The sequence below is a fragment of the Zingiber officinale genome, chromosome 2B (genome assembly GCF_018446385.1).
Source record: "Zingiber officinale cultivar Zhangliang chromosome 2B, Zo_v1.1, whole genome shotgun sequence".
NCBI lineage: Eukaryota > Viridiplantae > Streptophyta > Magnoliopsida > Zingiberales > Zingiberaceae > Zingiber > Zingiber officinale.
The window spans coordinates 70,699,816-70,771,904 of record NC_055989.1 but is presented as its reverse complement, the minus strand read 5'-3'; the positions used below and the strand labels follow the sequence as shown (position 1 = coordinate 70,771,904).

At 37.2% G+C, this 72,089-nt stretch overlaps 1 protein-coding gene across 1 annotated transcript; it reads left to right on the top strand.

The window, feature by feature from the left end:
• Positions 1-37,849: 37,849 nt before the first annotated feature.
• LOC122045834 lies at positions 37,850-45,697 on the top strand. Its single transcript, XM_042606206.1, has 10 exons — positions 37,850-37,969; positions 38,305-38,640; positions 38,713-38,832; positions 39,455-39,534; positions 40,233-40,654; positions 41,269-41,444; positions 43,537-43,622; positions 44,011-44,144; positions 44,877-45,167; positions 45,243-45,697. Exons 2-10 carry the CDS (start codon positions 38,317-38,319, stop codon positions 45,452-45,454), a joined length of 1,845 nt encoding a protein of 614 aa, XP_042462140.1. The 5' UTR covers positions 37,850-37,969; positions 38,305-38,316; the 3' UTR covers positions 45,455-45,697.
• The last annotated feature ends 26,392 nt before the right edge of the window (positions 45,698-72,089 follow it).

Genomic DNA, 72,089 nt, shown 5'->3' with positions numbered 1-72,089 from the left:
TTTTCCTTTTTCCTTTTTTTTATTTTATCAAAATCTTCTAATTGATAAGATACAACAAACATTGATTTTAACTCTTTACTTTCTTTTTTAACTTACAACAATTTTTTGATAATATTTTTATAAACTGAAATAACTTATCAAAAGGAAGAGACCATACTTGACTTACCTTGTCGATCCCGTAATCTGAAGCTCCCCCTGAATTGTTGTTTTCTTCTGATATCGCTCCCCCATCATCGATGCTCTCGATGCTCATTTTGGACGAGCTTGCTTCGTCTTCATATTCTTGGTGACTTACCACTAGCGCAAGTCCGGCGAGGGGTTCGATTTCTGATTCGGACAACGTTTCGTCCCATGTCGCCTTTAGATTTTATACTTGTTCTAGGCTAGCTTCTTGTTCTTTTCCTTATCCTTGCTCTTCAATTTTGGGTAGTTATTTTTCACGTGTCCTTCTTTAGTGATAGCATCTTACCTTTCTCTTTTTACTTGTACCCTGCACTTGATTAACTTTTTTAGATTTAAATAACTTTTTAAATTTTCTTACCATGAACATCGTTTCATCGTCATCGAGAGAAGATTCAGAATTTGATTCATTCATTTTTACCTTTAATGCAATGTTTGTGCTTGGGCTCCTTTTTCAGATCTGCACATCTCATTTCATGAACTCCAAAAGTTGAAAACAATTCTTCTAAAATACTTACCTCTAAATCCTTAGATATGTAATAAATATCTACTAATGATGCTCATTTAGTAGTTCTAGGGAATGCGTTAAGTGCGTACCTTAGCAATTCTGGGTTGCTTACCTTTTCTCTGAGATTTGTGAGTCCAGTTATGAGTTTCTTGATTCTAGAATGGAGGTGTGTGACGATTTCTCCTTCTTCTAACCGGAGGTTGCAGATCTGGTTCCGAAGCAAGTCCTGTTTCACGAGTTTGGCTTCCGAGGTCCCTTCGCGTAGTTCCAAGAATTTCTCTCAGAGTTTCTTGGCTGACTCGTAGGCTCCGATTCGGTTGAGTTCTTGTGGTAGTAAGACACTCAGCAGATGAAACTCTATTTTGCGGTTTGCCACAAAGTCAGCTTGCTTCTTCGTCCATTGGTATTCTTCTTTGCCCTCTGGTACTACAAATCAAATTTCATGATTAATAGTAAATCGAAGTCTATCTTAAAGAATACCTCCATCTTTTTCTTCTAGCTCGTGAATTCCCCTTCGAACTTCGGTGGGTTGATGCTCGGTCTAACCATCTCTTGTGCTTCGTTCGACGATTAGTCCTCCTGAAGCTATTGGGCTCTAATACCACTTGTTAGTTCCTTGGCGGCCGGGTAGAGTGGGGTAAATAGCCTGCACAATAAAACAGAAAAAATACCTTTCTTGATCTTTACAGCTTAATAAGAATCGACATTTGTATAAAATAAATAAGAGACTAAATAAAAGGGAAGATGCACAAAAGGTTTACTTAAATTGCAATCAGGGGATTGCTAATCTAAGGAAGATGAAAGCTCACTAAAGTCTCATTCAGGTGGAGAATCCTTTTACAATAGTTAAAGCACTCAGTTGTAAAGCTAAACAAAAGACAAATCATTTACAAGTGTTCTACTTTACTACTGGGATTAGGGTTGTATTTATCGCCCTGATTAGGGTGCATGGACACGGATAGAATTTTATCCGCATTGTAACTGCTTGCGACACTTGTCGTGTTGATAGAATTTTTAGTCCGAGCACCTAGACCAGTTCTGGGTGCCTAGATCGGGTTGAATCCGCATGCGTAGCATTGCCAAGCCGAGGTGCCCCTGGGCCCTCCCGGAGGTCCGGGCACCTGGACCAAGTCGGGGCTCCTGGACTAGAAAGTCAACCTTTTGTTGACTTTTGATCCCGACCTTCTGCTCCGGTTCCGCTCACATTGATCCGGGTCTTTTGTTCCGGTTCCACTTGCTTGAGTAATTTCATCCATCCGGAATAGGGCTCACTCGAACCCAATTTCCGATATTCTCGAGCACACTTCCGCTCCAGCTTCTCGTATCTCGAAAATGTCGCACACCTCATTCTTGTTAGTCCACCTACTCTTCCGCAGCACCTCATCCCTTGGATGCACCGAGCTCGTCGGCTCTCTCCAGTGTCATCCTTCTTGCTAGCTACGTCTTTCGCTTAACTTCTTGTGTTTCTAAGTTCCTACACATTTAGACACAGGGGTTAAATACCAATAGGACCTAACCTGACTTTGTTGATCACATCAAAACTACCTTGGGGTACTTACAATATACTGTACCTCCAAGCTCAAGGACATTTGGGTCATACATTGTGCCTCTAATCTTCAAGGCATTCAGGTCATATATTGTGCCTCCAAGCTCAAGGGCATTCGGGTCATACACCGTGTCTCTCAACTCCAAGACATTCGGGGTATACACTATGCCTCCAAGCTCCAAGGCATTCAAATGATACACCATGCCTCCCAACTCCAAGGCATTCGGGTCATACACTGTGCCTCCCAACTCTAGGGTATTATGGTCATACACCATGCCTCTCAACTCTAAGGAATTCGGGTCATACACTTTGCTTTCCAAACTCCAAGGCATTCAGGTTATACATTGTGCCTCCAAGCTCTAAGGAATTCAGGTCATACAATGTGCCTCCCAACTCCAAAGCATTCGAGTCATACAACGTGCCTCCAAGCTCCAAGGCATTTAGGTCATACACTGTGCTTCCAAGCTCTAGGGCATTCCGGTTATACACCGTGCCTCCATGCTCCACACTATGCCTCCAAACTCCAAGACATTCGGGTCACACACCGTGCCTCCAATCTGCAAGGCATTCAAGTCATACAACGTGCCTCTCAACTCTAAGACATTCGAGTCATACATCGTGCCTCCAAGCTCTAAGGCATTTGTGTCATACACTGTGCCTCCCACGCCATGCTTCCAGTCTCCCAAGTTAAATCTTAGACTCTCATGCCACCCGACTGAGTTATAAGTGAGTTTGCTCTTGCGCTAGTCCTAGACTCTCGTGCTGCTCGGGCGAGTTATAAGTGAGCCTGCTCTCGCGTCTAAGATCTCGTGCCACTCGACCAAGTTATAAGAGACCCTTCTCTCACACCTATCTCAGACTCTCGTGCCGCTTGACCGAGTTATAAGCGAGCTTGCTCTTGCGTGTCCCAGACTCTCATATCGATCAGCTAAGTTATAAGCAAGTATGCTCTCGTGCCTTTCTAAGACTCTTGTGTTGCTCGACCAAGTTATAAGTGAGCCTACTCTCGCGTCTGTCCCAAACTCTTGAGCCACCTAGCCTAGTTATAAGTGAGTCTGCTCTCGCACCTATCCCAGACTCTCAAGACGCCCAACTGAGTTATAAGCGAGCTTGCTTTCATGCTTGTCCCAGACTCTCGTGCCGACCGGTTGAGTTATAAGTAAGCATGATCTCACGCTTTTCTGAGACTCTCATGCCGTTGTGCCGAGTTATAAGCGAGCCTACTCTCATGCCTATCGCAGACTCTCGAGCTGCTTAGCCGAGTTATAAGCTAGTTTGCTCTCAAGCCTGTCTTAGACTCTTAAGCTGCCCTGCCAAGTTATAATTGAGTCTACTCTCATGCCTGCCCCAAACTCTCGAGTTGGTTGAGTTATAAGCGAGTCTACTCTGGTGCCTGTCCTAGACTCTCATGTTGACCGACCAAGAGATAAGCGAGCTTATTCTTGCACCTATCCCAAACTCTCGTGCCGCTCGGTCGAGTTATAAGTGAGCTTGCTCTTGCGCCTATCCTAGACTTTTGTGCCGACTGACCGAGTTATAAACAAGCATGCTTTCACACCTGTCCCATACTCTCATGTCGTTCAATTGAGTTATAAGCGAGTTTACTCTCGTGTATGCCCCAAAATCTCATGTCGCTCGGCTGAGTTATAAGCGAGTCTACTTTCGCGCTTATCCTGAACTCTCATGCCACCTGACTGAGTTATAAGCGAGCTTGCCCTCGCGCCTATATCCCAGACTCTCACCCCAAATGTGAGTTATCAGAGCATGACTCTCATGTCCAACAACCATCCGATCAACTATCCTAGAATTTCACCCCATCCACGAGTTATAAGCGAGCATGACTCTCGCGTTCAACAACCATCCGATCAACTATCCCAAACTCTCGCTCCAACTGCGAGTTATAAGAGAGAATGCCTCTCGCGTCCAACAACTCTTTAGTTGGCTATCCCAGACCCTACCCCGGCTACAAGTTATAAGCGATCACAACTCTCGCGACCAACGATCATCTGGTAGGCTACTTCTGAATCTCGCCACAACTATGACTTATTTAAATGGACATGGCTCCCAACACTCATTTACTCGTGCATGACTCTCAACACTCATTCACTTGGGCATGGCTCCCATCCGATCACTATTCACATATTGCCGCTTGCTCGACACTACTCTCATATCGCCATTCGCTCGACACTACTCTCATATCTCCGCTCACTCGACATCATTTTAGTCGCTTGCACGACTTCGCCACAATTACTTCCTCAGCATTATACGGTGGGCTGAGCGATTTGACTCTACTCATGAGTGATTTCAGTCTTTGTGATAAACTGTCTAGTCAGGTGGACTTGTGCTTCCTTTAACTAGACTTGAAGGGGAGGCTTGTGATGTGATACGTTGTGAGTGACCCAAGAGGTAATGTGGGGTTAACGGTCAAGATGATTTGGTAGTTAAAAGTTAAGAAGAAGTGGCGATCTCCTAGGCACGACTCCCAACATATATCCATCCGACCCTAGTGTCGGTCAGAAATACAGGGCTTAATTCTCCATTTCTTATAGGCAAGGCTACTAGCATATTGCCGCTCGACCCTAGAACCGGTCGAGCATCCAGACTCAGTTCCTCACTTTTCCTGGACACGACTCCCAGTATATATCCGCCCAGCCCCAAAGCCGGTCGGGCATCTAGACTCAGTTCCTCACTTCTTTTGGGTGCGACTCCCAGTATATAGTCGATCAGACATCCAGACTCAGTTCCTCACTTCTTATATATCCGCCTGACCTAGAGCCGGTCGGACATCCAGACTCAGTTTTTCACTTCTCCTAGGCGTGACTCTTAGTATATATCCACCCAACCCCAGAGTCAGTCAGACCTCTAAATTTAGTTCCTTATCTCTCCTAGGTGCAGCACCCAGCCTACATCTGCCTAGCCCCATAGCCTGTTGGATCTCCTTTAGGAGACATCATTGTCAGAGAATCATAACAACCTATTAGAGAATATTCCACTACTTTAACATGTACCCGTAGTGGAATCTTCCTCCACCTGGAGGAAAGCTACTACTGTACATGCTCCACCACCTGACATACTCTGACACCAGATATTCTCTATTGTCTCATTATTGCGGAGGTTATTAGAGGCAATATAAAAATGATTTATCTCTGTTGGCGAAGTACGTGAGGCTACATGCACATGCATGCATCAACATTACTGTTCTACTGTTCATATTCTTTATTTTTTCACTTGACTACTATTTTGACTTAAGCATCGAAGTATCTGCACCAAGGATCCCCTCTCTGGTTCTCGTTTTAACGTTCCCGCTTGCTTTCTCATGACATGCACATATCTATCCGTGTTGGTAAAATCTTAGTCTCCCACTAATCAATGATAAGCTATCTCCACTTTCTTCGCTTTAAGATAGGATGAGTATATATTAATAAACGAAAGTTGTTAATATATATAATTAGGAAGTTGTTAATATGATAGGTATTTGATATGCGTTTTGAAAAGATGACATTAATATGTTCAAATCAATGCGGTGGCCTTAGAGTTTTAAATGATTTTTTAGTCTCAATGTATCACATTAATACCACTTTTAAAATATAAAAATTTACTACTCTACTATCAAAAAAAAAAAAAAAATTCTAACGTTTTCTGTGGATCTTATATTATCAAATCACACATTTATTTCAAGTGGTTTTATCCCATTATTAATTTTAAGAAAAAAATAGGTTTGAAATTTAAGTATCGCACTTAAAATAAAAACTTCAAATCTCAGACTCATGATTATTGGAATTTTTTCATTCGTTTTCGTTTCACAAATCTCTTTAAAAATATTACATTAGAGATGCCCTTAATTATATACATCATTGATGCATATACGTTGTCCATAACAATCTATCATCAGCTTTAAAATGTTTTTCTTCTTTGCCAACTTGTAGTTCAATCTCACACCGGTCTCTCATTCAATTTCATTTATTTTTAATCGATTTAATTTATGACATATTCATCAGTTTTGAAGAAGTCAACATCTTATCCTTCTATGTTTCCAGAATATGTCTCGGCCCTTTACCCCCATGAAGAAGCTTGACATGTGAACGAAGTGATTAAGGATATCGTCAAGAAGATCACTTGAATGAGAAAGATTATGATATTGGACATAATAGCGGTTATTTTGCGAGCTAAAGTAAGAGAGGATTTGTAGATAAAAAATAAGATAAAAAATTGATAAACAAAGAGAAATTGTCATCTCTTGATTTTACCTAAAAAGAAATTTTATTGGGCAAAAATCAAATGGGCATCCATCATTTACGTTTTCGTTAGATGGACACCCGATTTATGATTAAAGTTAATTGAGCACTCATTTATGCTCTGTTTACTTTGAAGCGCGGATGAAAAAGGGAAAAGAATCTATAATGAAAAATTATCCTCGGAGGAAGAGAAGAGAAAGAGTGAAGAAATCTCTTCTTTTGCATGTTTGTTTATCTTGATAGAAGAAGGTGGATTCATGCAATGTAATTTTGTAAATAAAAAGGGTACATGTGTCACTTTTTAGGTACATGATGTAATTTTATGAATTAAAAAGGGTACATGTGTCATATTATTTTGGTATATGGTGTAATTGTGTAAATGAAAAGGGGTACATGCGTCATTTTTTCCATCCGTTGTTTTCTATCTGATTTTGAGGTGATCGATTTTGACTCCAAAATCATCCGTTGATGGATTGAGTTTCTCTTCCATCTAAAAAATTTAATGAAGTAAACGATGAAAGCTTTTCCACTACGGAAACTTTTCTTTAGTTTTAGTTTTCGCTCTCCCAAGTAAACTGACCATTAAAGTAACCTACTCTTATATTATCTAATCATCCGACCATGTAGAAGCTAGTAGCTAGCTTTTATAATGGTAGAAGCTAACATCTAACTTTTACAACATGTAGAAGCTAGCAACTAGCTTCTATAATATATTATTTGATCATTCGATCGTGTAGAAGTTAATAACTAGGTTCTACAATTGTAGATGCTAGATGTTAGCTTCTACACAATACTGATTTTATATCATTTTGATTTTGCTTATTTGAGTGATAACCTAGTGAAAACAACATTTCAACTGGCAATATAAATGATTGAGACTCCATGACGCTTATACATTTCAAATAAACATTATTTGATCACGATCGATCGTGTATGACACTATTTATAGTGCATTGGTCGAAACGACCATTTTACTGATGTGACAATTTGGGGTGCCTTTGTTGATCCAAGGCACCTCCAACAGGATTAAGTTTGCTAACGTTCTGCTGATCTGGCTAAATGGAGGTGCCTCAGTTCATCGGAGGTGCCTCAATTCCGATGGAGGTGCTTCAGTGTGGCTAATGTCTCCCCTATTGATCTCCGCGACAATGACTCCAATCTTATTCGAGACTCCTTGGGTTGACCTAAGGTGCCTTAGTTACTGTTCATCCAAGGTGCCTCCAATTCTATTTGAGACACCTCGAGTATTGTTTATTCGAATGATCAATCTCAGTATTGACCATCCTTCATTCCACTAGCTTGGGTGATGCTCTGGCCTCTAGTTGCCCGGAGTTAAACTCATCCGAACTCAACTCCAACTTTCTCCTTGAGCAGACTTTCTCCTTGACTTCTCATCCCTCGGATGCGTCATGCACGACCTTCTCGCTCCACCAATGTACTCTTCCATAGCTCATTATCCCTCAAATGTACCAAACTCGTTGACTCCCTTCTCGTGCTATCATTCTCTCTCGTCGCGTCTTTCGCTCGACTTCTTAGGTTCTTAAGTTCTTACACATTGAGACACAAAGTATCAAACATATACATGACCTAATTTAACTCGGTTAATCACATCAAAATTATCTCGGAGTATTTATAATTACAATCTCTCTTTTTTTAATATGCATCAATCTGAATTATGGTTAGGGTAAATAATCAATGAATGATTTAAAACAATTAAAAACATAAAATTCTATAATTAAGTAAAAAAAAAAATTGTAATTAAGCAAAAAAATAAAATTTTGCAATCCGCCTTAACTTAACCTCTATAATTTCTCTCATTTTGATCCTATAAAATAAAATAAGATTAATAAAATGAGAAAAAAATCTAATTTTTTTCTAGGGGCTGTACAGATAGCATGCATGCCTGTTTATTTTTTAAATAATTATTTTATAGAAAGTAATTTCTAAGAATTATACTTGTAATTCTCCAATTTATATTTGAAAATTATTTATAATTTTTAAAAAATTCTAATTTTTCTTGTCGATATTAAACAATATTAATCTGAAGATAAAAAAAATTACGAGAAAATAGATTTTTTTTATAGTCAGAAAATATTTTTCTTTACATAAATAATTATTTTAAAAATTAAATACTTAAAAATAGAATTTGACTTTAAAAAATGATGCTAATTTTGTTAACATCGAAAATATAACGGTTATCTAGAGAAAATTTTTAAAAATTTTCAATTTATAAAAATTTGATTTTCAATAAAAATATTCATAAAAATTATTTAACAATTAAAAAATTCCAAAATTTGTTCGGCTAATAAATGACATTTTTATTTATCACAAAAAATTTAAAGCAAAATAAAATTGGATAGAATGTTTGCAAAAAATATTTTTTAAAAAATTCAAGTAAATTAAATTATAGCATGCAAATAATGACACTTTAATAGGCTAAACATGATTTTGATACCCAATACAAATTTTTTACTTACTAGATTTATTAAGAATTTTATTAGAATATTATTTCTTAAAATCTTTACAATTTGACCCCGATAATTTCTTAAGTACTAATTTAGTCCTCCATAATTTATAATATTTGAAATTAGTAAAAAACTTGAATTTGAGCATGGAAAATTCTTTTTTAATAATTTTATTAGGTCTTTTAAATTTTTATTTTCAACCTTTTCTAGTTCTAAACATGCATTTTCTAATTTTGTTTCTACAATTAATTGTTCTTTCTTATTTCAAGAAACTTGATTCTAGATTTGCATAAGGATCTACTTAGCATTTTAATAGCTTCGTAAAGTTTATCGAAGGGATGGTTACGTATCTCACTTATGGTATTGGACTCATAGGTAGATGCTCCCCTTTCATCGATACTCTCTTCCGAAGTGGCGTCATCTTCTTCTTGATGACTTCCCATTAGTACTCGTCCGACATACTCCTCATTCTCAGATTCTTCTGATGACAGCTCGCTCCATGTTACTTTGAGGTTCTTGTTCTTGGTCCTTCTTATCCTCTTGTCTTTTTCTTGTCCCTTGTTTTTAATTTGAGATAGTTGTCTTTAATATATCCTTCTTCATCATAGTTGTAGTACCTCATCTTCTTTTTTCCCTGAAGAAGCTTCTTTGCATGCATCTTATTAAAATTATTAGTTTTAAAAAAGTTATTGAACTTTCTTACCATGTATGCTTCTTCATCTTTATCAGGTGATGATCTTAATCTAATTCATTTTTTTTAGATTTTAATGAGATGTTGTTATTTGACTTTTCCATATATTTAAATCATGTATATCAAGATTCATGTAATTTAAAAGTTGAAAATAACTCTTCTAAATTATTTACCTCTAATTCTTTCGAGATATTGTAGGAAACTACTATTGATGTTCAGTCAAGGGTTCTTGAAAACGCGTTGAGTGCATATCTAAGTGAGTCTTGATTTGTTACCATTTCTTCGAGTTTATTGAGCCTAGTGATTACCTCTTTCATCTTTACATGCAATTGCACCATCGTCTCTCCCTCATTTAGACCTAGGTTGCTTAGTTAATTTCGGAGCAAGTCTCGTCTTGCTAGTTTAATCTTCGACATTCTTTTATACAACTCTATATATATATTAACGACCCCCTAGTGTCGACCCCACAGATATGGAGGGAAGTACATGCAGATATACAGCCGTTAGGCGCATGGTGGGGTAAACCCCAGGTCGTCAGTTCCTGAGAATCGACCCTTGACCATTACGCCAGAGATGCCATGCACCCACCATCTGCGATACTCCCTGGGGGTAGGAACTTCTCTCAAAGTTCCTTTATAGAGTTGTAAGAGTCAATCCGGTTGACTTTTTGAGGCAATATTACACTCAGAAGGTGGATTTCTGCCTTATTGTTGGCTATAAAGTCAGTCTGCTACCTTTTGTTTCACAGGTGCTCCTCCATTTCTTCACTATCTTTTTTCCTGGGCACTTTGAAATAAAGTTTTATCCAAAAGCATAATATCAAAATTAGTTTTAAAAATACCTCCATTTTCTTTTTCTATATCATGAATTTCCTTTCGAACTTCGGTTGATAGATGCTAGATCCGGTCATTCTTTTTGTTGCTTTAGTTGATGGTTAGTCCTTTTAAAGCCATTGAACTCTGATACCACTTGTTAGATTGGGTGGACCAATTAGAAAGGGTGAATAGAAAACCTACAATTAAAATTAGAATTTCTCTTGCTTTCTACTTAGCAAGGACACACAATTAATTCAAAATAAATAACATATATAAAAAATAAGAGACATAATGTTTAGTTAGTTTATAAGGGAGATTGTTAAAAGGCAATTGAAAGCGAACTAAAGATCTCCTTTTTGGAAGCGAAGAAGTCTCTTACTGCAGTTGAAAGTACAAACTTTGAAGAACAAGAATAGAAATACAAATACATGTGTATTTGAACTCCTATCTCTAGGGAACTATTTATAGTGCATTGGTCGAAATGACGATTTTACTGACGTGGCAAATTGGAGCACCTCCATTGATCTAGGGCGTCTCTAATAGGATGAAGTTTACTAATGTTCGGCTGATCTAGTTGTTAGGATCGAAATATGCTAGAGGGGGGGGGGGGGGGGGAATAACTCATCACGTTCTCATTGCTTGCACCATTGGCTTGCTTCGTGATGATTTGCAGCGGAATAAAACTAAAAGCAACTCTCCAATGCTAACACAAAGTATTTACTTGGTATCCACCTCAAGAATAGGTGACTAATCCAAGAATCCGACCCTTACTCGCTCATCCACTATGAAAACACTCCTTCTCGGTCGCAGCCGGAGGTGGAGAAGCCTTGTACAAGCTCACACAAACAGAATACAAGAAGAAAGAACCAAGAAGCTAATACAGAAAGGGATCTTATAAGATTACACAATAAACCCTAGCTTCCTCTTCTTCTTGCTTGAATACACATCTTGAGATGCTTGGAAGTGTAAAAACACTCTTCTCTAAGCTTCTAAGAATTGGTGTGTGTTGCTGAGCTCGGTGGAGAAGAATCACGTGAAGATCGGGAGCGCTGGAGAAGAAGAAGTGCGAAGAAATCACTCGCCATCTACTTTATCCTGTGTAATGGTCATATATCCCAATCGATCGACTGATCGATTGGGGAGGTTGAATCGATTGGCTGGTCGATTCAGCCTTCCTTGCGCTCTCACATCCGCGCGAGAGAACTGGCCCCAATAGATCGACCAATCGATTGGGGATCCCAATCGATTGGTTGATCAATTTACGGTACTCAATCGATCGACTGATCGATTGGGCAGCTATTTGTCGCAACACTCCTCCAATCGATCGGCTGATCAATTGGACTCTGGTTCAATTGATCGTCTGATCGATTGACCTCCCCCACGACTTGCTCAAATCAAGTCAAAGGTCCTCAAATCCAACATCAGGTCAACTGTGTTGGGACTCCTCATGCCTAGCATCCGGTCAACCTTGACCTGCTAGGACTTCTTCACCAAGTGTATGGTCACTCCTTTGACCCACTTGGACTTTTCTCATGCCAAATGTTCGGTTAACCTTGACCCATTTGGACTTACGGTCTCGTGCCAAGTGTCCGGTCATCCTTGACCCACTTGGACTCTCATCCACCAGATGTCTGGTCATCATTAATCCATCTAGATTTCCACTACCTGGCTTCACTCATCAGGACTTTCATCTGCCTAGTTTCACTCGCTAAGGCTCTCACCTGGCTTCACTCACCAGGATTTTCCTTTTGCCTAGCTTCACTCACTAGGGCTTTCACTTGACTTCACTCACTAGGGCTTTCGCCTGGCTTCACTCACCAGGATTTTCCATATGTCTAGCTTCACTCACTAGGGCTTTCACTTGGTTTCACTCACCAGGATTTTCCATCTGCTTGGCTTCACTCACCAAGACTTTCACTTCTACCTAGCTTCACTCACTAGGGCTTTCATCTTCCTAGTTTCACTCACCAGGTCTTTCACACCAAGTGTCCGATCAACATTGACCCACTTGGATTTTCCTTTTCTGCCAACCTTCCCGTTGGACTTTCCTTGCCTAACCTCCAGTTAGGACTTTCACAATTAAGTATCCAGTCAACCTTGACCTACTTGACTTCTCACTTGCCTAACCTCTGGTTAGGACTTCTCGGTCAAGTATTTGGTCAACCTTAACATACTTGACTTCCTCTTCATATTGATTTGATCACCCTTGACCAATGCCCCCAAATGGACGATTGCACCTGTAGTCTCCATATATTCTCAAACATCAAAATCAAACATAACGACTCAAGCTTGGTCAACCTTGACCAAGGGATATTGCACCAACACTAATTAAATGGAGGTGCCTCAGTTTATTGGAGTCCCCTTAGTTCTGATAGAGTGCCTCAATGTGGCTAACGTCGACTCCGCTGCTTATCTTCACGTCAATGGCTCTAATCTCATTCGAGGAGCCTTGGGTTGACCTGAGATGCCTCAGTTATTGTTCATACAAGGAACCTCTAGTCCCATCTGAGGCATCTCGAGTATTATTCATCCAAATGGTCAATCTCACCATTGATTATTCTTTGTTTCGCTCGCTTAAGTGATGCTCCGATTGTTTGGAGTTAAGCTTATCCGAACCCAAATCCGACCTTCTCTTTGAGCATACTTCTTCACTGGCTTTTCATTCCTTAGATGCGCTGCACGCGTCCTTGTCACTCCACTGTTGTACTCTTCTACAACTCCTTGTCACTCGGATGAATCAAGCACGCCGACTTCCTTCTGTGTCATCCTTCTCACTCGCTACATCTTCTACTTGACTTCTTGTAAAAACTACGACCTAAGGAAACAGGGGTGGGAGCTACATGCAATGGGGAGCTACATACAATCAGACAAGCTTCCTTGTACTTCCGGCCCGATAACAAGTCGATGAGTCTGAAACCGAAAGCGAATCAGAAATCAAGTCCGAAAGAAACCACGGATCCGTATTCATTTTCAAAGGGCCAAACAACGCTGTAAGTGCTTCTCAAGTAGATAAATTGTATGATTTAATTAATTATTTAATGTGCAAATTAGCCAAGTCAAATATCCAAGTCAAGTCACTCTAAAAGGAGGTAACTGCAACCCTTAAGGAAGTGACTAGCCCAAGCTCCTTGACTGAATCTATTTAGACTAGAACTTCAACTCAAGTTCAACAACTTGAGAAAGAAAATTCTAGCCTGAAAAGTCAAGTCAAGGAACTAAAGGACACATTGGAATAGTTCACCTTGGGTTCCGAGAATCTTGATCTGATTTTTGAAAAACAAAGAGTCGTATACAATTGATTCAGACTTGGATACAAGACTAAATACAAATTTAAATCATATTTATCTCTTGTCAACTAAATAAATAGAAGAATAGTCCAATCATGAGTCCCCAATGTTGGTTGGTCCTAGGAAGATCGTACCGGTTCCACTATACAAAAATTTTGTACAAGTGTCAAACCTTTCCTAAACAACCTATTGTGTTCTTTAGAAGTTAAATTAGGAATCGCAAACGGAACTTAACATTATTGATTTCAAATTTAACTTATCTATTTTTAATGGTTTAGACTTGGATCGCAAGCGGAACTTAACAGTATTGATCCAAATCAACCTATGTTATAAATTTAATTAAATATTAATTTCTAAAATTAGCTTCCAGGACTGCATGGCGAGGCACATGACCTTCTTGGGTATGGGAGGATCTACCACCGCTTAGACAAAGCCTTTTAAGGAAAGCTAATATTTAATTTCCTTATATAACTCTAGGTTTAACCAAAAAGAATAATCGAATCACAAATTCGAAAAACAAAGAAAAACACAAATTTGAAACAAATCCGAAAACTCTAGAATCATATGCATCTTGTGTTTGGTATTTCCAAAAATAACTATACAAAGAAAACTAGTATGATGCGGAAAACAATTACTAGTTATACCTTTCTTTGTAAGCAAATAACCTCTTGATCTTCTACCGTATTCCTCTTCTAATCTCGGACGTTGTGTGGGCAACGATCTTCCTAGACGAGAACCACCAAGCTCCTTCTTCTCCAAGCTAGATTCGGCCACCATCAATTCTCCAAGAGAAGTAGAGGTCCGGCCACCACCACCAAGCTCCAAGGGATGCTAGAAACAAAGCCTCCTTTCTCTCCTTCTTCGCCTAGCTAGAACCGGTCATCAACAAGAGCTCCAAGAGAAGATAAAACTGGCCACTAAAGAAGAAGAGAAGAGGAGAGGGAGAACCTCTAGGGCCGGCCACACCAAGGAGGAAAAAAGAGAAAGAAAAAGAATAGAGTTATTCTCATGAATGCACCTCTAACCCCTCTTTTATAATCCTTGGTCTTGGCAAATAAGGAAATTTAAATAAAAACTTCCTTAATTCTTTTGCCATGAAAAGAAAAATTAATTAATTTAAAAAACAATTTTCTTTTCTTAAACATCATGGTCGGCCACTTTAATCTCCAAAACAAGGAGAGTTTTAATTAACACAAGAATTAAAACTTCCTAATTTGTTTTCGAAAATTTATAAAAAAAAATTCTCCAATAATTTTTCCCTTCATAGTGATTTGTAAAAAGGAAAATTTATAAATTAAAATATTTCTTTTAAACATGTGGATGATTTTCAAAAAGGAAAGTTATCTCTAAAAATTAAACTCTCCTTTCAATCTAAAAATAAGGAAAGATATCAAATCTTTTCTTAATCTTTTGTAGAAACTTATAAAAGAGAATATTTAATTTTTAAACTCTCTTTTAAATCATGAACATGGTTAAAAAAGGAAATTTTTCTTAAAATTAAAATCTACCTTTCAATCTACAAATAAGGAAAGATTTCAAATCTTTTCTTAATCTTTTGTAGAAAGCTATAAAAGGAAAGATTTAAATTTTAAACTCTCTTTTAAAACCATGGAATCCACATAAGAAAAATTTATAAATAAAATCCCTTTTAATGTGATGTGGCCGAATCCACATAAGAAAAATTTATAAATAAAATCCCTTTTAATGTGATGTGGCCGGCCACATCATGCTTGAATTCCAAGCATTGGTCGGCCACCAACTTGGCTCAACCACTTGGTCTTGGCCAGCCATAGCTTGGGTTCCAAGCTAGCTTGGCCGGCCCCCTTGGGTTGGGTAAGAAGTGGATATGTGGTGGGTATAAATCTCTATATACAAGAGGCGACGATAGGGACCGAGAGGAGGAATTGGTTTTGGTCTCCCGATGAAATTAAGCTTCCCGTGTTCGCCCCGAACATACAACTTAACTTCATCAATAATAATTCATACCACTAAAGAATTATTATTGAACTACCGCACCAATCCCAAATTGTATTTTGGGCTCCTTCTTATTATGAGTGTGTTAGTCTCCCTGTGTTTAAGATGTCGGATGTCCACTAATTAATTGAGTTAATGGCAACTCATTTTAATTAATATCTCAGTCCAAGAGTAGTATCACTCAACCTTATCGTCATGTCGGACTAAGTCCACATGCAGGGTTTAACATGACAATCCTTATGAGCTCCTCTTGGGGACATTATCAACCTAAATTACTAGGACACAGTTTCCTTCTATAATCAACAACACACACTATAAGTAATATCATTTCCCAACTTATCGGGCTTATTAATTTATCAAGCCAAATCTCACCCTTTGATAAGTTAAAGAAATAAATATTAAATATATGTTCTTGTTATTATATTAGAATTAAGAGCACACACTTCCATAATAACTAAGGACTTATTCTTTTATTAAGTCAGTATAAAAAGAACTTTTCTTAAATGGTCTTGCTCAATACACTTAGAGTGTACTAGTGTAATTTATTAGTCAAGATAAACTAATACCTAATTACACTATGACTATTCCAATGGTTTGTTCTTTTCCATCTTAGTCGTGAGCTACTGTTTATAATTTATAAAGAACTGATAACACGATCTCCTGTGTGTGACACCACACATTGTGTTATCTACAATATAAATTAATTGAACGACTACACTTAGTATATATAAATGTAGATACTTGACCAATGTGATTCTTATTTCTAAATAAATGTTTATACAAAAACTAGGCTTTTAGTATATACTCTAACACCCAAGTCTAACTTGATTAATTAAGTTGGACTTGGTCAATATTGAATTCTCAAGGATCAAATCCATTACCTTGATAGACCCTATCGAGGCTATGATCCAGGGAGAGCCAATAGAAAGACCATCCTCATTAGATAAACTTGTTTGATGTCTGTTTTATTGTTTTTATTATTCATACTTAGATTAGGGTAGATAAGAACTTAGGCTTGATTGACACTTGACTAGTTAAACTTAGAATTTTCAGGAAAGAAATTAAATATTCAATTTCTTTAAACGACTTTATCTAGAAGTGGTTGATGATCCAATACCCAAGAAGACATAATACCTCGCCACAACCTAGAAGCCAATTATTGAAATAAATATTTAATTAACTAACAGCTAAATTTCAATCTAATTCAAATGTAAATCAATTCCTTAGATGTTAATCTAAAATAAAGATAAAATTAACTATCTCACAAAACTCATGAGGTTCCATGATTGGTAATCTAGAAAAATGTGAGATGGACTTAAAATTAAAAAAAATTAGTTAACTTAAACTTAACTTAAACCAAACTTTAACTTAAATCAAACTTAAACTTAATTTAACTTAACTTAAATCAAACTTAAACTTAACTTAACTCAAAGTTAACTTAACTTAAACTTAACTAAAATCAAAACTTTAACTTTAACTTAAATCAAACTTAAACTTTAACATAAACTTAACTTAACTTAAACTTTAACTTTAACATAAGCTTAACTTAAACTTTAACTTTAACTTTAACTTAACTTAAACTTTAACTTAACTTAACTCAAACTTAACTTAACTAAAATTAAAACTTTAACTTTAACTTAAATTAAACTTAAACTTAACATAAACTTAACATAAACTTAACTTAACTTAAACTTTAACTTTAACATAAAATTAACCTAACTTAACTTAAACTTTAACATAAACTTAACTTAACTTAAATTGACTTAAATCTAATCCAATTAACTTAAGTCAATTAACCATCTCACAATCACCCATAGATATAACATGATTGACAACCTACATTGGGTGAGATAGAAATTAAGGGGTTGAACTCAATCAATCTATCTTATAATCCATTTAAAATTAAATCCAAATCAAATACTCTATGTGTAGGAACATAACGATTTGGACTAATGGATGTTGGATAGTTGATGCTCCAAAAATATGACTAGAGACCGATTGAAGTTCACCTAGCTAAAACTCAAAAACATAGGGTCAGTTGCATTTGGCAATGACGGAAAGTTTAAGGTAATCAAAACAGGTAATATTGAACTAAGTTCCAATTTCATTGTTCGAAAAGTTGTATTAGTTGATAAATTTAATTTCAACTTACTTAGCATAAGTCAACTATGTGACTCCGGATACCTAGTAACCTATTCTAACTCTGATTGTTTAATTAAAAATATCAAAAATCCTAAAATTATACTTAAGGAAATTAGAAAAAATAATGTTTACACAATTAACCTACCAATCTCCTCACTAAAGTATCTTTTGACACAACAAGAGGAAACCAAGCTGTGGCACAGAAGACTGGGTCACACTCACATCAAACTCATTTCAAAAATGAGTCAAAATGGCTTAGTTAAATGTTTACCTAAATTAAAAATTCTAGAAAATACAACTTATAATGCTTGTCAACAAGGTAAACAAACTAAGTCAACCTATAAACTAACAAACCTAAATCAAACTATCTCAATACTTGAGCTCCTACATTTAGACCTATTTGATTCACACAGAGCCAAATCACTAAGCAGAAACCAATACTACTTAGTTATAATTGATGACTACTCAAGATTTACTTGGGTAAATTTTTAAAAACCAAAGATAGAACTTTTGAAATCTTTAATAAATTTTATAAATTAAAAAAATGAAAAAGATATTAAAATTAAAAAAATTAGAAGTGATCATAGAGGGGAATTCAAAAATAATAAATTTACTTAATTTTGTGAAATTAATGGATATAATCATGAGTTCTCATGCCCTAGAACTCCCCAATAAAATGAACTAGTAGAACGAAAAAATAGAATATTACAAGAAGCTGTTAGAACTATGTTAAATGAATACAACCTAAGCAATCAATTTTGGGCTGAGGCGATAAATACAGCATGCTATATTCAAAATAGAATATTAATTAATAAATTTCATAATAAAATCCTTTATGAAATATATTACAACAAAATATTCAATCTAAATTATCTAAAAATGTTTGGATGTAAAGTACACATATTAAAACTAAGGATTATTTAGGTAAATTTATATCAAAATCTTCAACTGGTATCTTCTTAGGGTATTCAACAACTAGTACAGCTTATAAAGTTTATAACAAAAATACTATACAAGTTGAAGAACCAACTAATATAAAATTAATTCTGACTTAGAAGGAAAATTAGTAGATTTAAAATATTATAGAAGTGTAATAAGAAGTCTACTATACCTAACTGCAAGTCGACCTGATATTTTATTTGTAGTAGGTATATGCGCTAAATATCAATCTTGTGTAAAAGAATCACACTTAACCAATGTAAAAAAAGAATACTTTGATACATTAAGGGAACCCTAAGTGTATGACTTTGGTACCCTAGGATTAGCACATTTGACTTAGTTGGGTACTCTGACTCAGACTATGTTGGGTGCAAATTATATAGAAAAAATACAAGTGTAAGCTGCCAATTTCTAGGTCAATTCCTAGTAAGCTGGTCCAATAGAAAGCAACACTATGTTGCTCTATCCACTACTAAAGTAGAATATATATCTATAGGAGAATGTGCATCTCAATTATTATAGATGATGCACACTTTAAAATATTACCAGTTAGAATACAAAAATACAAAAATTTTAATTGATAACATAAGTTCAATAAATTTAACTAAAAATCTAATACATCACTTAAGGATTAAACACATAGAAGTTAAACATCACTTTGTAAGGGATCACATAGCTAAAAGTGACATTGTACTTGACTATATTGAGTCCAAGTCAAACCTAGTTGACATCTTCACAAAATTCTTACCTAAACTTAAGTTCAATATACTTAGAAGAGAATTAGGGATGTGCACAGTAGAGTGGATTAAAATTTATCAAAATTTTTACTATTTCAAAAAGTTATTATTATCTTTTCAAAATCATGTTTTATTTTAAAATTCTAGGTGAATTATTTTCAAAACTCCTAGTTTTACTAGATTTTTCAAAGATTGAAAATAGTCTAGGACTTTCCCCTAGAAAGAATGTACCCACAGGTTTTAGCCAAAGCATCTCATAAGCACACTAGGACTACCTTACTTGTGTATGAAAATCACTTAGAATGGTATGAGATGCATAAGGTACTATCTGAACTTTAGAATGCTTATGTCTGTGCATCAATATAAGTTTGTGCAATAATACTAAAGTCAAATTGATCAAGTTGAGTTATCCATGGTTAGTCAAATTAACTGAAACACTTACTTAACTTAACTAACCAAGTGAAAGCTACTACCTCATGGTAAACAACTAGTAGCTAAGGGTTAGACATTTTGTTAAGGAAAATAAATGTTTGTTTTGATGTTTTTTTGCTTTAAACTCTCATACTTGGACTCTAGGACACTAAACCTTAAAGTCTTTTTTGGGGGCATTAATCAAGGGGGAGGGAAAGAAAGTTAAAGCATTAATTTCTTTATTCTTTTTCAAACTTTCAAAAGTTAAATTTTCTTTTTTTTTAAAAAAAAATCTCAAAGTATTTTTGAAAAAGGAATTCATTTTTTTAACTGTTTTTGAAGATTTAACTATTTTTGAAAATAAATCCTAAATATTTTTGAAATAAATTGTACTAGGAAATAAGTTGTTGAAAAAGTACTTAACAAAGTTTTGTTTCAAATTTTTTTTTAAACTTAACTAAGTTTTGTTTCAAAATCCTTTTTAAAAGTTAAGTACTTAATTAAGTGTTGTTTCAAAATCCTTTTTTAAAAAGCTAAGTACTTAACTAACTTTTATTTTAAAATTCTTTTTAAAAGCTAAATACTTAATTAAGATTTTTTTAATCAAAATTTGCTTCAAAAGCTAAGTACTTCACTAAGGTTTATCAAAATTTCTATGTTATCTTCTAAAAGTTAAGTGTTTTTTTTAAAAAAACTTTCAAAATAGTTTGTTTGAAATTGTTGTTAACTCTCTCAAAATTATTTTTGATATATGCCAAAAGGGGAGAGAAGCTAGAATATTTTAACGTTAAGGAGAAGAGAAAGATAAGTGATTAAGGGGAGCTAACAAATTAATTCTTTATGAATGAATATGAATGAATCTCTTAATTTGTTCTATATATTGCATGTCTTTAGTATTGCATTTCTTTCGTAATTATTGTTATATATTTTACTTAACTTTGAATTGTGTTGCCATAATCAAAAGGGGTGATTGTTGGTACGAGAAGCAGCAGACGATCAAACATATGTTTTGATAATGGCAAAGGGTTCAAAGTTAAGGTTACTTGTTGTCTAACAAGTGTGACTGAACTTGCAGGAAAGTCCCACGTGTTCTTAGACAAAAGTCCTAGTGGATTCTAGGCAGGTGGAAAACCATAGGGGGAGGTAACTCTAAGTCCTAGGGGGTTGTAACCCTAGGTGATGGAAAGTCCTAGCTGCGATTAGACAATGAAGTCTTGGTAGGTCAAGCACTTTGGGTGAAATCTTAGAGTCGGGGACTCTAGGTGAAAATCCTGGTGGTCGCGGACCAGATGAAAGTCTGGATGGGTCATGGTCTGGAGGACCGGTCTGACAAAAGGTAAACTCTTCTGAGAGGAGTAGGTGAGGGTGTGTTCTCCGTTGAGGGAACAGTAGGTGTCGGTTCGACATAGGGTTTCGAAGAAATCCGAAAGTCAGAACCGAATAGTCCAACGACTGTCAAAAGTTATTTTCATAAATTGCTTTATTATTTGCTATCTGTTTAACTCTGTTTTGTAGAAAAAACTAACATTTTATAGGATGAAGTTTTGACATTGATCGGTTGAACGAACCTGTGGATCGGTCAACCGAACCTCCAAGCAAGCATATTAGATTTCTAGCGAGCTGATCGGGTTCGACCAAGGGATTGGTCAACCGAACTTGGGATTCAGTTGACTAAACAGTGGATAGACATCGACGTGGTCGAGCCGAGTTGATCGAACCAGATAAGCTGGGGATCAGTTAACCAAACGACAGGATCAGTCGACCAAACGAAAACTTCTATCCGAGCAGCAGAACCTGGACTGGAAGCTGGGCTGATTTAGGCAGGATCGGTCGACCGATCCCAGGGATCAGTTGACCAATCAGGGTCGAGTCAACCCTGATCCCGAGATCAGCAGATCTAGATTAGGCTCAAGTGTACTATAAAAGGGAGCCTCAACCAACACTTCAACTCACCAAATTCTGAACAATCTCTGCTCCCGTGTGTGCTACTTCCAGACGATTCAACAACATCCAAACACTCTCCGACAAATAACGAAGAACTACAAATCCTTTATTGTCGGTATACTTTTTTTTTTTCAATATGTGTACTTGCACATTTGTAAAGAATTTTTGGATTGATAGTGAATTGCCTAATGTAAGCGATCAACTATCGCGGGCTTTGGAGTAGGAGTCGTCATAGACTCCGAACCTAGTGAAACCAAAAGTGTCAACTGTTGGTGCAATCGACCTAGGTTTTGATCGGTACGATCATAGTTTTGATGTGTGTGTCAAAGAGTTTAAGTTAGGTTCACCCTTGTATCTGATATGTGTATTTGAGTTGTGCAGGTTCGTAGGATACACATGCGACTCAAGTTGATGGCTTCGGGTCCGGTGAAGGATGAAGCATCCGAGGGACCGTGGACAAGGCAGCGAGGACAAGGGCCGAGGGAAGCAATTTCGAGGCATACGCGAAGGATGGCATTGGGGACGAGCCGCAGGCTTAAATGCATCCGAGGGACGAGAGCCAAAGAAAGTATGCTTGAAGGTTCTGTTAAAGCTGCAAAGGAAGCGTTAAAAGAGTCGTAAGGGTGAGGGTACGAGTACACGAGAGATTGTACTCGGAGTAAAAGCATAAATTTTAGGGTTTACTATAGCAGTACTGTAGCAGTCGACTGCATGTTTTAGCAGTCGACTGGTGCAGTCCACTGCGTAGTCGACTGGGCGCGAACAGAATGGTTCTGTTCGTTCGGTCAGTGTGGATCAGTCGACTGCAAGTTTTAGCAGTCAACTGCACCAGTCGACTGCTAGTTTTAGCAGTCGACTGGTAAATGACCGTTGGTGCTGGAAAGTAGCCGTTGGCTACCTCTAACGGTAACACCAGTCGACTGATGGTTTTGCCAGTCGACTGGTGCCGAGATGAGTTGATATGATGACCAACTCTCTCCTCTTATTTAAGGAAAGTTTTGGGGCTTGAAGGAGGTTACTCATGCTTGTTGAATAACTCCTTGTCATTGCCCAAAGCTTCCATGCCTATTCTCTTCCTCCTAAACCTAAGTTCATCATTGTAAAGAGGAAGAGATCCTTTGTGAGAGGTTTGCTCCACCGAGAAGGAGAAAGCTCTAGCCGGAGATTGCCGGGGATTAATCCACCGAAGGATCAAGGGCTCGTCCACCTCAAGGACACGCCGTGGAGTAGGAGCAAGCAATCTCCGAACCATGTTATATCGAGCTTGTTAGCGATTTGGTATTCTTTCTTTATTGTTTTCATTAGTTAGTTGGATTTCCGCGTGTGCACTAATCTTTTGTAGAGAAGAAAAGAAGTTGGGGGTGACCTAGCTATCCAACCCCCCTTCTAGCCGGCCACCGATCCCTTACAAGTGGTATCAGAGCGAGGACACCCTTCAACGGACTAATCGCCGAGAAGAGCATTTCATCAAAATGGCCGGCTCAAATATTCATCCACCCAAATTCGAAGGGGACTTCTCATGGTGGAAGAAGAAAATGGAGGTATTTTTCAATACCGATTTTGATATTATGCTAATCATGAGAAGTGGTTTTGGAGAACCCAAGGATGAACGCAATGAGACAATCGACATAACAAGATGGACCAAAAGGCAAAAAGAAGAGCATCTAGCAAATTCCAAGGCAATGCATCACCTACTACATGTTCTTCCACAACAAGAAGTAACAAGAATTGAAAACTATACAAGTGCCAAAGACTTGTGGGAAAAGCTAGTGGAGCTTCATGAAAGGACATCGGAAGCAAAATTGGCAAAAAGAGACTTCCTTCGAACTCAACTCAACAATATCAAACTTGAGAAAGGAGAAAATGTATCAATTTTACATTCTAGAATTAAAGAAATTATTAATGGGCTAACAAGTGTAGGTGAGACACTTTTAAATTGAGACATGATGATGAAAGCCCTAAATGCTTTCCCAAGAACCACAACTTGGAGCTCCATTGTAGATTCATACTACATATCAAAGGACCTAGAGAAATCCTCTCTAGATGAACTCTTCTCAACAATGGAGCTTCATGAAACAAGAGTTGAAGGATTAGATGGAGAAGCTCATAGATCAAGAGGAGTAGCCCTTGTGGCAAACAAGGGAAAGGGAAAGAAGAAGAAATCTTCATCAACACCATCTTCTGACTCCGAAGAATCAAGTGCCTCAATGGATAGCGATCAAGAGGCATATATGGTAAGGAAGATGAGAAAGACATTTAAATCTTTTTCTTCTAACAAATCTCGTGCTAGGAAAAGTACTAGAAGCAAAAGTAGGACAAGGAAGATCATTTGCTATAATTGTCAAGGAGAAGGACACATAAGAGATGATTGTCCTCTCTTGAAGAAGAAGGAAGGGAAGAAGAGGGAGGAGAAGAAGACAAAAGAAAAGGGGAAGAAGGCTCAAAACCTAAAAGCAACATGGGATGATCCTTCATCATCATCGGAGGAAGAAGAGCACCATGTAGTCAACTTTGCGCTAATGGGAATTGATGATATAGCCTCCACCTCATCCGAAAATGAAGAGGGAAAGAGCTCAAGTGAAGATGAAGAGGGGAGCTCAAGTGAAGGGGGAGGTCAAACATCGGATTCGGACGTCTCGGTAAGTGAGGTACATAATCTTCCTCCTCATGTCTTAATTAAAATTATTTCAAGCACAAATGATGATTTGTTTAAGGCAAAAAGAAAGAACAAATCCTTGAAAAATGATATTTGCATGCTTAAGGAAAAATTAGAATTCATGACTATTAAGGATAATGATATGCATGTTTCTTCTACAAATTCAAATGATTCATGTTTAGAAGAAGAAAATAAGAAATTAAGGGAAAAGGTAGAATACCTTACCAATGCCCTTAGAAAATTTGAAATTGGCTCTAAAACCCTAAACATGATCATTGGAAGCCAAAGGGCAAGTTTTAAGAAAAATGGGTTAGGATACAATGAACCCAATAATGAAAAGACCTACCATTGTCTACTTGCTAGGGGGCAATCAAAAACCAAGACCATAGATAGAAAATGGATCCCCAAGGAATATTTGGTAAACCCAATTAAGAAGAACCTCTATTGGGTACCAAAATCAATCCTCAAGGGTTAGAGGATTTTGGATCAAGTCAACTATGATAATCATAATTCAAATCCTTGAAAAATGGTTGACTTGAGATCTTAAGAGGGAGCACTTAGCCTTGATAGAAAATCATGATCAAAAGGGCTAAGTAGAGGTTACCTCTATCTCACAATGATTTACATTATTTTCTAACCATAAATGTGAGATATTAGGATGATACAAATAATTCACTTATGCTTATGGCATTTTGATGAGTTATGTGATGTATCAATTTTTAGTGATCATAGGCCAACAATGGGGAAAGCAAATGTTTAATTAATGGACATCTTGCCCATAGATCATAGTTGGACATTTCAAATGTTTTGAAAACAATTCTATTTTTCATTTACAGTGCGTAGTTATTTTGAAACATATGAATTCAAAACTAAGGTTTAATTTGATACAAACTTGAGTGTTTTTCAAGGTGTTTGAGTTTTTATCAAAACTTCAAAAATATGATGAATTTCATGAAAACATATTTTTTTCTATGCATTTCTGAAGTTGGTTGTAAAATGCTGAAATTCGATTTGGTTTGTGCCAGTCGACTGCGACAGTTAGTAATCGACTGGTAGCTATTTTCCAGCACTTTCAAGAGCTGGTTTTGGATATTTTTAAGTCCACATTGATACCATAGTATGTATACATGTTTGGTACAATTTTTGATGGTGTCAAAGGGGGAGAAATGAAAAGGTTTAAGTTAAAAACCTAACTATGTGCAAAACTTGGAAATTATGGTTGAGAGCATATGTTAAGGGGGAGCTTGGGTATTATGCTTCATGTTTACATATTGCTTCTAATTTTCATGTTGATATTTATGCCTAACTTAAACATATTGCCATACACCAAAAAGGGGGAGATTGTTGGTGCAATCGACCTAGGTTTTGATCGGTACGATCATAGTTTTGATGTGTGTGTCAAAGAGTTTAAGTTAGGTTCACCCTTGTATCTGATATGTGTATTTGAGTTGTGCAGGTTCGTAGGATACACATGCGACTCAAGTTGATGGCTTCGGGTCCGGTGAAGGATGAAGCATCCGAGGGACCGTGGACAAGGCAGCGAGGACAAGGGCCGAGGGAAGCAATTTCGAGGCATACGCGAAGGATGGCATTGGGGACGAGCCGCAGGTTTGAATGCATCCGAGGGACGAGAGCCAAAGAAAGTATGCTTGAAGGTTCTGTTAAAGCTGCAAAGGAAGCGTTAAAAGAGTCGTAAGGGTGAGGGTACGAGTACACGAGAGATTGTACTCGGAGTAAAAGCATAAATTTTAGGTTTACTGTAGCAGTACTGTAGCAGTCGACTAGGCGCGAACAGAATGGTTCTGTTCGTTCGGTCAGTGTGGATCAGTCGACTGTAAGTTTTAGCAGTCGACTGCACCAGTCGACTGTTAGTTTTAGCAGTCGACTGGCAAATGACCGTTGGTGCTGGAAAGTAGCCGTTGGCTACCTCTAACGGTAACACCAGTCGACTGATGGTTTTGCCAGTCGACTGGTACCGAGATGAGTTGATATGATGACCAACTCTCTCCTCTTATTTAAGGAAAGCTTTGGGGCTTGAAGGAGGTTACTCATGCTTGTTGAATAACTCCTTGTCATTGCCCAAAGCTTCCAAGCCTATTCTCTTCCTCCTAAACCTAAGTTCATCATTGTAAAGAGGAAGAGATCCTTTGTGAGAGGTTTGCTCCACCGAGAAGGAGAAAGCTCTAGCCGGCGATTGCCGGGGATTGATCCACCGAAGGATCAAGGGCTCGTCCACCTCAAGGATGATAGGATCTTTCGTACGGCTAGAGAGGGGGGTGTGAATAGCCGCCCCAAATCGCTCTCGTTTCTTCCTACAATTAGGTTAGTCGCAGCGGAAAATACAAAGAACCGAAAGAGAAGAAAACCAAACCTTAACACGAGGATGTAACGAGGTTCGGAGATTAGGGCTCCTACTCCTCGGCGTGTCCGTAAGGTGGACGAGTCCGGTCAATCCGTCGGTGGATGAGTCCCCGGAGAACCGGCTAATACAATATACTCCTTGTGGGTGGAGAAACCTCGCCACAAACGTTTGCAACAGCAAACAAAGAGTACAAGAGCAGTAAGAAAAGCAATACAATATGAATACAATCGCACTCTACCAATTGCTTGCTTTCTTGTCGACTGGAGGTGAAGCAGCAACTTCACGCGACGCCTACAACAGCAGGAACCCAGCCGGAAGCTCACGCGAAGCTTTGGAGGAGCTCAACAAAGCTCAAGCACAGCAGCACTTAGAACAGCAAGAAGGAAGAAGGAGAGTTTTTTTCGCACAGAAGATGCCTCGATCCTTTATACCTGCGAAGAAGAAACAGCGAAGAAACTAACCGTTGTGTCGCAACGGCTAGAACCCTGATCGGTCTACAGACCGATCAGCCTAGGCGCATGAGGCTTCTGTTTGTCACCTGATCGGTCCCCAGACCGATCAGGTGTCGCGATCGAAGCCCTGATCGGTCTGTGGACCGATCAGGGAACCTCCTGATCGGTCCATAGACCGATCAGGCTTCGGCTCCTCACGCCACTGATCTATTCCTGATCGGTCTGCAGACCGATCAGGCCATGGGTGGATCGGTCAGCAGACCGATCCACGGTTTTCTTCTCGCGAGGTTCCTGATCGGTCTCCAGACCGATCAGATTGCAATCAGTGAGCCACTGATCTGATTCTGATCGGTCACCAGATCGATCAGGGCAAACGCAGTATCACTGGATCGGTCACCAGACCGATCCAACTCCTCGGTTTAGAGTGCCCTCTCTAACCTAGTTCGGAGAACGAGCTACCGAGCCCTCTCCGACTCCATATGCCAAGCTTCACTCACTTGGACTTCTCAACACCAGATGTCCGATCACCCTTGATCCATCTGGATTTTCCCTTGCCCTGCTTCACTCACCGGACTTTCCCGGCTTCACCAGGATTTCTCTCCGCCTAACATCCCGTTAGGACTTTCTCATTCACCTAGCTTCACTCACTAGGATTTTCACCGCTTCACTCACGGGATTTCCAATCTGCCTGGCTTCACTCACCGGACTTTTCAACTGCCTGGCTCCACTGGACTTTCCTTGCCGGCTTCACTCACCAGGACTTCCCAACTGCCTAACATCCCAGTTAGGACTTTCCACTGCCTGGCTTCACTCACCAGGACTTTCCAACTGCCTAACATCCCAGTTAGGACTTTCCACTGCCTGGCTTCACTCACCAGGACTTCTCCGTGCCAAGTCTTCATACTTGGACTTTTCCCGTGCCAAGTCTCCATACTTGGACTTTTCCAGTGCCAAGTCTCCATACTTGGACTTTTCGCGTGCCAAGCTCCCTGCTTGGACTTTTCCAGTGCCAAGTCTCCATACTTGGACTTTTCCAGTGCCAAGCTCCCTGCTTGGACTTTTCCAGTGCCAAGTCTCCATACTTGGACTTTTTCCCGAATCAGGTCAACCAGGTCAACCTTGACCTACGGTTGCACCAATAATCTCCCAAACATCTATTCTTGTCCCATATCAAGAATAGAACTCTCTCACGAGTGTCAAACATCAACATGCAACACAACTAGGTCAACCTTGACCTAAGGTTGCACCAACAATCTTCCCAAGTCAAACATCAAAATACAACTCGAGTCAAGTCAACTCGAGTCGGGTCAACCAGGTCAACCTTGACCTAAGGTTGCACCAACAATCTCCCCCTTTTTGATGTTTGACAAAACCATAATCAAGTTAGGTTAACCCGATAACCTAACTTAGGTTTTCCAACCATCTTCCAATGTCCAATGTTCTTTCCTTGAACATTCTCTGGACATTCTCCCCTTAGGTTAACCCGATAACCTAACTTGGGTTCTCTAATAATTCTCCCCTTTTGACACACATCAAAAGTATTCCAATGTTCTTCCTTGACAATCTTCCCTAGCTTAGGTTAAACCGATAACCTAACTTGGGTTCTCCAATAATTCTCCAATGAACACTCTCCCCTTTTTGACACACATCAAAAAGAATAAGGAGGGTATCAAGGTCAAGAGTTTCTTCCTAATGAAAGTCCCATACCTTTCATTGAAACTCTTATTTTCCCCTTGATACTAAGCTCAATGATCCACTTAGTGATAATCCCATATCACTAATCCTCAAGGAGTAAAACTCCCCTAAAAGTCAACTCCCTTGACTAATAGTTAAAACTCCCCTAAAGGCCAACTCCCCTTGACCATTGCACCAACAATGTCTTGGAGAGTTTCAAACCTTTAGAAATCTAAAACCAACTTTCATAGAAATTTCAGACATGCAATGAATTTCAGCACATTGGCACGCTATCAGACCTCACTGGATCGGTCACCAGACCGATCCACAACACTCTGGATCGGTCCAGTGACCGATCCAGCCCTCCTGGATCGGTCCAGCGACCGATCCCACAGGGATTTCGATTTTTCCTCTCCCGAAATTCAGAAACCCCTAATAAATTTCAGAAAATTCGAAAAATTGTGAAATTTTGAGGATACATTCCTCATATCATACACTACCATGGAAAAATAATTTTCTATGAAAATAGTTTCCATTTTCAAATCTTGATACAAAGTTCAAAAACTTTGAAATAGTTCAAGTTTTAACTCAACTTTGTATCACAATGTTCAATGATGAATGCTATCACTAGGAAAGCTTCATCAAGGTTTTTCAAATCAATTTTAAAATGCTTTTAAAACCATTTGAATTTAGGACCATAATCTTAGGGCTAAATGTACATGACTTGTACATAAGCTTTCCTATGATCCTCCATTTCTTGAATTAGGGTCATCTAGGTACAAGAATTATGCACCTTGATCCTAACTCATGATCCTAATATCTCACACACATCTAAAGTGTATCAAACCACATTCAAGTCAATTTGATGTGAGATATGGGTTAAGGTCAACTTAGGCTAAGTTCTCATGCATTTTCTAAACATCAATTTGATCTCAATATCAAAATGTGTTTTTCCTTAAATCAATTACATTGATTATAATGCAAGAGATGATGACATGGCATATAATGATATCATAAGTAAAAACATGTGCCAATGTCATGATGTCATGGCATAAAGTTTGAAAACTTAAATAAAGCATGACATATAAACTAGCCTAGCACTATCATGACATTTCAAATGATGATAAAACTAAACATGATGTCATGACATGTCATATGGCAAACAACCATGGTAAGTTAACACAAATAAAATACCTAGATTACCTATCTAAGTATCCTTAATCTCTTAGTTAACTTAAATTCTAATCCTAGATTGCCCATATATCCCTAAGAGAAAACCAAAATCCCAAGTATGGGTTTTCTCTAGGTTTCATAAATTGTGCCAAATAAGATTAAAATATTCTCACTTTGGCACACTTTACTCTTCCAAGGAGTGAATGATAAAGATTATCCCTTTCATTTTCAAAGGTTCCCAAAACCTTGAAAATGCTCCTTGAGTGTCAATTTCCTCAAAGTTGGGTTAACTACCCTTCTTATTGGAGTTGACACTCTCTAACCCATCTATGGGGTAGAGAAAATGCTCCTAGGAACCCAATACCTACTTGAGCTCATTGGGTTCACTAAAAATTCACTAGGGATGACTTCCTAGCAACCCTCCTAATGACCCTCTTAGGCTTTAAAGCCTTGGTCATTTGGGTCTCATCAAGATCAACTCTAGGGGTGACTCCTTGTGACCTTGGTGGTGATCTTCCTAGCCCTAGGTTTTATTCCATAATCGAATGGAACATTGTGGTAAGTGGGCTTGACCACTTGGGACTTAGGTTTGTGACCCAAACCTTTCTTGTCCTTGGGCTTTGGTTTTTGACCCTTAAACCCTAGAGATGACTTCTCCAAGTTCTTAAGAGCCTTTTCCAAAGTATCAAGTCTTGACCTCAAGACTTGATTCTCCTTCTCTAATACCTCAATTTTTGATTTGTCATTTTTCTTTGAGGTATTCCTAGGCATGTGTCTAGTTGTTTTGGGGTTTCTACCTAGGTTCTCCTTAGCCTTAGATGAGTTAATTCTAGGGTTAGCATTTCTAGAATTGTTCTTATCTAGGCTAACATGTTTGGCACCTAAGCATGTGTATCGATTTCTAATGTTATCATGCTTATCATTATTGACTAGTGCAATAAAATTTCTAGCATGCATCTTACTAGTATTGCACGAATGAGACTTAAATGATACCTTAGGGTTTGCCTTAGCTCCCCCTATAGAAGTGCTCGGTCTCTTGCCCTTGTGAGGTTGCCTCCCCCTCGGACAATGGCTCCTATAGTGTCCCCTTTGCTTGCATTGGAAGCACACGATGTGCTCCTTGCCCTTGCGTTTCGGGACTCCGGCTTCCTTGACCTTTGGCGCCGGTGGAGTCTTTCTTACCCTCTTTGGACACTTACTCTTGTAGTGCCCAAATTCCCTACACTCAAAACACATTATATGCAATTTACTTGAACTTAAAGTGTTTGAGTTACCTAGGATTGAGGATGAATGGATGTTCTCTTCTTCATCCCTCCCGGAGGTAGAAGCTTCTTCTTCGTGCTCCGAACTTGAGCAAGAGGAACTCTCCTCCTCTTCTTCCTTGGATGTTGAGTAGCCCTCAACTCCCAATTTGCTCCCTCCATGATGTGAGCTACTTGGCTCACTAGGCTCCTCTTCATGGCTTGAAGTGGAGCTCTCCTCATGGTACTTGGCCAAGTTATCCCACAATTCCTTGGCATTGTTGTATTTACCTATCTTACACAAAATATTAGTAGGTAATGAAAATTCAATTGTTTTAGTTACCTCATTGTTGATCGTGGATTGGTGGACTTGTTCCTTCGTCCACTTGTTCTTCTCTAGAGGCTCTCCTTCTTTATCCATTGGAGGAGAAAACCCTTCTTGTACACAAAACCAGTTCAACATATTAGTCCTAAGAAAATACATCATCCTTACCTTCCAATATGTGAAGTTGTCGTTGTAGAAGGGTGGAATCGTGATGTCTTCTCCGAATTGATCCATCTCTAGCTTTGCTCCCACGGGTGTTGATCCGACGAAGAGCGTCCTCGCTCTGATACCACTTGATAGGATCTTTCGTACGGCTAGAGAGGGGGGTGTGAATAGCCGCCCCAAATCGCTCTCGTTTCTTCCTACAATTAGGTTAGTCGCAGCGGAAAATACAAAGAACCGAAAGAGAAGAAAACCAAACCTTAACACGAGGATGTAACGAGGTTCGGAGATTAGGGCTCCTACTCCTCGGCGTGTCCGTAAGGTGGACGAGTCCGGTCAATCCGTCGGTGGATGAGTCCCCGGAGAACCGGCTAATCCAATATACTCCTTGTGGGTGGAGAAACCTCGCCACAAACGTTTGCAACAGCAAACAAAGAGTACAAGAGCAGTAAGAAAAGCAATACAATATGAATACAATCGCACTCTACCAATTGCTTGCTTTCTTGTCGACTGGAGGTGAAGCAGCAACTTCACGCGACGCCTACAACAGCAGGAACCCAGCCGGAAGCTCACGCGAAGCTTTGGAGGAGCTCAACAAAGCTCAAGCACAGCAGCACTTAGAACAGCAAGAAGGAAGAAGGAGAGTTTTTCGCACAGAAGATGCCTCGATCCTTTATACCTGCGAAGAAGAAACAGCGAAGAAACTAACCGTTGTGTCGCAAACCGATCGGTCTGGGCCGATCGGCCACAGCGCACGAGGCTACCTCACGATCGGTCCCCGGACCGATCGGTGTCGCGATCAATCAGGATGATCTGATACGCATCGGGATCCTCTGATCGGTCCATAGACCGATCGGGCTTCCTCACGCCATCGATCTATTCACGATCGGTGCGGGCCGTCGGGCCATAAATGGATCGGTCGGCACCGATCCACGGTTTCTTCGCGAGGTTCCCGATCGGTCTCCGCACCGATCAGATTCTGTCGATGAGCCACCGATCGATTCGATCGGTCACCGGATCGATCGGGCAACGCAGATATCCGGATCGGTCACGGACCGATCCAACTCCTCGATTTAGAGTGCCCTCTCTAACCTAGTTCGGAGAACGAGCCACCGAGCCCTCTCCGACTCCATATGCCAAGCTTCACTCACTTGGACTTCTCAACACCGGATGTCCGATCACCCTTGATCCATCTGGATTTTCCCTTGCCCGCTTCACTCACGGGACTTTCCACCGGCTTCACTCACCGAGATTTCACACCGCCTAACATCCCGTTAGGACTTTCTCATTCACCTAGCTTCACTCACTAGGATTTTCACCGCAGCTTCACTCACTGGCCAATCCACCTGGATTTTCCCTTTTCCGGCTTCACTCACCAGGACTTTCCTTGCTGCCTCACCAGGACTTCCCAACCGCCTAACATCCAGTTAGGACTTTCCTTGGCTTCACTCACGGGACTTTCCAACCGCCTAACATCCAGTTAGGACTTTCCACCGCCTGGCTTCACTGGGACTTCTCCGTGCCAAGTCTTCATACTTGGACTTTTCCGTGCCAAGTCTCCATACTTGGACTTTTCCAGTGCCAAGTCTCCATGCCAAGCTCCCTGCTTGGACTTTTCCGTTGCCAAGTCTCCATACTTGGACTTTTCCGATGCCAAGCTCCCTGCTTGGACTTTTCCGTTGCCAAGTCTCCATACTTGGACTTTTTCCCGAATCAGGTCAACCAGGTCAACCTTGACCTACGGTTGCACCAATAATCTCCCAAACATCTATTCTTGTCCCATATCAAGAATAGAACTCTCTCACGAGTGTCAAACATCAACATGCAACACAACTAGGTCAACCTTGACCTAAGGTTGCACCGACAATCTTCCCAAGTCAAACATCAAAATACAACTCGAGTCAAGTCAACTCGAGTCGGGTCAACCAGGTCAACCTTGACCTAAGGTTGCACCAACAAAGGACACGCCGTGGAGTAGGAGCAAGCAATCTCCGAACCACGTTACATCGAGCTTGTTAGCGATTTGGTATTCTTTCTTTATTGTTTTCATTAGTTAGTTGGATTTCCGCGTGTGCACTAATCTTTTGTAGAGAAGAAAAGAAGTTGGGGGTGACCTAGCTATCCTACCCCCCTTCTAGCCGGCCACCGATCCCTTACATTAACTTGGCTTTTTGTTTACTTGCTTATTGCTCTTTATTTCTACTGCACGAACTCTTACACGATAGAGTTTTTCGAAAAGTGAAAAAATCACGAGTGTTATTCACCTCTCCTCCCCCTCTAGCACGCATCGATCCTACAAATGGTTGAGATTTGTTACTAAATAAAGTTTCTTTATTTTGTGTTAAATATGAGGTAGTCACCCTGCACATAGAAGACTTATTCGTCTTTCATTGGAGAACACGATGAAATATTGAGAGAAGAACAAATCTTTACTATTATAGTGTTGAAATATTTTATGAAGTGATAGATTTACAACTTCAAAAGTTGAATAGCCGATTTAACGAGGTGAACACAGAGTTGTTGTTATGTATGGCTTGCCTTGATCCATCAAATTCATTCTCCGCTTATGATAAGAGAAAATTGCTTCAATTTGTTCAATTTCATCCATCCAATTTCTCCCTGATGGAGTTAATGCATCTTGAATACCAACTTAATAACTTTATTTTTGACATGTGAAATAACAATTAATTCTCTGAGTTGTGGGGATTAACAAACTTGCTAAAAGGATGGTTCAATTGAAGAAATATCGACTGTATCCTTTTATATTTATTTTTAAAGTTAAAATTGCTATTATTTGTTGCAATTGCAACTACAGAGAGAGTATTTTTAGTAATAAAAAAAAATCAAAATCTCACTTTTTAATCGGTTGGGAGATCATATGATAAATGAGTATTTGATACCATATATTAAGTGAGATGTGTTTGATACCGTTTTAAAGAGTGATATTGTAAAAAACATATAAAGTTAATATATGATTTTTATTATATATATTTTGTGTTGTATTTTTTTTATTTATTGAATTCACTCTTGATTGAAAATTTTGTCTACGCCACTCTGTCTGTGTGACATTTCATATCCAAAATAATCGAACATTCTTGAGGGTGCAAGAGAAATAAACATGTTTGTGAGTTTTTTTTATCCGGTTCAAAAAAATATTTGATTCATATTTTAAATTATTAAATTCAAGTCAAACTCGAACAAGTTCCATATTTATTTGAGTTGAATTCAAATCCATAATATTTTGTGTGATTGTTTGTAATCACTCGCGAGTAAAATTTGAACCAAATTTTGATTTTTTAACATAATTTTAATTTAAATATGCTCAAATTAAGATTTGAATACTTTAAATTGAACTCGAATTTAAATCATTTCGAATTACAATTCGCTTATGCTCGAATCAAGATTCAAACAATTCGAATCAAATTTGAGCTTAAATTTTATTCCGACCAAAGCTTAGTTAAAATTATTTATATTTTTAAATTTCGAATCAAAAATCACATATATGTTTTTGGAACTCGAACTTAAATATTAATTTTTTTATTGCTCTATTCGTTTGCACTCGTTCGCTTATGGTGGTAAAAAGATGAATACGCTCCTCTCTAGCGCCTCCGTTAATCCGTCCCACGGTCAACACACGGAGGAGGTAAATCATGGGTGACTACTAGTCTTTAGAATAGTGATTAGCATACAAGGAAGGTATTACTTCGACTTTGTCAAGATTCAAACCCCAGACTTCATCATAATAATACTTCATGCGCTAGTCACTATATTCATCTAAAGGGACACACTCGTTCACTTATACACTTAGATTAGACAAAGATGTATAAGCATTTCGAGTTGTTTCACATGAAGCCCCCTTTTAAAGTCATCCAATCGGTGATCAATTTAATCTTCAAAAGTTAAAGTTTTGACAGACGTATTCTTAGTTCTCAGACATATAAGGATTAGTCATAAGTTTAGTGAATTAATAATTTTTTTTTTAATCGACGGTTGATCTAAGATGATTGAGTTAATGGGTCACGTCATTATCAGTACTTTTCGATTTATCTGAGTGACCGATGAGAAACTTCTGAGGGATGAAACCGATCACCTCCACGATTACTCGACGTAAACTGAATACATGGTGTCAACTAAAAAAAAGTTAAAGGTTTGTTTCACAAAATGAAACAAAAAGATGATTTCGTTCACCCCGAATGTCTCTCATCATTAATCTCACAGTGAGATGAAGAAAGATAAATCATTGTACCAAGTAATCTCTTAGCTAGGTGGGAGGACATTTAATTCTCAAGGGAATTAATCCTGTAAAAATTGATCCTTATCCCATGAAATAAGATTATGCTATGCTCGTGCAAGTTTATTTCACTAAAGTAGATAGTAAAAGTTTGGATGAGTAAAAGTTTAGTTACCGACAGAATCATTCGAATTTTAAAATTCTGTTCGATTATTTTAAAATTTACTTTTTATTTTTTAAAAAATTAGTTTATTTTGTTAATTCAATTAAGAACGATTTTGAAATTTCCTATTGAATAAATTGAAATAAAAAATAAACTGGTAAAAATTTAATTATGATAAAATTTAGTTTAAATACTAGTGGGATATATAATGAATTTTTAGTCGTAATTATAAAAAAAAAACAGTTTTTTTGATTAATTCGATTTTTACCGAATTAATTGATATTTTATCGGTTAATTTATTTTATTTTTTATTAAAAAAATTGATTAGTTCAGTTAATTTAAAAAAAAATCAATTTATTTAATTTTAATTAATTTTAATCAAATATTTATCCCTAAGTGAACGTGGATGTCTAAGATGATTTAGTTAACCATCTTGGTCCCGACCACTATTGATGCACAATCTCTGCACAGCAGTGTTCTCAGTCGGACGAACCAACTCTTCTTATAATGATGATCGTTCGGATCGGCTTCGAGTGGTCCAGTCACGAACCCAACTTAGAGAAACAAGCATGATCGATCTTATCTAATCTAATTCTACTCTCTTCTCTCTTCCCCTCGGATTAAACGATCAATCAATGCGACTATCCATCCACCATTGATAGAAGTGAGCGAGCTACTCTTTTGGCCCTGGACTGACGTTCTGAGGCTGGTGCAAGTAAGCCTTAACAGACAGAGAAAGGAATTCCGGATAGGTTATAGGATCTAAGCTAACTCTACTAGAGTTAGCGTTGGAAGCCCGTCGCTTATGAGAACCCGTTAGCGTTGGACTCCCCCTTCCTTCCCATTTCTCATTGAACAATGCGCTATAAACTCATCATCCGAATCCATGTTATCAAGACAAGATTCCAGTCAGCTGTCAACGTGACACGCCAAGTCGCCAACCCTCCTCCTTACCTGAATCCTGGCTTGAATGAATTTGTCTGGCTAGCCAGTAAACCGGGACAATATATAAAGTTTAAGGGTAAATATATTAAAAGTGGTCTTTATTATTATTATTTTACTGCCATTCCTTTTTAAAAGAATATTAAAGAACATTTCAATATATTTTTTTATTTCATAAATATTTTTATTCCAAATCTATTTAAACTGAGTTAAAATGATTTTATCACATTTAAATATTTTTAATTAATTTGATAAAAGCTATTTGATATAATAATAAAATAATGGAACAATTTGGATCTATATTATAGCAATTGAAATAAAAAAAATATTTTAAAAATAAAATACTGAAATTATATTTTAATTTTTTAAGAGAGTTATTTTTATTTTTAGAATTTAAAAAAAAATCTGACAAACCTATATTATTATACCGATTAAAAAAAAAATAAGATATTTTAAAAAGTAAAATTAGGTTATTCTTAATAAAATCTTTTTTATTTTTATTTTACCAAAAATACAAGGGCTGAAAGAAAAGCAATAAATTTAAAATAAAATAAAATTGATTAGGTATAAAACAATAAATTTTATTTGAATAAGCTATCTATCTTTTGTTAAATTAATCTCTATTCTGCAATTGTTTTCATCTTCTCCATCGGCGAACTGCGAGTTGCGGCTGTCCCCTTCCAAACCCTCGTGCGGCTCCGGCGAAGGCCACCGGTGAGTGGCTCTCTCTCCTTCTCTCTTCTTCTCTCTTTGTCTATCTCTCTTCTCCTTCGGCCTCTCCCGCGCCTGCGGGGCGTCGGCCTGCATGAAGCCGAACATGGAATCGCGCCAGCAACGGCGGTCCTTTTGTAATTCGGATGCCGCCTCTCTTTTACCCTTCTTCTTCTCTTGCCGGTGGGGCTGGTGCCGAGACGTTCTGTGTGGCGGGCTGGTGGGGCTGGTGGGGCTGGTGCCGAGACCGACGTTCTGTGTGGCGGGCTGAACGAAACTTAAAATATGAAGTAATTTGCAGAATTTGGACAATTATTTATGCAGTTGCATCTTTGTAGATTGGTTCGAGAATGAAAGAGACAATCCGTACTAATCGTGGTAGTAGCAGCCGATCTCAAAAAGAGGAAGAGACGAAGGATGAAAATAGATTTTTTGCTACTAAGAAAACTGCTCAGCAGCAGATGGGACCTGCGCTTCGATCTTGTAAGCGACGCCGCCATCTAGATCAGTGTTCATCGAAGCCCTTGTTGTATCAACACAGGCAAATATTGAGCCGCCTCCTTGATTGCCTCACCAACGCGCACCAATGGAAGGAAGCTAGCGGAGTCCTTAGCCTTCTGCTGAAGGCGACTCCTGAGGGATCCTCCTTGTTGGAGGATCGGCGAAATTTCCTAGTTAGTTTCATAAAACTAACAAACTCTTACTTGTTGCGTGCCCCTTTTTTGATGCCAAGTGCCCATTGGCAGGTTGCAATGGAGATTCAAAGGCGTTTTTATGGAGCAGAGAGCCATTATCAGACTAAGATTAAGAAGATATATGATATTTGGATGAGTAAGCTCCAGTGGATGAAAGAGCACCCTAAGAAGGTATCTTTTTTTTCACCTCATAAAGACACCTTGATGACACAATTATTTTAGATTATTTGCATTTGAATATATCTAGTCTAACTGCTATGTAGATTGTAGAAGCTTAAGAATGAACAAAGTACAAACAGTATCCCTTTCAAATTCAGATATGTTCATGTAGATCGTATCAATTATGCTTTTAAAGAAATTAAGGCATTTAACTAAACTTCTTGAACGATATATGTTGCATGATCAGGTCTTGCTCCTTGAAAGCAAAGACAATTACTCAAAATTTAGAATTTTGTTCTTACTGAGACTGTTGTTTTTCTATAATCTCGTCCATCCATTGAGCTACATGCAAGGTAATATTACTGATAATACTGAAATTAATTCAATCTTTTTTTTTACAACACCCAACATGACTTATAGGTCTCTGTTTATTTGAAATGATTTATAGGTACAAGAGCTTTTCTTGCCTTGTCTTGGTTTCTTAGAGATAAATGTCTATTATTCTTAATGTTTGCTTAATTGTGTTTTTATGCTTATCACATTCATGTTTCTTCTTTGCAATTGGTTTTTGTTATCATAATTTTGTATAAACATGTATCTTGCAGTTGATTTTTGCCTTGTTATTGTTGAGCAGAGGAACTCTGTGCTGTTCGAATTGGCTGTTTTTTCTATTTCACAGGGGAACTTTGAGGAGGCATTATGTAACACAAAAATGTACGTTCTTTGTCAATATTTGTGTGATATGCTTTCAAGTATAGAGTTATTAATTTGTTCTAACGTTAGTCTTTGGGCCATGTGAGATGCTTATATCATTAAGGACTTAAAAGTGATAAGTGCTTAGCCAATCAACATTAACTAGTATCACAACAGGAGGTTTGGAGTATGAATTGCACTTGTCAAAAAAATATCTAATTGCGTTGAATGTTGAGTTTGGGCTAATCAAGACAAGGACCCACCCCACACATGAAGGTGGAGTGTAAACAATATAAAAGCTTTTTTTTCCTATGGCTTGAGCTTAAGATCTTTGAACCTCGAGGGGAACTGTTAACTGCTAGGGAGCTAAGTTAAATCCTATTGGCTTAATTGTAAACATCATTTATCACAAGGATTAAATTGTAACTTTATATTGACAAATATAAATGTAGGTAAAATGACTACCAAGAGGAAGCTGCTCTAAGAATTTCCTCCATTGTTATCTTTATAATTGTATCTGTAATTCCTTTTAATTTCTTGATAAATATGTTCTGTGCTAGATATGATACAACTTTCCTACCAATTGCATGAGAAAAACTATTATATGTTTTACTTGGCTATTTTTGTAGAGCTTTTATCTATAAACTGATGGAAGGTCTAGAGAGGAGACACCTTTATCGTGTATGATTATATTTCTCTAACATCACTTTTATTCTCAGTATTTTACAAGATCCTGAGTTTACGAAAGAACCAACTGTTAACCTGTTTCATGGGTTAATACTATATGAGATGTGGTATTCTGGTCTGCCGGAAGACATGAAAATAAAAGGTTGTGATGTTCATATACCATCACAGATTTCTGACACAACCATCGCTAACAGTAATGAAGAACCTAATGCTTTTGTCAGTTCAAATGAACATAATGCCATGAATGTTGAAGATGGAAACGGTTCTTCTATAGTGGCATCTGAAAGTTCAATTTGTGTTGAAAAGAATATACTTGATTTTAAAGAGACAGCAAAACAAAAAAATAGTGGTGCCCTTCATGCCACTGAACTCTCAAGCAGATCTGATTTGAACGATGTCTCACTTTCAAACCCTCAGCACAACTACTCATCATGTTCCATTTTTCTTTCACATGGTTAGTCTTTCACTCTTGCTCATGAACTTCTACGTGGATAAGTAAATTTATTTTACCCACTGATGACACTTGCATTTGCATTTATATCTCGCTATACTTTTATGTTTATCATGGAACATTTCTGTGCTCTTTTGAAATTTAACTTATCGAGAACTAATGCAAGTCAAGTATCCTTTACACGGCAAGTATAAATATGACTACACAATTATTCTTACTGAATCTAGGTATTTTAAAACATGATTTTCTAAATCTCCCGAATCCATCTTTGATGGGAAATCAAACATGGACTTTTAAACTGACAATTTTGATTTCCATCAATTATCTCTAAGAAACCAGATGGATATGCATTATATGATGTCTAAATGAATGTGTTCAATAATAATTTTTTTCTTAAAAATTAGCTTGTCCTCTGCACTTAGGCTTTTGATTTATTAATGAATAATTTTCTACATGCCTTGTAAACATATTTTAGTAGTAAGAAAAATACTAATCTTGGTTTTTGTGTTCTTTCTAAAAATGTTTTTGACATGAAACTAAGCATCCTAGACTTTTGCTGCCAGTGCTTCAAAACAAATTGTGAAATGATTGACTGTAATACTAATTTACCATGAAAGGATTGGAAAAAAGTTTGCTCCCTTTGCAATTTGATCACTTGAAAGAAGACCTAGAGCGTGTCATACACTCATATAGAGGCTTGGTCAACGAACAATACAATGATGCAGTGAAGCATTTGAGGCTTGCTCTTCACTCTACACCACCATGTTCGGCTGCCTTGTTGCCCCTTGTGCAGGTATTTTAGCCAAGACTGTAATGCTTAGAAAGCAAAATGAGTACGTCAATTTTATTTCTTTGTACATCTATCAATGTTTCTTAATCAGATTTTAAATAACTGCATAATTCATTTATTTCATTATTAACAATCAGGAACAATGATGAGTGTGGATGAATCTTTATTTAATGTGCCTAGATCTCATGTTAGAGTAAAATCCATGTCATTACATAATATTTTGCTTAGAGAGTTCAACCAACTTGATAGTGTTCCTTCTGTAAATGTTGTGACTGTCATTGCCAGTGAGAAGTTCTGTCTTCACCGGAAATGATGATGTGAGTACTCATGCAAAAATATAGAACAAGGGAAGGCCACCGACTTTAGTGATACTTTATTTTGGATATTTGGTTATTCAAATGTAGTTAAGAATTAAGATTTCTGTTAGTTCTGTGTTATTTGTTGATCTCCATACGTTTAATCCAATTCTAGTGTAATTTTTTTTCTCTTCTCTCTTCAATTGTACTGCTCTCAACCAAAATTTACTACTGTTAGAAAGCTTAGTGGGTTGGTGAAATGTGTAGATATATTGCATGCTTTCTAAGTAGTTTTAGCTCTGACAGTTGCCTTTGCCCTTATTGCAAAACAACTTTAACGTATACCTTATGATTAAGCTACCGCATGGAAGTATAAGGTAGCAATCTGGGTCGCTTTATGCTACTGGCTCTTGATGGTAAGATTTGTCAGCAAAAATCTCCTATGCTTTGTGCTATAGTGTTAGGTAGCCTTGTTTAACAAGGTGAAAGACTAGTTACTGAAAATCTCAGAAGCTTGAGTTTGCATACTAGGTAAACCTATATTATTGGTCTAATCATTCTGAGATTTTCTTGTAATATGCTTTAGGACTTGAAGGATTTCATAATATTAGTTTTTTAAGCTTGTATGACTGTTAGTGTAGTCTTTTCCATGATTTATTAGGCCGTTAGTTATTATGACTTGCCTTACCTAAATGTTTATGTTTGTTCATATAATACAGCTTAGTGCTTTTTCTCTCTAACTACATTATCCATAGGTTTCCCTGTTCCAATGGAATCCTTGGGAATGTTTTAGAAGTAGCAACCTTGTGGGATCTACCTAGACTAGTCCTCTGATCCATCTTCAACTTCATCTGCCTTCTATAACAACTAACCCTGTTGCAGTGGTTTGTTGTCATTGTCCTGTCACTATCACATGCCTTAATCTCTCTTTCATCCTCTATGCTCTTTATTCTGTTGGTTACAGTAGTACATATAGATTAACACTCTTTTCTAATCTCTTCTCTCCTTGTCCTGGAATATTTGTTGGGATTTCATTGATTCTCTCACAGGATTTATCCTCGTTAGTTTCTTTTATTAGTAGATGGTGGAACACATTCTATCTCCAATTATTCAATTTTTTTAGATTTGTAATATCTTTAGTTTTTAGAAGAAGCTGAAGTGATATATGCATTATGTTAGTCTGAAGTGCAGATAGCCTATAGCTTTACTGAATGCCTCAATGTGATTATATTTGTTTCACAAGCTAAGCATGATTGATCTATGTTCCAGTTTGAAGGGTATAAGAATAAGTAGTCCCATACGTCTAGGTGCATTAGTTGTGATTGAGGCTCAAATGTGAGATAATCTACATATTGTTGCAAATTTTCTCTTTTGTACTGCTCTTTTCCAATCAATCTACTGAAATTTGAGATAACATTTGGCTTCTGTTTCTTGAGAACAATAAATTGATCATGTTCTTTCCACATTTCTACAAACCATTTGAAGTTACTGCTGTTTAACTAGATAGAAATAATCACTACCTATATATTTGGATTATTTCCTGAAAGCATGGATTTATTTGTTGGGCTACTAACTAAAACCATTTGTCTGTTGCTTCCAAACTATGTTTTGCCTCATCATTATTATAGAAATAATGTTGAACATGACAATCATCCAGATGATAGTTCTCAATTTTACCCTTTGATGTGCATCTAACTATATACCAATTTAGCTGGATGAGCATTATTGAACCCCTTATTTGGGTTCTTTTCAAATTTTCTTTTGTGTATGCTGCCTAATTAACATTTCTTTATATGCAGCTACATCTGCTTGGTGATCGTGTTGAAGAAGCACTAACAGAGCTGGATGGCTGCTGCCAGAATTCTAGACTTTCAGAGCCTTTCAGGTTCTTTTTTGTTACTAATATTTTTTTTTATTTATCACCAGCGGTAAGTTTTCTCTTAGTTTAAAGCGAAATTTGTCAGTACATAATGAAACTTGAAAGAATAGAAAAAGTTGGGACATTTTTCAAGCTTTTCTTTTAAACTTTCACGGTTTAGTGTCGTAACTACGAAGGTGGGAGAAGAATATCGTCGTTTTCTCATCCCATTCATTCACTTAAAAACTGAATAAAAAATTATAAAAATAATGAAGCATTTCGAAAATATGAAAAAGCTGAATAAGTATAAAAATAATAAAAATACTAAAACCACTCTTATTTTTTATTTAAGTTAATGAAATGTAGTGTTCAAAGTAGCCATTGAAGATCCTTGCAACTCTTGTTTTTCTTCCAGATTGAAGGCTAGAATTCTGGAGTGTTTTCAAAGCAATCAAGTGGCTATTATTTGTACCTGCTATGAGGCTGCACTGAGAAGGGATTCAACGTGTAACCAGTCACTTCAAAGGCTAATCAAAATGCACAGAATTGGTTTGCCCTAAGCTTGAATTTCTTTTTTGAATCTTTATCTCACATGCATGGGGATTGCCATTCTAGACATTTTTTTTAGAATACTTAACCGTTCAAAAATCCTTCTATGAATCATATATATCAGGATTTATTATTTAAGATAGATTTCATGATATTATTTATAAGAAAAAGGTTAGGTGGTTAAAATGAACATGGTTTATTGGAGATTAATGTGATTATCATGCGCCTCATAGAATAGAAAAATGTATGTAGTCAGGCCGTATATTTGTTTTAGGAATAGTATACTGTTTGGAAAATACAATGCGTGTGAAAAGTTGATGTATGAGAATATTGAGATGGATACCTGGGATTTCTGTGATAGATAATTTGTATCATTCACAAGCAGTTCGATAAAATGAGAGAAGGGCGAGAAAACATAGACCATTTGTAGATTTTATAGAATATAAAAGATTGAAACAATATTTGTTTGAGATAATATTTTACTTATCACCAATGGATATTTTAGCCCTTGTCACTAAGGGTCGATTAACTGTATATACAACTTGAATATTTGTTTCTTTCGATTATTGTGAGCATGTATATTGATAATAGTCTGCCAAATTTGATAGTCATGTATTGGCCTTTGAAAATTCACTATGTTCTTGATAGTCATGTATTGGCCTTTGAAAATTCACAATGTTCTAAATTAAATTTCGGACTGAGTTCTCATGTTTTCTTCATGTTCTTGTTTAGGCAACTATGGCACTATACCTCTCTTCGATATGATAGTTCTGAATTTAGATTCTACTGATGGGGATTCTAGCACATGGGAAGAGTTCGCCGTGTGCTTCCTTAAGATACTGACATCTTCAGCGAGGGATTTTGAAGATCACATATCGATAACTGGAAAGCGAGTTTCAACAGCCCTCATGTCTGATAAAATTCCCCGTGTTTATACTGATGAGGGTCATTGGAAGAGACGCTGTAGATGGTGGCGAACGCGCCATTTCAGCAAGGATGCAATTTTAAAAGATATTCAGCAGGGTAAGTTCTCAACTATGAGATCTTACACATTCCACTCAGTTTATCAAGTGTTGTTTCGTATGTTTGTTGCAACAGGTGACAAGAAACTCTTGGCTTCGAAAGCGGCATGTGCCTCCCATATGTATGGTCCACATTTCGATTACATCGAAGCAGTTTACCCTAGTCTCAGCAACACCGAAGATGCTTCTTTGCTCTCATTTCTACAATCTCATTTGAAGAACTCAACTAGGTTAGAGGAGATTTTGGGTGTTGATGCTTCTTCTCTTTACTCATTTCTGCAAGAATAACTCAACTAGGTTAGAGGATAATATGGCGTCGCGAAGTATATCTGGATTGATGTAGCGCTTCTCCTTTTTGGCTAGGGTTTCTCGTTTTCCCCATTTTGCCTCAAAGATGTTTGTACAAATGCCGTAGGGCTTTGACGAATCACAAGAACAAAACCCAGTCTCTTGATTTTTTTTCTTCTCTTTTTACAGAATTATAGCAATCGATAGATCGATATAACAAGGTGGATTGGATTAAGAACAAAACCCAATGATCTTGATTTCTTTCTCTTGTTAGTTGTTTGATGATCAGTGTGATTTTCATTTCAACTTCATTTTAATTTTCATTTATATTATAGTAATTATAAAATTATAATTATTATGTAATAATAACCATTATCATTCTATAACTACTTAATTAAGCATAGTTACCAGAATATAATCTTAACAAGATTCCACGATAAAGATTTATTTAGATTATAATAATTATAATTGATAAATATTAATAAGAGATAAAAAAATAATGTATTTATAGTATAAATTATAGTTATTACAATATTAATGTCGATTATAATTAAAATATTCATATTATAATTTTTTTAAAAAATTCATTAATTCTAGAATTAAAAAAATCATCTTTTTGAAATTTTCTGATTTTGAATTATTTTTTTGAAAATTTCCGATTATTAATTACATTTCTCTTTTACTGACATGTATGATTATTTAAAAATGATTGATTAATTAAATCAAATAAGATTTTTTGTTGATGACCTTTAATGAATAATGAAGATTGACGACTTAGATGAGTTTATTATCCTTCTTGCTAGACGTTTAAAATAAGTTATTTTATTTTTAAATTTATTTCTTTAAAAAAATTATGTAAGAAATATTTTTTTTATTAAATTTTGTTTGAATTAATTAAAATTAATTAAAATTAGTTAAAAATATTATAATAGCTATTTTAATTAAGTTTCGAAGTATTTTTTATGAAGTTAAAACTATATTTTAGTGGAGTTTAAATATTTTTGATGAAGATCAATCATTTTATCTATAATATTTTTTACTAAGTCAAAATTATTTTCATTAACTTTATACGTTTAAATTTAGTTTTTTTAATAAATATCTTCTAACTTTAATAATTTTTAATATTTTAAACATATTATCAAATTATTTAAAATCTATCCATTTTACTAACTTGAGTGAAATTAAAATAAAATTACCTTAATATCCTTTTTCTATACACACTAAAAATAATTCTAAAATTTATTAGTAATTTTTATAAACGCATCAATTAATGATTTAGAGTATTCAATTGCGATGTATTATTGGAATCTAAAATTCGAAACTTAGCTACGACATATTATTGAGAATTTTCTCATTAATTAATTATAAATTTAGAATTTTTTTTAGTTCTACATCTCAGAATTAACAATATTTCGAGAGAGAACTTGTATATATACCTTGGGTCGGCAATATTAGAAAGTATATTTTTTTGGACCTTTTAACTAAGATCAAGTATAATATTAAATTAATTTTTTATAAGGGGAAGTCTCTGTTACAATAATTTACTGTTGAAATTTTTGAGTATCACCCTATCATTATACTATTAACATGAGTTAAAATTAATTGTAGTATAAAAAATTAAATTAAATTGTAATAAAGGAGAACTTGTTACCGATATCTTCGATATGATAGTTGTAAATTTAAATTCTACTGATCGGGATTCTAGCACAGGGGAAGAGTTCGCCGTGTGCTTTCTTAAGATACTGACATCTCAGCGAGGGATTTCGAAGATCACATATCGATAACTGAAAAGCGAGTTTCAACAGCCCTCATGTCTGATAAAATTCCCCGTGTTTATACTAATGAGGGTCATTGGAGGAGATGCTATAGATGGTGGCGAACGCGCCATTTCAACAAGGATGCAATTTTAAAAGATATTCAGCAGGGTAAGTTCTCAACTATGAGATCTTACACATTCCACTCAGTTTATCAAGTGTTGTTTTGTATGTTTGTTGCAACAGGTGACAAGAAACTCTTGGCTTCGAAAGCGGCATGTGCCTCCCATATGTACGGTCCACATTTCGATTACATCGAAGCAGTTTACCTGAGTCTCAGCAAGACCGAGGATGCTTCTTTGCTGTCATTTCTACAACCTCATTTGAAGAACTCAACTAGGTTAGAGGAGATTTTGGGTGTTGATGCTTCTTCTTTTTACTTATTTCTGCAAGAATAACTCAACTAGGTTAGAGGATAATCTGGCATCGCGAAGTATATCTGGATTGCTGTAGCGCTTCTCCTTTAAGCGTTTCTCGTTTTCCCCATTTTGCCTCAAAGATGCTTTGTACAAATGCCGTAAGGCTTTGGCGAATCACAAGAACAAAACCCAAGCTCTTTATTTTTTTTCCTCTTTTTACATAATTATAGCAATCGATAAATCGATATAACAAGGTGGATTGGATTAAGAACAAAACCCAGTGATCTTGATTTCTTTCTCTTGTTAGTTGTTTGATGATCAGTGTGATTTTCATTTCAACTTCATTTTAATTTTCATTTATATTATAGTAATTATAAAATTATAATTATTTTGTAATAATAACCATTATCATTCTATAACTACTTAATTAAGCATATTTACCAATATAATCTTAACAAGAATCCATGATAAAGATTTATTTAGATTATAATAATTATAATTGATAAATATTAATAAGAGATAAAAAAAATAATGTATTTATAGTATAAATTATAGTTATTACAATATTAATGTCGATTATAATTAAAATATTCATATTATAATACATGGCGCTAACTTTTAAAAAAAACTCATTAATTTCAGAATTTAAAAAAATCATTTTTTTTGAAAATTTTCTTTTCTGAATTACATATCTCTTTTGTTGACATGTTGGACATGTATTATTATTATTAATTAAATCAAATAAGATTTTTTTTTTGATGACCTTTAATAAATAATCAAGATTGACGATTTAGAAGGGTTTATTATCCTTCTTGCTAGACCTTTAATGAATAAATAAAAATATTATATTTTATTGAATTTTTTATTTTGATATTATTAAAGCTGATATGGTATATTAAAATAAGTTATTTTATTTTTAAATTTATTTCATTAAAAAAATTATGTAAGAAATATTTTTTTTATTAAATTTTGTTTGAATTAATTAAAATTAGTTAAAACTATTATAATAGCTATTTTAATTAAGTTTCGAAGTATTTTTTATGAAGTTAAAACTATATTTTAGTGGAGTTTAAATATTTTTGATGAAGATCAATCATTTTATCTATAATATTTTTTACTAAGTCAAAATTATTTTCATTAACTTTATACGTTTAAATTTAGTTTTTTTAATAAATATCTTCTAACTTTAATAATTTTTAATATTTTAAACATATTATCATACTATTTAAAATCTACCCATTTTACTAACTTGGGTGAAACTAAAATAAAATTACGTTAATATCATTTTTCTATTCACATTAAAAATAATTCTAAAATTTATTAATAAATTTTATAAACCATCAATTAATGATTTAAAGTATTCAGTTGCGATGTATTATTGGAATCTAAAATTCGAAACTTAGCTACGACATATTATTAAGAATTTTTCTCATTAATTAATTATAAATTTAGAATTTTCTTAAGTCCTGCAACTCAAAATTGACAATATTACGCAGAGAACTTGTATAAATACTTTAATATTAGAAAGTATACTTTTTTCGGTTTTTAACTAAGATCAAATATGATATTAAATTAATTTTTTTGGTTTTTAACTAAGATCAAATATGATATTAAATTAATTTTTTATATAATAATTTACTGTTGAGATTCTCAAGTATCACCTTATCATTATATTATTGCATGGGTCTGGTAATCTCTTACTCAATTTATAAGCAGTCTTTCAATTAAAATTAATTGTAGTATAAAAAATTAAATTAAATTATTATAAAGGAGAATCCGTTACCGATATATATTCATGTATTATATTACATATACAACTAGGGGCAAAATTGTATATAACTTTAGTAGAGCAATTGCTCCACCTTAATTTATTATAAGTACTTCTAGAAAAGGGTCTTGTCCCATTAAGAAAAATAAAAGTAGGAGTAATTTTAAAAAATTAAAACTATATTTTATAAATCAATTTTTCTTCTCTTAGATCTCTCTGCATTTCTTCACCTAGTATAAGGGCCTAGTAGCTCACGTAACGTACGTGTTTACAATCGCTAGTTAATTTTAAACGTTTTTTTTTATTTTGCCATTAAAATAATATCTAATAAAAATTAAATATTTATTTTCTTACACCGTTACGTTGTCTTCTTCTTCATGTCATGAAAACAATTATTGAGGCCAAAAAGTCCAAGAGAATTAAATTAGTTCGTCAAAAAAAAATAAAAAGAAAAAGAAAACAAAACAAAATGCTACTAGTTTTTAATAAGCTCAAGTTAAAACTCACGAAAGCCCAAAAAGTTCAAGAAAATTACATTAGTTCGTCAAAATAAAAAAAATAAAAAAAGAAAAGAATATTATCTGTGGATTATTTTATTTGACTTAATGAGCATTGATATATCCTCTTACCTGCCAATAATATTTTATGTAAGAAAAAAAATAATTATCAAAAAAAATTTATAATTTAATTTGTGTGGAAAAAATTATTTTATAATTTATGGTCGAATTTATTTTTCTTGTGTCGCACGTACATAATATAATTTTCCATAAAACTTTCTAACATAATAAAAAATAAGCAAAAAATCTTTATATTTATTATCAGAATAGTTTTAATTATTAATAAAAAATTAAAACTACACTCCCTTTTCAAAAATACCCTTAATTCTATATTTGTTAAGCTTCGAAGGTATATTTATCCACCAAATCGGACGGTACCCCCTAGTGATAATATAGGAAATATGATATCGAACCAATTCAAGCTAATAAAAAAAATAATGAAATATAACAACATCAAGTCGTAAATGACAATGCGTGTATGTATGTACATGTGAAAAACTCAAAAATCCAGAACAGAAGGAATAATAACTATAAGCAATGGAAACAATAAAATGAAACAACTAAACACAAATCCAACTTGAGCGGGACTAGTAGCCATGACCTCTGAGCGACACAACATAGGGTAAATGAACCAAGCGTTCGTGAACAAGTTTGGTGTTCGACTTGGTAAGAGCTTGTTTATGTTCGTTCAATATACACACGACTACTTAAACAAACAAGCTTGAACAACTCGTTAAACTAAACAAACAAGCTTGAACACATATGTGTTCAGCTCGTTAACGTTCGTGAAAACGTTCATGAAAAACGTTCGTGAAAAATGTTCGTGAACAATGTTCACGAACCATATTTATTAATAAAACTCTTTTATATATGCTAAATAAATAATATAATAAAATAAAATAAACAAATAAGTTTGAATTATCAAGTTCAATAACTAATCAAACAACTAAAAGTTTCAAAAAATCAAACAAGCTTGAATTGAGAGCTTGATAATATCTAAATGGACCAAGCTCAAGCCAAGCTTGAATTAAGAGCTCGATAACATCTAAACCAGCCAAACTTCAAACAAGTTCAAGCTCATAAAAAATAAACCAAGCCAAGCTTGAACAACGATTTCAAAAACTCGGTTCATTTTAAGCTCGGCTTGGCTCGGCTCGGTTATCTTATCAAACAAGCTTGAACACCCCAAAGCTCAGCTTGGCTCGATTCGTTTATAGCCATGGACATAACACCTCCTCTATCTGCTAACCTGAAAGTTAAGGAAAAAGCACAAGGTAGTGGGTACAACCACTCAGTGGGTAGAAGAAGATAGTGTATGAATAATATACTGATAGGAGATCTAAGGATATAGTCTCAGATAAAACACTTACTAACCAACGTAGGTGTCTTAACATAATCACTAGCTAACCAAAGTAAAATTAATAACATAACACTTCACTAAGATACTCAACTAAGTATAACCCACAAGTCGGGAGTACATATAGGACACCCAAACCTGCACGAACAAATACATGACCAACATATATCAAGTATATAACAAACACTGACTGCAAGAGAATGCTTTACCACCGATGGTCCCGTGGGCAGTCAGGATAAATGACTAGTCACTGCCCGTGGAAGAACGCTCTACCACGGATGGTCCCGTGGGCAGATAGGGTCAATAACTAGTCACTGTCTGCGGGAGAACGCTATACCACGGATAGTCTCGTGGACAGACAGGGTATATACCAATGGTCACTAACGACTCTCTCAACCAGGCATGAGAAATAAGATATACTAACGGTCATTGTCGAATCTCTCAACCACGAATGAGGGACAATGGTTGACAGGATAATCTTACGGTCGCTGACGACTCTCTCAACCACGAATGGGAGACAATGGTCGATAGGATATACCAACCAAGGGTTTGGTAGAATCCTCGAAATCCTACACTGTAGTATAATTCTACTAATGTATAGGCATGAGCCTATATAACAAGTAAAAGTTTACTAGGATACTCGGTACCCTATATTACGATATAATCCTACTAATATACAAGCACGAAATAGACAATCACACCCCCAAGTTATTAGTCACTTAGCATTAATATCTCGACTAAGTCCATGGAATCATCTCAGATATGATAAACAATGGGATTAAGATCGAGCAATCCTAGAGGGTGATTCAAAGGGGAAAGCCTAGTGAAATACACTACTCTTCTGTTAGGGAGTGATTTCCATCAAGTATAGATCAGTATAATCTCACTAATATATATGTCCTCACACCAGTATACAACTATACTACCTATAATATTAGTGCCCTGCAGGCACGAGCCTAAGTATATAACCATACTTTAATACAAATTCATGAACATAAGCTATCGGCCTATTATAACAACAAGAGTCTATTAGGATACTCAATATCCTACACCATAGTATAAAATAACAAACAAAGGTTTAGCAAGATGCTTAATATCCTAAACTACGGTGTGATCGTCTTAACAATAAATACAAATTCAAATCATCTACCAGGGATCTAATAGAATATCCAATGTCTTACACTAGGGCCTGGTAATATCGTGCATAAATATATAAACACAATCATGGATAATAAACAAGACTACCTAGCTATCAACAATAGATCAACATATAAGGACAACAATAAGGTATCAAACTCAGGAGTAATATAGCGCAGATTTAAGGTAAACAAGTATCTGTGACCCAATTACAACCTGACAGTAAATAATCATACACTATAATAAAAGATCGCAAAAGATAAGCAAAATCTACCCACCTCAAATCTAGATCGTCCTGTCTTCAAATCAAAGGATTTGCCTCGAGCTGGAATCCTTTGCGTATCGATAGAAAGGGGCGGCAGTCGGCCGTAAGTCATATGCATGTGAAATTTCTTCGAACACCGAACGAGACATATTCACATCTCCACCATGTGCATAACCAGAGATGTGGGAGTTATACGACACCTCATTTCTCACAGGCATATCTTCGAGCACTTAGTGGGTCTCGTCAAGGAGGAGGCACTTGGAGTACATGTCAACGAGGGAAATTACCTACGCACATATTGCAGAGGTCAAAGATGATCCTAACTTGACAATGTACGCGTGGACCTATCGTCGACAGGTGGTTGGTGGTGACCTCGACGACAACAGTAGATGGGAAGTGTAACGACCCGCCTTCTACTACTAGGCTGTAAGGCGAATCGCTACATTACTACTGTACTGGCTATGCGGAAAACTGATCTAATTTGAGTTTTTTTATGCTACTGATATCTGATCTAATACATGTTATTGGTTCTACCTGTGCTAGGGGAGATGATCTAAGGGATACCTGGTGTATCCTACATCCCCTACGGTCAAGGAGCTGGACTGGTAAGTTTCTTGGACGAAACCTGAGCTTCCCAATCGATCCAAGCTGGACTGGATCGATTGCTCTTGGTTGGATCGGTCCGTGGATCGATCGGAGCTGGGGAACGTTCTGTTCCCAACTGGATCGGTCGGCAGACCGATCCAGGTGTGTCTGGATCGGTCGGCTGACCGATCCAGGTACCTGAGATCCCCTGGAACGCTACTGTATCGTGCTGGATCGGTCGGCTGACCGATCCAGGAGGATACAGTAGCGTACTGCATCTGTCTGGATCGGTCGGCTGACCGATCCAGTAGCACTTCCCAGGCTCTGATCGGTCTGGAGACCGATCAGAGTCTGATTTCGCCCGGGGACTCTGATTTCAGCACTCTGGTGTGCCAAAATACCATATAACAACTATCTAATGCATGATAAACTATTCTAATAACATGTAGTAACTATTCTAAACTTAAGCTAAAGCAAGGTTTACTGGTTCATGGCATTTTACTCGCTAACATGCATTTTAACAACTTAAAGTGCATGAACGTAGAGATTTCTAAAAGTTCTAATTGTTTAAAATTTGCTAATGTTCAAAAGTGTATAAAACATGTAAACTGAAACCAATAACTGCAAAGTGCTAAAGTAAATGCTATATCTCCAGAGGGTCTTTTATTCCAGTTCCTTCCACACACATCTTGATCTGCATTGACCTCCAGCCTCCACTGCTAGTCCACTTTTCCTTTACATTTATCTGCAGTATAAGAAAAGTAGTATCTGTAAGCTAACAAGCTTAGTAAGAAACCATCTACCTCACAAAAACATGCAACGATGCAATATGATTTTTAAAGCATGTTATTTGAAAGAAACTGACTAGGCTAAACATATGAACATGGCATATGATCATACAAGCATCGCAATCTAGAACTGAACATGAGCTATCATAATGTATAAGCAAGGAAGAGCTAAACTGAAGCTAAACTAGTACTGAATTCAAACTCAACTAACATAACTAATTTTGAGTTTTGAAAACTATTTCATAATAAGTGAAAATAATAATCATGCTGTTTGGGCCCGGCAACTGTACTTGCTGTGCGCGCATCCCTAATTAGACCCGGGTTTGCAAGTCCCGAATTTAGTAGGGTTAACTAGGTTATCTAAACCTAGGGACGACTGTGGGAGTCCAACCCAATGGATATCTGATCCAGTACAGTGCCACTGAAAATAAAATACTGAATATAGCTAACTGTTTTAACTTGCTGTTTCTAGGTTATCTGAACCTAGAGCTAGGTTATCTGAACCTAGAGGCGACTGTGGGAGCCCACCCATTGGACCGTAGTCCCATAAAACTGAACTAAACTAATGTGCTGTTTTAAATGCTTCTAATGCATTTAACTGAGCTATTAAACATAACTGAGGTGGTATTTAGCTACACTAACATTTTACCGAACACTTGGTGTGCTCCAACTCTCTCCTCTAATAGGGAGATCACCTCTAGGCACCCGACAACGTCTAGAATCTCCAACTAAAGGAGAACAACGTGTCCGACCCGTCTAGAGGTGCTCAACTAGATCCCTAATCCTCGAGGAGGGTTTAAACACACCCTATGTACCGAAAAACCTGCATATAGCTAAAACTAATGCGTAGGAAACCAAACGGAGCTATTATACTGCAGGTGAGGGGTTTCTTACCTCCTGTTCGTAATTTCTTACGATTCTATTCGCTAGAATTCCGGTGGAGATGACCTTCTCGACGATCCGATCACGTCTTCGCGTTCCTCTCGCGGAGAAGAACCTCTTTCGTGTTGGAGTCGTCGCCGGAAGATGAACCTAGGGACCTTGGGCTAGGGCACCGAGAGAGAAGGAGAGGGAGAGGGGGCGGCGGTGAGGTGAGGAAAAGAAAAGTGGCGTGAGGTGAGGAGGTGCCGAACCAAGAAAATAAACCAAGCTAACTTAAGTTTCCTATTTATATTAAGGAGTTAATTCGCCCAATACCACTATAAATTTTATTGGTTCCCTTTCCTTTCAGTACGGCCCTGCTGGGTTTAACCGGTTACTAACATTATCCCTAAACCATAGGTCTCGGGTTCGATTCCCGCCTAAGCTATTTTGCGGTTCTATTTATTTTTGCTGCTTCCGCTACTCGGAAAATTCCGGAAAAATATCTAAAAATTCCAGAAAAATCATAGAACAATTCTAATGCAAGTTTGAGAATTTTCGGGCGTTACAGGAAGGGAAAGCAACGGTGGAACAGTAGGGTGACACACAATTGTGCTTGTCGATCGCCGATGGCAAGCCTTTGCTTGTTCGCGTCAAGGACCCTGGAACACAACCGCGGCTGTCCATGACGTCCTCTGGTGGCGCAGGAGGCGGCGGCAGTGGTAGACACTCATGTGAACGAGAGATGGAGTGGAGAAGGGTAGCGACAACAGAAAGGTCCTGATCACGTGGTGCTTGGACAGAATGATGGCCAACCAAGGCATCGGGGGAGGGGACGGATGCAGCGCCGGCTGCTCGTCACCGCGGCATCGTCGGGTTGGTCGGCGCGGCGAGGCACAACGCGGATGTGCAACAAGGAGACGAGGGGTTGCGTCGGTCAGACAACCAGCTGAGAAGGAGGTTTACGGCGGGAGAAAGTGAGAGCAATGACGACAACAGTTGAGGCTAATTGCATGACGAACGGCGGCTACGCAGCGTGCTCGCCAAGAGGAGAGTGAGCGGCTACAGAGGAAATAAAACCGAATTTAGGGTTTAATAATTAGAAACCTAATTTTACCTCAATCAACTCCTTCTTTAAATAGGTATCACTAAACAGGCTTTATATTTTACTCTTAATCCCCATAAAATCTTAAAGTGACTCATATAAAATACGTAAAAATTCCAATAAATCCCAAAATTCATATAGATTTATTATCTGATAAACCATTCACTAAGCTATATTTATTTTCCTTTAAATAATTTAATTATATTAAATTTTAATTATTTATATTTTTATTTATATTTTTAATATATCACATTCTCTCATACTGATAAAAATTTGACCCCTAAATTTACTACTTAAATTGAAATACTCGATATTCTCATCTAAAGGTACACCCTTATACTAGTCCATCCTAATAGCGTGGGAGGTTCTAACTATTAGAGAATAGGAGAGAAATATCTTTGAGATATGCATATCATCCATTTTACATCTACGGTAGTCTCATGCAGCAAAATAGGGCATGCCATGTGAACTTACATATCACCCCATTCCATTGTTAATGGTCATTGATTAATGCTAGCAGAAACATGTACTAATTTCATGGATAATCTACCAAGCAAGTTCTAAGCATAAATGGAAGTCAAAAACATACCAGAAAATTAGACAACCCAAAAGACAACTGCAAATCATGCAAATTATCATCCAAAATCAGTAATTTTTTGCTCATTATAATTTAAGGGACAATAGCTGTCTCATGTACTACGAGAAAAGAAAGAACTTTACCTCAATATTCATTTACCATTTGTTCTTCAATGATGCAAGAGTGGATCTTAACTTGTGTATGATTGACAACATTGAGTGTTCCTTGTTCTACTTGCCGTTAGGAATTAGTGTTACCTAGGCTTGGTGCCAATAGAATACATATGACACATGTGCCCTATCTAAGGATTACTTTATTCTTTTGCAAGAAAAATGTGTAGAACAATTGGGTTCATGGGTGAATTTGTATAAGGTCAAATCTGAGATAAGGATAGTACAGAATGTTACCGCATTGAGCATTTCTCCCACTTCACATACAACTTAAATCCAAACAAGAAGTTCTCACAATATTGAAAAGGAAGGTTGTTGGTTGCTATTTAAGAAGAGATTCAAGCACTAGAGAAGAATAGAACATGGATGATCTTTCAACTACTACCACCAAACAAAAAAGACGTCCAAATATGAGTATTTGTAACATGAGATTTACATAATTGCCTATAAAGTTGTAATGCAGTTGAATATGTCAAGAAACATAGCGCATGTCATGTTAGCCCTTATCAAGAACCTAAGAACAGTTAGGTTTGATTTATGCATGAAAGACAATTAAACTTAGAAAAGTACAAGGAAAATTAATTCAATTGATGTCAAATTAAAATGATCCACTAGTGAGAGCCCTTGTTACACCCCCAATGCGATTTAAAGCAATGATATATTCAAGGAAAAAATTTAAGGATAGACACATAAAGTCATGATTCATCATTTCACTTTTTGTGGGCCCCATCACTTTATGCGTCTATCAAGTTTTTCTTTGAATTTTTTTCCTTGAACATATCATTTTTCTACGATTTACTGGTGACATCATATTACACAATCATATTTCTTTTGCAAAACTCATAATTGTCTATCCTCAACTAATATGCAGAAGTTGTTCAATAACCACACTAAAGAGCTATAACTATGTCGACTATGAAGAAATTGTTCAACAAAGTGAAGAACTATAACTATATTGGAACAGATATTTGTCTACACTTTGAAATTATACTAGACGAAAGAAGCATGGAACTCAATGAGGTTAATTTTGAATATGATTAGTTCAACATCACTGCATCTAAAAAGGAAGTGAAAGATACATTAGGAGATGACAAGTAGCATTAAGATTTGATTGATATTCCAGAAATAGAGTTGTACCTTCAACTGTCAAAGATGAAAGTTCTCAATGAAAAATGTTTTGTTACATGCATTTATATAGTAAATAGACTAATAGCAGACAATTATGGCAAAATGCGAATACGCTCGCTCCTAGCGTCCTCGTTAATTCGTCCCAAGGTCAATATGGAGGAGGTAAATCACGGACGGCTACTAGCCTTTGAAATATTAACTAGCACATAAGAGAGGTATTTACCTCGGCTTTACCGAGATTCGAACCCCAGACCTCATTATGATAATACTTCATACGTTAGCCACTAGACCCATCTGAGGAGACGACTAGGAAGGTGGTGGAAGAAATATGCCTTTGTAGAGATTTCCCTTTATTTTAAGATGTGGACCACAGAGTCCTATAAACAGCATACTCTCAGAGTGAATTTCGTGCAGATCAAAATCAGAGATATCAGCATACAAGTAGCAAGTAAACAAGTTGTGATGCCCACCACTCTAAACACCTAAGAACATAAGTTCAAAGCACTTGGTAGTGGCATGCATGACCAAACAAGTGAAATCGAGTACAAGGACAAGTGGTTCTCTAAATCAATTGTAATAGAGAACTCTAACAAGCGCGTACCAAAAGCTCTTAAAATTTGGGGTCTTGCTGAATCAATATTTAAGCCTAATCGAATCCATAAAATCTTCATCATATCCATAGCAATTCATCTAAAGCATGTTCAGCACCATGAAATAACTGTTGGATATTGGGACTTTAAATGGACCAAAACGATTTAGAGGAAGGAAGCCATCAATTGTTGAAAGTCGTAATTGACTTCAAAATTGAAATCTACGATTCGCGTAGATAGATTTAGACTATTAATTTGCTCAAAACCGATTAAGGGTGAATGAGAAATTAATGTTTAAAGTCAGCAAAAAATAACATTTATTATTCATTAATAAAGTGCATGGGAGAATAGTCCCACATCGGAAATTCTCGATGTGTATTCTCTACTTATTAATGAAGATGTGTTAATGGAGTTAACACAAAAAATAAAAGGACAGGTGACCCCTTAGCCCAGGGCGAGCAGGTGCTCGCACCTGTGAGCTCGCCACGTGCGCAATGGGCGCTTTGTAGGCGCACTTTATGCTCCAGGTGACATTGCAGTGCCTACGTGGCACTCGGGTGACGTGGACTTAGGGAATGGATGACTACCGTTGATCAACGTTGATCAAATAGGTATGATGGATCGCTTGTGATGCGATCTAGAGCGTTAGATCGCAAAGAGTAACGATCTGACGGCCTGGGATGAGACTTGATCTGAAGCATCGAATCAATGGATCCAGATCCGATGGCCGATGACAATAGGCGGATCTGAGGGTCACAACTCCTCAGATCTGATGGATGAGATTGAAGTGGGCTTGGTGAAGGGTTACAACCCTTCAGAATAGATGATCTAGATCGATCCAGCCCAATGAACACATCCACTCACCCAAAGGACACTCAACCTCTTCTTTCAGTATAAATAGAACCCTCCAGATGATGGAATACTCACTCAATCCTCTCTTCTCTTCCTCAAGCATTCATCTCATCTTGTGCATACAAGAGTCCAAGAAGTCTACTAAAAGGTTCGCTGGTCTCGGAAGTCGGAGTGCTACGATTCTGAGACGTTCGTCGTTGTATCTTGGGAACGAATTGCAACAATCCGTTAAGCACCGTAGCGAAGCAATATCGTTTACGGAGATAGTGTCGAACACTAGCCTCGACGATCAGTTTGCATACTCCAGAAGCTACCCGGGGATCAACAGTCGTAAACGATATTCCCTGCAAACTGATATGGCTACCAACGACATTCCGACGGCCGTTCCGATCGTCGTTCCGACAACCATTCCGCACGGAGAAAAGCCGGAGAAATTCACCGGAACCGACTTCAAAAGATGGTAGCAGAAGATGTTGTTTTATCTAACAACGCTAAACCTTGTACGGTTTTTGCACGAAGACACGCCAGCCGCTACGGAAGGTAGTAAGGCTGCTAGCGATGCGTGGTCTCATGGAGATTTTCTGTGCCGCAATTATATACTCAACGCCTTGGACAACACGTTATATAACGTATATTGTTCTCTGGAGACGGCAAAATCTTTGTGGGAATCCCTTGAGAAGAAATACAAGACCGAAAATGCTGGATTGAAGAAATTCATCGTCGGTCGATTTCTGGATTTCAAGATGGTGGACTCAAAAAGCGTCTCATCTCAAGTCCAAGATATGCAATTAATACTGCATGATCTGGACGCCGAAGGCATGAAGCTGAACGAGACATTCGCAGTTGCTGCGGTAATTGAGAAGCTCCCTCCGTCATGGAAGGATTTCAAGAATTACCTAAAGCACAAGCAAAAGGAAATAGGGCTGCAAGACCTGATCCTGAGGCTACGAATAGAGGAGGATAATCGAAAGTTATCCGACTCCAGAGGAACCAAGCTAACTATAGACGAAATGTCCAACCTGGTCGAGCCGAACGCCAAAAAGCCGAAGCAGTTCAAAAAGAAGGCTCAAGCAAAGAAGTTCAAAGGCTCCTGCTACAACTGTGGAAAGGCAGGACACCTATCCAAGGACTGCAGACGCCCAAAGAAGCCAACCAAGGGGCCAAAGGATGTTGCGAATCATGTCGCAACCTCTCTTGAGGACTTGGATCTCACTACGGTTGTATTTGAAGCCAACTTGGTGGATACCAACCTGAAGCAGTGGTTCATTGATACTGGAGCAACTCGTCATATCTGTTCCGATAAAGCGATGTTCTCCAAGTATACTCCGATAAATGGCAGGAAGCTCTATATGGGTAATTCCACGACGTCGCCAATTGTTGGACTCAGAAAGGTTGTTCTGAAGATGACGTCCGGAAAGGAGCTAACACTCATTGATGTACTCCATGTTCCCGACATCAGTAAGAACCTAGTTTCTGGAGCGGCATTGGTCAAGGCCGGATTTAGGCTAGTGTTCCAGTCAGACAACTTTGTACTTACGAAGAATGGTGTCTTCGTAGAAAAAGGGTACCTAGAAAAGGGTCTATTCAAAATGGTTGTAATGCCTGTACTCCGAAATTTTGATGGTAATAAAATAAATGCTTCCAGGTATGTTGTTGAGTGTTTTAATTTATGGCATGATCGACTCGGACATGTGAATAATAATACTCTCAAACGTCTCGTCAAATTAAATTTATTACCAAACGTCAATGTTGACGGAACACACAAATGTGAAGTGTGCGTGGAAGCGAAAATGACGAAACTACCTTTTCATTCGGTGGAAAAGACAACAACTCCTCTAGAGTTAATACATAGTGATCTATGTGACTTGAAATTTGTGCACACTAGAGGAGGTAAAAAATATTTTATTACTTTTATCGATGACTGCACAAAGTTCTGCTATGTCTTTCTTTTAAGAAGTAAAGACGAAGCCCTAGAGGCGTTCAGAACCTATAAAACAGAAGTTGAAAACCAACTTGACAAACGAATTAAAATAATTCGAAGTGATAGAGGTGGAGAATATGGTGCACCGTTTGATGAATTTTGTACAGAATCTGGCATTATCCATCAAACAACGGCGCCTTACTCACCTCAATCAAACGGTGTTGCCGAACGTAAAAATCGGACACTAAAAGAAATGATGAATGCCTTGTTGATAAATTCAGGCTTACCTCAAAACTTGTGGGGGGAAGCAATATTATCGGCAAATCACATTCTCAACAGAATCCCTCATAAGAAAAATGATAAAACTCCATATAAACTATTGAAAGGCCGCGAGCCATCGTACAAATACCTGAAAGTGTGGGGGTGCTTGGCAAAGGTCGAAGTACCTAAACCAAAGCAAGTAAAGATCGGACCTAAAACGTTCGATGCGATATTTGTCGGATATGCCCATAATAGTAGTGCATATCGTTTCCTAGTTCACAAATCAGACATTCCTGATATACATGTGGGAACAACCATAGAATCTCGGAATGCGATATTCTTTGAAAATGTATTCCCAAATAAAAAGGGAAACGTTGAAAGTGATAACAACGGAAGTTCAAACAAAAATGATGTTACCGAACTTAGCTGTTATAAAAGGACTATTGACGATCAAAGTGAAGAGCCACGTCATAGCAAACGGGCTAGAGTTGAGAAATCGTTCGGGCCAGATTTCATGACTTTCATGTCAGAAATGGAACCAAGAACATTAAGTGAAGCTCTCTCTAGACCCGATGCTCCAATGTGGAAAGAAGCTGTCAATAGTGAAATTGAGTCCATCATGAATAATCATACTTGGGAATTAGTAGACCTTCCTTCTGGTAATAAACCATTAGGTTGTAAGTGGATACTAAAACGTAAGTATAAAGCTGATGGATCAATTGACAAGTATAAGGCCAGACTTGTAGCCAAGGGGTACAAGCAAGAGGAAGGCCTTAATTACTTCGATACATACTCACCGGTGACAAGGATTATGTCCATACGAGTGCTAATAGTCATTGCAGCACTGTATGACCTTGAAATACATCAAATGGATGTTAAGACTGCGTTCTTAAATGGTGAGTTGGAAGAAGAAATTTATATGGAGCAACCCGAAGGGTTCATGGCTCCTGGAAATGAGAAAAAGGTGTGTCGACTTGTTAAGTTGTTGTACGGACTTAAGCAAGCGCCTAAACAATGGCACGAAAAATTTGACAAAGTAATGATGTTAAACGAATTCAGAATAAATGAATGTGACAAATGCATTTATGTCAAAAACACACCTGAAGGCTATGTAATTGTCTGTCTATACGTAGACGACATGCTAATAATGGGCAGTAATCATGATGTAATCATGACTACAAAGAAAATGTTGACCAGAAATTTTGATATGAAAGATATAGGTCAAGCAGATGTTATATTGGGAATTAAAATTCTCAGGACATCAGAAGGGATAGTTTTAACACAATCCCATTATGTAGAATCTGTATTGAAAAAATTCAATGCGTACGATCTCTCTTCAGTGAAAACACCTATGGATCTAAGTCAACACTTAGCGAAAAACCATGGTGAGACCATATCGCAGTTGGAATATTCTCGGATAATAGGCAGTTTGATGTATCTCACAAACTGCACACGTCCGGATATTGCCTGTACGGTCAACAAACTGAGTCGTTTTACGAGTAATCCAAACGACACCCATTGGAAAGCATTGATGCGAGTTCTCAGATATTTGAAATATACTATGAACTATGGATTACATTATGAAAAATATCCCGCTGTGTTGGAAGGATATTGTGATGCTAATTGGATATCAGATACAAAAGACTCCAAATCCACTAGTGGATATGTATTCATGATCGGTGGGGGAGCAGTATCTTGGAAATCCACTAAGCAGACTTGCATTGCTCGGTCAACTATGGAATCCGAGTTTATAGCACTAGACAAAGCAGCTGAGGAAGCTGAATGGCTGCGGAATTTCTTGGAAGATATTCCGAGCTGGATGAAACCTGTGCCTGCCGTACTAATCCACTGTGATAGTCAATCGGCGATTGGAAGGGCACAGAGTAATATGTATAATGGGAAGTCACGACATATACGTCGTAGACATAATACCATTAGGCAGTTGATCTCGAATGGAGTGATTGCAATCGACTATGTTAAGTCCAAAGATAATTTGGCAGATCCTCTAACGAAGGGGTTGAGTCGAGATCAAATATACTGCTCATCAAGAGGAATGAGATTAAAAATCTACAACTAAAAACGACTGTAGCGGTAACCCAACCTTGTTGACTGGAGATCCCAAGATCTTGGTTCAATGGGACAACGAAGTTATAGAAGTTGTGGTCCAACACATTAGATAGTTTATCTCTATCCCAATCCTAGGATGAATTTGTGCTGTCCTACCTCATGTAGTGAGGTTAAGCTTATGCTTTTAGTGACTTCTATACCTGATAAGGTGGAGTATGGTAGGATACTCTTGATAGAAGTGTCACCTATGTGAGTGTGAAGATAGGCCGCTTCAATGAAACACTCATGAATCCAAGATGGTATCCATGGCCGAAACGGAACCAACCATGAGAACCTAAAGTAGGTGAGATAGATCTCTGTGTGAGTGTTATTGTCTAAGTATACACCAACAGCTGAGCAGTTCAAGACATCACGTTCACTGCGCAGCCTAGTATACTCGATAGCATTTCACTACGGAAGGTTCAAAGCCACAAGCTACCTCTCCCGATGCAGTGACTTATCGATTGGACTCTTGTAAAATGTCAGCATGCATACACGCATTGCATTAATTTCCATTCATGTGGGGGATTGTTGGATATTGGGGCCTTAAATGGACTAAAACAATTTAGAGGAAGGAAGCCATCAATTGTTGAAAGTCGTAATTGACTTCAAAATTGAAATCTACGATTCGCGTAGATAGATTTAGACTATTAATTTGTTCAAAACTGATTAAGGGTGAATGAGAAATTAATGTTTAAAGTCAGCAAAAAATAACATTTATTATTCATTAATAAAGTGCATGGGAGAATAGTCCCACATCGGAAATTCTCAATGTGTATTCTCTACTTATTAATGAAGATGTGTTAATGGAGTTAACACAAAAAATAAAAGGACAGGTGACCCCTTAGCCCAGGGCGAGCAGGTGCTCGCACCTGTGAGCCCGCCACCCGCCACGTGCGCAATGAGCGCTTTGTAGGCGCACTTTGCACTTCGCACGTACGCATCGTCGCGAGGAGCAGCATCCTCGTGGGCAAAGGGAGATGACTGGACAGTTGACTTAGGGAATGGATGACTACCGTTGATCAACGTTGATCAAATAGGTATGATGGATCGCTTGTGATGCGATCTATAGCGTTAGATCGCAAAGAGTAACGATCTGACGGCCTGGGATGAGACTTGATCTGAAGCATCGAATCAATGGATCCAGATCCGATGGCCGATGACAATAGGCGGATCTGAGGGTCACAACTCCTCAGATCTGATGGATGAGATTGAAGTGGGCTTGGTGAAGGGTTACAACCCTTCAGAATAGATGATCTAGATCGATCCAGCCCAAGGAACACATCCACTCACCCAAAGGACACTCAACCTCTTCTTTCAGTATAAATAGAACCCTCCAGATGATGGAATACTCACTCAATCCTCTCTTCTCTTCCTCAAGCATTCATCTCATCTTGTGAATACAAGAGTCCAAGAAGTCTACTAAAAGGTTCGTTGGTCTCGGAAGTCGGAGTGCTACGATTCCGAGACGTTCGTCGTAGTATCTTGGGAACGAATTGCAACAATCCGTTAAGCACCGTAGCGGAGCAATATCGTTTACGGAGATAGTGTCGAACACTAGCCTCGACGATCAGTTTGCATACTCCAGAAGCTACCCGGGGATCAACAATAACTGCTAAGAGTAAGCTATATTCTTCTCGCAAACCATACACATGTATCTTTCGTTTCAAAATCATACTAACAGAGATCATATAGCATTGACCCATCTCCTTTCAATATCCAGAGCTTACCACCACAAATCTTCAAGTCAATGAGCTTCCCCTCCTCTAGACGAATGCTCTATATAGATAGTTTGGATGAAACTTGAACATTATCTTCAGCATAAAAACCAAACTGGTAAACAACAATCACCTCAATATCCGATACCGAAAATTGCCCATGCAAAACTGCCAAAGAATAATGTTTGCATCATAATCAACTTCACTGATCCCTAACATGGTGGGGTTACTATCTTCAAGCTCATGTGAGAATGTGTTGTAACCAACAACCTTGGCATGACAATTAAGATCCCACATGTGCAAGACACTATCTGCATGAAGCACAATTGACAGTTTTCTTTCACACACTTCACACATAGCCATATCTTGCACAGCAGCAACAACCTTTCCTATGTTGAAAAAAAAATAATCTATCACCGGGGATTTTTGAGGACTTAGTTGAATTTAAATACAACAAATTTAAATTAACCTATTTGTCGAGATGATCTGAGCTGATAATCTCAGGTTGTCAGCGGAGCTGATTCTCCCAAGCTTCTGGTGGTCCGAGTCGCGGAGTCGATGCGGTGTGTAGCAGAATTGGGAGTTGATTGACGAGTCGGAAAGAGAATTCATTAAGTAAGATGCTGAGGCCTGCGCTCAACGCAGTTTTCTTGAAACAGATTCGCCCCACCTCCGCTGTGCTTCGAGGTTTCCTCGAGTCATCTGTTTCCCAGGATACAACGACAAAACTATGAATGCAACCAAGTACTGGTTGTTCGTGGTGAACTGAGAATGCACCTGAGTGCTATCATGAGTAGTTCAGTCGAGCGGATGCATGACTGGGAGAAAAAAAATCGTGTAACGAAGGTTGAGAAATTCTCTTGCTTTTGCTTCTCTTATGCTCTATCTTTGCTCAAGATCCAACCTCCTTATATAGGAGCTCTCATCTTGCCTATAATAAATAATCAAATTATGATAATTTAAAATGGGTTTAATTTCATCATTAATGGAGTTTGTTCATTCTTTTGGGCAAATTTTGCCTCGATCGGTCCGACATTTGACATGCGCAGGTCGTACTCGCACACGAGTCAACCTTGGTTCATACAATCTAGGCTCTGTATTTGCACTCACCCCTACGCACTCACGCATGAGAGAGTCTCTCCATGCATATGTTTACAACGTCAATGCATGTGACATAATTTAAACCAACAATAAAGTCAAAAGACTTCTAATTTGGGACTAAACTCATGCACAATAGAGTCTCTTCGTCTCCACCTCTTTATTCCATTCATATTTCCAACAATCCCTCACATGAATGGAAAACAGGGTATGTGATAACATTCAACAGTTGAGTCAAATATAGGATAGATAGGTTTTACCCTTTGAACCTTCCCTTGTGAAGATCTGTTTGCTTATTGGCTGACAGTAGACATGATGTTTTTGAACTATACTGCCGTCTGTGTAAGCATTGACAAATCTCACCTATGACTCTCCCTGATACAACTCAATTCTCATGAGCGTGTTTGTTCTTGGCCATGAACACGCCTGGTTATGTGAAAAGCTCTAAGAATTGTGTCTCCAATTTTCATCGAAGCGGTCCCACTTCTTTCTCACATATGTGATCTCTCAAGAGTATTCCACTTTACTCTTCTTGGACCATTAAAAGCCATGTGGTTAACCTCTATCCTTCATTGATTTATCGGGTCGTTCCCCCACAATGTGTCTAGTCAGTGCAAATTAGTTATTGTTGGTTGGTCATAAGAAGATTGTACCGGTTCCACTGTATAAAAATTTTGTACAAGTGTCGAACTTTTCCTAAACAACCTATTGTGATCTTTAGAAGTTAAATTAAGAATCGCAAACGGAACTTAACATTATTGATTCCAAATTTAACTTATCTATTCTTAATGGTTTAAATTTGGATCGCAAGCGGAACTTAACACTATTGATCCAAATCAACCTATGTTATAAATTCAATTAAATATTAATTTTCAAAATTAGCTTTCAGGACTGCATGGCGAGGCACATGGCCTTCTTGGGTATGGGAGCATCCACCACCGCCTAGACAAAGCATTTCAAGGAAAGCTAATATTTAATTTCCTTATATAACTCTAGGTTTAACCAAAAGGAACAATCGAATCACAAATTCGAAAAATAAAGAAAACACAAACTCGAATAACAAATTCGAAAAACTAGAATCTAATGTCTCTTGTGTTTGGAATTCTAACAAAGAAGAACTAGTATGATGCGGAAAAGTAATTACTAGTTATACCTCTTCTTTGTATGCTAATAATCTCGAGATCTTCTGCCGTATTCCTCGTTTCACCTTGGATGTCGTGTGGGCGACGATCCTCCAAGATGAACACCACCCAAAAGCCTCTTCTTCCTTCTAGTATTCGGCCACCACCACCACCAAGGAGCAAAAGAGAGCAAGGGGAAAAGAGAGGGAGAGAGGGCCAGCCACAAGAGGATCACCAACAAGAGAATAAGAATTGTTATCTCATGAGGCCTCTCCTCCCCTTCTTTTATATTACTTGCCAAGGCAAATAAGGAAAGACTTTTTTACAAAAATTAAAATCTTTCTCTTATTTTTCTTTTTCCCCTTTTACTTTTCCTTTTCTTTCCTCTTGATTGATTCAATCATCAAATCATTGATTGGATGATTTATTGATTTGGCTGGCCCCTTGCTTGGGCACCAAGCAAGGGTGGTCGGCCCCTTAAAAGGAAAGAAATACTCTTGTAAAAATTTTATAAGCAAAGAAGGAAAACTCTTATAAAATTTTACAAGCTGACTTTTTAATTTCCTAATGTGGATGTTGAAAAAGAAAAGTTTTAAAAATTAAAACCAAGTTTTAAAATTTAAAACTACTCTATTAAAATTTTCTTTTTTAACATGGTTATAAAAATAGAAATTTTCAATTTTAAAACTTCTCTTCCTTTTTTCTAAAAACCACGAGGATGGTTAAAAAAATGAAAGTTTTAAAACTTTTAAATTTTCTTTTAAACCATGTGACCTAATTCAAATAAGGAAAGTTTATATTTTAAAATCTCTCTTTTAAAACTTGTAGATATCTACAAAGAGAAGATTTTAAAAAAAATTCAAAACACCCCTCCTCATTTGAAATATGTGTCTGGCACCCTTCAAACTTCTTGTGGCTGACCACCTTAAGGAGATTATGGCTGGCCCCTTTGGCTTGGTCACCAAGCCATGGGCCGACCCCTTTTTGGGCACCAAGATGGGCTTTTCATGAGTGGATTAGAGGCATTAATGAGGCTACGACAGGGACCTAGAGGAGAAATTTGTTTTGGTCTTCTGATGAGCTTGAGTATCCCGTGTTCACCCCGAACACACAACTCAAGTTCATCAATAATAACTCAAGCATCACCCAAATGAATGGAGCGAAAAATGATTAACAAGGGAAGTTAACCATTCCAAATGAATAGTGCTAAATGCACCTTCAAAAGATTGGAAGACACCTTCTATCCCTTGAAGGCGCCTTTCGACAACCGTTAGCAAAGATAAAGTTTTATCTTCGCACAGATAAAACTTAACCGATTGAAGGCGCCTTTAACTTTCTTGAAGGCACCTTCCACCCTCGGATAAGATTTCCCAAGAGCTATAAAAAGATCCCTTTGTTGGGGTTGTAAGGTTGCAAACATAGTCCCACATTGAAAACACATAGAAAAGATCATGAGTTTATAAGAGAAAGATATCTTCATTGGTATAAGGTGTTTTGGGTAGAGCCCAAGAGCAAAACCATGAGAACTTAGGCCTAAAGTGGATAATGTTATGCTATTGTGGAGATATCTAAAATTCTTTTCGATACAACAATTGGTATCAGAGCTAGGTCGCTTTTCACCGGACTACCCGCTGAAAGAAGCATGAGCTAGAGCCATGATCTAAGATCGAACCATGTGGGTGAAACCTTAAACGAAATAAGAGAGACCCTAAGCAGGTCAAGAGTGACTTGAAACTCGAGGGGAGGCCCTGAGCAGGTCAAGACTAATTCGATGCTCGAGGGGAGGCCCTGAGTAGGTCAAGAGTGACTCGATGCTTGAGGAGGGGACCCTGTGGTCCTTTGTTTGAGGGGCGGGGGGGATGAGAGATTATTGGGGTTGCAAGGTTGCAAACATAGTTTCACATTGAAAACACATGGGAAAGATCATGGGTTTATAAGAAAAAGATATCTTCATTGGTATGAGACCTTTTCGGTAGAACCCAAGAACAAAATCATGAGAGCTTAGACCCAAAGTAGATAATATCATGTCATTGTGGAGATATCTAAAATTCTTTTCGACATTACACCCTGGAGCTAGGAAATAATACACAACTGTAACTACAACTCTTGTACTCTTTCCTAGTATATTTCTTAAGTTGTCAACATCTGTAACACGCTTCTCCACCTGCAATGAAAGAGATCTACTAGTAGTTTCACTGCCTTGGATTAACAACCATATAGGTTGTAATTAAGTTAATTTCTGACCTTCTTACATCTTTATTTTAAGTTGTTTAGTTCAGGTTTATTATTGTTATTGTGCTACTAATCAAGTCCAAAAGAAGAGAAGGGGTTAGTTTTTATTTTATAGGCAATTCACCCCCCTCTTGTCAGTCCCGCTGCATCAACAAGTGGTATCAAAGGCAAAACAGTTTAGAAAGGACTGACCGCTACTAAAGCAAAGAGACGATGACCGGTGCAAGTATTCATCCACCGAAATTTGATGGAGATTTCACGCAATGAAAACGCCGGATGGAGGTATTTTTTTAAATAATTTTTAAAATTTTTCTAATTATGAAATATGATTTTGTAACCCCTAAAGACCAACATGGAGCTGAAAAAGAAGAGTACTCATGGGCAAAGAAAGAACAAGCTGACTTCGTGGCGAACGGTAAAGCAAAGTTTCATCTACTGAGTGTTCTTCTGCCCTAGGAGGTAAATCGAATCGACAATTATGACTTCGCCAAAGAGCTCTGGAAGAAATTCTTAGAACTCCATGAAGGTATTTCGGAAGCAAAGTTAGCAAGGCGTGGCATCCTTCGAACCTAGCTAACAAATCTTCGGATGAACAATGGAGAAAAGGTAGTGCAACTCCAAGCACGAATCAAAGAACTTATCACTCAGCTAAACAATCTCAGAGAATTGGTAACGAACCAAGATTCAATCCAGTACACACTCAATGCCTTCCCGAGGACTCCAGAATGATCATCCTTAGTAGATGCATACTACATCTCTAAGGATTTCGAGGTAAGTACATTAGAGAATTTATTTTCTATGTTTGAACTTCATGAAACTCGATATGCAGATCCTAAAGAAATAGAAAAGTCGAATGACAATGTTGCCTTGAAAGCCAAGAAGGAAGATCAAGACTCTGTAGCACCAATCGATGAAGACAAAGCAGCCTTAATGGTAAGAAAATTCAATAAATTTATTAGATCTAATAACTTTAAGATATAGGCTAAGAAAAAATCACGGAGCAAAAGGAATGTCCGGTGTTACAACTGCAATGAAGAAGGGCACATCAAAAACGATTGCCCCAACTGAAAAACAAGGGCAAAAGACCTATAAAATTGAAGCTCAAAACCCTGAAGGCAACATGGGACGAAACGTCGTCATCAGAATCCGAATTTGAAGAATATGTCGAACTAGCTCTATTGGCAGACCATCAAAGAGAAGAGGAAAGCAACTCAGAAATGAGCATCGATGAAGGGGGAGAATCTTCAGAAGAAAACTACGATGAAGGGGGAACATTAGAACATGAGGTAAGAAAGGTGCGTGCACTATCTCTCAAACAATCTTTGAATTTATCAAGATGCTTTCTAAAAATATGTGCAAATTAGAAAAATAAAACATGGACTTGAAAAGGCAATTACCTAATGCATGGCCACTAGATTTGTTTGATAATTTAAAATTAGAAAATAAAAGATTCAAAATATAAATTAAAATTTTAAAAAATGACCATGCATATTCAAACGACTTTAAATTTAGAAATTTTGGTAGGTTAAATTGGTACGTATGAAATCACTAGGGACAAATTAGAAAAATTCCTAAAAATTATGTACCTTTCAAATTTTTAGTAAATCCAATAGACACGAATCTATATTGGGTTCCAAAATCTTTTTTTTTTTAATTAAACTCCAATTGCTCTATTATTAGGATAGAAGTTGTCTCATTTAGAAATATTTTTTATGTTTCAGTTCGAATTTCGAGTTGAAAATTTTATTCTATGCAATTTGATGATTTAATTTACAAAGAATTTTTCAAATTTTTGTTTACTGTTGAGTTTTTTAAAAAAAAAATCATACTTTGAAATTTAATTTTTTTTTGCAGTCTCAAATTTTAAAAAATCTTATTTTTCTATGATAAAATATAATATTCTCTATCCTTACAAATATCTTTGGCTACTAGTAATGTTTGTAATGTACCCCTAGAAATTTAGTTTAAAATTATCTAACTATTTCTGTTATTTTTCCCCTATTTTTTTGATGTGATTAAAGGGAGAGATATAGGTAAAAGTTAAGAGAAAGTTAGAATTTTTTTTTTTGGAGTTCAAATTTTTTACTTATTTTGCAAAATTCTTTAATTCATTGTATGTAATTTTTATTTGCAATCTACTTATGTTATTGCATTTTATTTTTTTTCCCTAACTTGAACTTGGGTTGATGTACATCAAAAAGGGAGAGATTGTAAGTACCCAGGGTAATTTTGATGTGGTCAACCAACTTCAGTTAGGTCCAGTTG

Excerpts from the sequence above, each read along its gene's own strand:
- LOC122045834 (XM_042606206.1), top strand. The coding sequence starts at position 38,317 with ATGAAAGAGACAATCCGTACTAATCGTGGTAGTAGCAGCCGATCTCAA. Across the intron at positions 40,655-41,268 it reads TTCCATTTTTCTTTCACATG|GATTGGAAAAAAGTTTGCTC; the intron begins GTTAGTCTTTCA and ends TTACCATGAAAG. Across the intron at positions 41,445-43,536 it reads CCTTGTTGCCCCTTGTGCAG|CTACATCTGCTTGGTGATCG; the intron begins GTATTTTAGCCA and ends CTTTATATGCAG.